We start from the raw sequence: 72,089 nt of genomic DNA, 5'->3' as shown, positions 1-72,089 counted from the left end.
GAGGGAAGCGGAATTGCCATGGGTGTCATTCCGCGGCTTTCATAGTTACTGCTTTGGGGGGCTCATAGCGCGTCCCAATCCAAACTACGCATGTGGCTATGCCCCGTGTTAATGCCCTAGTTTTTTGCACACACGTCTCATCGCGTTTATTTCTCAAGCCTCTTTCGATGCATGAAAGGGCTATTGGCACAAGACCCCCAAAGAAACTGGTGCATTACCCCATCAGACGTGTTGCCATTGCCTGGCGTCATCATTTACTCATGCCAGAAAAATATCTCGCCTTCACACACAATCTCCACTATGACAATTCAAATGGCAAAAAGACTCACCGTTAGAGAGCATGCTCAGACTACCTAGAGGCATTGGAGCTCATCGTCTCCGTCAAACCTCGTTGGTCTTCGGCTCCAATGTCAACTACGCCTCCGGCCTTGGTGTAGGCTTCGAAGCTCGTCGTCTCCGTCGACCCTCACCGTGTCTAGAGCTAAGGGGGTCATAGACTTCCTCCTTCAGTGACACTGTCAACTTCGTCTCCGATCACGTTATTAGGCTTCGGAGCCTATCGTCTCCGTCAAACATCATCAGTCTTCGGCTTCGATGTTGACTATGCCTCCATCCTCAGCGTAGGCTTCAGGGCTCGTCGTCTCCATCGACCCACACCGCGACCAGTGCTAAGGGGGTCACATACTTCCTCCCATAGCACCACCTTCGACTTCATCTTTGACCACCTTGCTAGGCTTCGAAGCCCATCTTCTCCATCAAACCTAGCTGGTCTTCAGCTCCGACATCGACTATTCCTCCGACCTCGGCGTAGGCTTCGAAGCTCGTCGTCCCTGTTGACCCTCGTTGTGGCTAGCAATAAGGGGGTTGCAGACTTCCTCCCTCAACGTTGTCGTTGACTCCGTCTCTGATCACCTTGCTAGGCTTCGGAGCCCGTGGTCTTTGTCAAACCTTGTCTGTCTTTGGCTCTCACGTTGACTACGCCTCCAGCTTTAGTGTAGGATTCGGAGCTCGTTGTCTCTGTCAACCCTCACTGCAGTTAACGCTGAGGGGGTCACAGACTTTCTACCTCAGCGCCACCGTCGACTGAGTCTTCGATCACATTACTAGGCTTCGAAGCCTGTCGTCTCTGTCAAACCTCGCTGGTCTTCGCCTTCAATGTCGATTACGCATCCGGCCTCAGCGTAGGCTTCGGAGGTCATCGTCTCCATCGACAACACCGCGGCCAGCACTGTGGGGGTCGTAATATTCCTCCCTCAGCACCACTATCGACTTCGTCTCCGAGCCCATCATCTCCATCAAACCTAGTTGGTCTTTGGCTCTGACGTTGGCTATGCCTCTAGCCTTGGCGCATGCTTCTAATCTCATCGTCTCCGTCGACCCATGTCGCAGCCAGCGTTGAGGGGGTTACAGACTTCCTCCCTCAGCGCCACAGTCGACTTTGTTTCTGACCATCTTACTAGGCTCTAGACCACTCAGTCTCCGACGATCCCCGTCATAGGCTTCGAAGCTTGTTGTCTCCATCGACCCACGCAATGGCCAGCGCTGAGGGGGTCACAAACTTCCTCCCTCAGCACCACCATTTACTTCTTCTCCAACCATCTTGCTAGGCTTCGGAGCCTGTCGTCTTTGTCAAACCTCACCAGTCTTCAGCTCTGACATCGACTACACCTCCAGCCTCAGTGTCGGCTTTGGAGCTCGTTGTCTCTATCGACCCTCACTTTGGCCAGCGTTGAGGGGGTCATAGACTACCTCCCTCAGTGCCATCATCAACTTCGTCTTTGATCACCTTACTAGGCTTCGAAACTCGTCGTCTCTGTCAAACCTTGTCGGTCTTCAGCTTCGACGTCGACTACGTCTCCAGCCTCAGTGTAGGTTATGGAGCTCGTCATCTCCATCGACCCACACCACGGCCATCACTAAGGGGTTCGTAGAATTCTTCCCTTAGTGCCACTGTTAACTTCAATTTCGATCACCTTGCTAGGCATCTGTGCTCATCGTCTCCGTCAAACCTCTTCGGTCTTCAGCTCCAATGTTGGCTATGCCTCCGGCCTCAGCGTAGGCTTTAGAGCTCATCATCTCCATAAACCCACGCTGGGGCTAGCGCTGAGGGGGTCGCAGACTTCCTCCCTTAGCGCCACAGTCGACTTCATCTCCAACCACCTTGCTGGGCTTCGACCATTGAATCTTCGACGAGCCCTGACTTAGGATTCGGAGGTCATCATCTCTGTCAACCCACGCACGTGGCTGGTGCTGAGGGGGTCACACACTTCCTCCCTCAGCGCCACAGTCTACTTAGTCTTTGACCATCTTACTAGGCTCCAGACCACTCAGTCTTTGACGAGCTCCGTCACCCTTCGGCACTGATATCGACTACGCCTCCAGCCTCAGCATAGGCTTCAAAGCACATGATCTCCATCGAACCTCATTGCAACCAGCGCTGAAGGGGTCGCAAACTTCCTCCCTTGATGCTACCGTCTACTTCGTCTCCGATGAGCCTCGCCACCCTTCAGCTTGATGTCAACTACGCCTCCGCCTCCGCCTTGAGGCTCCGAAGCACATCGCCGCCAATGACCCCCCTTCCAATGACCGCTGCTAGGCTCCGAACGGCCTTTCCTCCATCAAGCCTCTTCGCGGTAACCCAAAGAGGGGTCATGGGGCGCCTCCCTCAGCTCCCACTATCGGCTTCCCCCTCGAAAACTAATGTGAGACTTTGGAGCACCATCTTTGTCAAGCCTTGGTGCCCCTCAGGCCGTCGCCAGCCTTGTCATGGAGCCCCGGACCACACAATCTCCATTGAGCCTTGATGCCATCCATTGCGGCCACCACTAAGAGGTCAATCTGGGTAAAAAGCTGTTCAAATATCCAGACTCGGAGACAGGGCTAGGGCTAGTTTCCTTTGCAATTTTACATCCACTTGCCCCTCCAAACCTCGAGGCCAGTGGATGAGGGGGTGTTGTTAGGGGAAATACCCCAGCCATAGATATTGTAGGGAGTCACCATCAAAGACTCCTCCGGAGCCCTAGAGCCCCAGACACCCTACGACAACCAGGGCCTCTGGAGCCCATGAGCCTCCTCCTTGGGTCACCGACTCTTGGAGCCTAGGGGAGCTAGCTGACCCCCGACTCCCCTTGGTTTCGCCAGTCTAAGCCCAAAGACACTCCAGCTCATGACCCCTCTGGATCCTTGGCTTTGGAGTGGTCCCAAAGACGCAAGCCTAGGAGTCCCTTGGAGGCCCAAAGACCCCTGACCTCTGGAGGCTGTGGACTCTCAGAAGCTGTAGGAAAGATGCAGAGTCCCCAATAAAGATCAGTGGGAGCAGGACTGGGCCATGTTGCTCGGCCGGCCCTAGGTCCATATTGCATTGAGCAAAAATGTATGTATCAATATCTTGATAGGGGTATAAATGTATCTCACACCTTGAATGGTACTATAAATACAGACATGTGGTCATCAGGCCAACATACAGATTTAACCATCATCGCATTGGGCATTCATTTTTTCTCTACTTCTTCTCTAAACTTGAAAACTCCTGTGAGTGAGCTCTCATCGCACTTTGTTTGTGGAAGATATTTTCTTTCATCAATATTTGTGTACTTGCCCTCACCTCTTGCCCTTCTCCACCCACCATCGTACTAACTCAGCTTCCTTGCCTCTCTCACCCCGACACTGGCCCACCAGCCATCCTTCGTTGCTCACGGTTGGTAGTGCGCTCGCTGCCTCGCCGCTCCACCTCCGCACCCGCCTCCTCCGTAGGGCCAACCTCTCTCCCTCCCTCTCTCCCTAAGTTCGATGACGAAAGAACCCCCCCTCCCCCAAAATCAACACCCTCTCTTAACCCTCGCTGACCTTCTTCATCGCCTGAACATACCTCTTAAATTTTGAGCATATGAAATTGCTAAACTTCAAACACCTGAAATCAGCACTATTTTCAATCAACGGGTCCTGGCCACCGGATGTGGATCCAACGAATGATACATTGTATTCAACCTCCAGACAAATCGTGCGACTGTTTGTCTTCCTTCCTCACCGTTATTCTTCCTTACACATTTGACCTCGCCCCCACCCCACCCATCTCCAGCGGTGAGGCCGCCACCTGATATGCTCCCGCAGCTCCCGCCGCGCTAACCCGGTGCACCGTGACACCCTCATCCCACCCTAGCCCACCGGTGATCCTCCGTCTCCCACAGCTAGCGGCGTGCCTGCCGCCTTACCACCCCGCCCACAACCTACCTTCGCCGCTTGGTCAACCTGCCTTCCCAAAGTTTCTTTTAAGCCTTTAATCCATAGAATCCTCTCAATCTCGAACCCCGAAAGCCCATCTTCCCTAACTCCGGTCGGAGGTGAACGTCGCTTGAAATATTGCTCGATTTGAAGCATCTTAAAAATAGAAAGCGTGCAAATATAATGGTGCCCACGTCGCATGCAGTAGGAGTAATACGCACGCATGAACGAGCTAGCCATACGCAGTAATAGAGAAAGCTAGCCGCTCAGCCCCGACGTGCGCACTCCGCACGCTCAGCTTACAGAGGACTCGGCCGCGCGCCGCCGGCAGCGGCAGTGGCGGGTTGAGGAGCCAAAAATGGGGCCATGCATCATGCATGGGCGAGCCGAAGGTGACCGGCCAGTGATGTAATCCTGCCTGGGCGGCGCGGGCGGGCGCGTATATGCCGTCCGTGCTGCTCCGTGGCGGATCGTGTGCTGCGGGCACCGCTCGCTGCGAATAAACCCACCACGAAGGCTTGTCGGCTCGGCACCACCGGCCATTTCCCGCTCGGTCGGGCGCGCCGAGCTAATGGACGAATCACGCATGCACGTCACGGCCAGTTCACATGTTGGCACGGCGCGAGGCCGTTCGTGCGGGCCTACGTGTGCCAACAACGTGTGTCTGCGCGCGCGCGCGCTCGGCGGCCCGACGAGTGGGAACGGCGCGCGGGCTAGCTAGCTGGGTAATCTGCACATATCACGGGCTTACGGCCGCAAGCAACATTCGGAATAACAAGCTAGCTAGCTAGGCCCCATGCCTGATAGCTACTCTGGAATGTTGATCGCTCTCGGCACACCGCACACGCGTACACTGCAGCGACGCTTCTCAAGAGAGAATGCATATATGCAGCAGCAGCAGCAACTAGATAGCTAGATATGTCGATGCATGTTCACACGAATGAATGATTAAACGTACGGACGGCCACACCTTGCACAGCTGTTGTGTTACCACATCTCAGCGCACGTCATATTTCGTTGGAAAACGAATTTAACGATGCCGATTCAAGATCAGACTGCAAATCAAACAGTATACAATTAACTCTCCGAACCAAATAAAAAGTTGATCTCATAACGACTGAAGTGGATGCATTAATTTCCCATTGCCACGAGTATAATAGCGCTTCAACGTCGAATCAAGTAGCAGAATACTTTGCTTGCAGGAGCAGGGAGCGCTAGCAAATTCGCAGACCTTCTCGGGGTATGTTCGCGTACAAATTTCATCTCAATCACGCTCACATGGAATGATTTAAAGAGGGAGATAAGAATAACTTTAACTAACTAAATAGAGACAAGACAAGCAAAGGACCAAGCGGGAGGCCTTTTCACTTTTCACATTGGCAGAAGCTAATCTAGTGAAAATTGTTTATACATCAACTGGTTTGCAAGAACCTCGCTGCCACTTCACTGTTGATGTAGATAAAGGGATGCACCACATTCGCACCTTCCTGTTTTTTAAACAGTGTGACTCCATCTGCACGGCCTTTGTTAGAGGCTTAGGGTTAGATACGGAACACGCTCGGTGCATATCCGCATAAATCGGGAAAAACCCGGCACATATCGCGCGAGCACGCACGGCTGCTCGGGCGCTCGCTCCATGCTTGCGCCGTCCTTGTCAATTGATCTAACGCTCATATGCTCATGTTTTCTTGTTTTCTTTAGGAACCAAACATATTTTACTAATAAATTTGGATGCCTTTCATCTTTGAAAGGATACCTAGTACCTCATATTTATATTTGTTCTTTTTAATTTGGTTCGCCAGCATGTAATTTTGCATGTGCAATCTATTGCAAACCAAGCCATGCATCAACCATTCAACCCTCCTTGCCAAATTGTTGTAAGACAGATTTCTTATTGACACAATGTATTGCCAACAAGTGGAAACATGAACAGAGATAAACTAATCACGGAGCTATAACATCAGTTTTGTTATAATCTTGATCACGATTAGCAAATAGAAATACGGAGCTTTGACTAATGCCTACAGGACTACCTGTACAGTTCGCGCATGCTTGTTTTTATGAACAGAACGCGCATGCTTGTGTTTAAAATATAGCCTGTCCTAATTCTTCTATGCCTGAGTAAATGACAGCAGTCCAGAAAAGATTGCAGTCAAGAACACAGACTGGGCCAACAAAGTTCTCCTTTACAATACAAAATTTAGTCCAAAAACATAACTGGTACTATTATCTAGACACGTATGGTTTCGAATATGCACGTCATGTGATTTCATAGCATGCCCGCGGCAGCTGCAAGGAAAGTATAAGCAAAGCAACACTAGATTATGCGCAACAGTTACGTCACGGAAGATTCCTGACTCGGACGCCCAACTTATTCTAGTCTGTTTGTGCTCATAGGTATAAAGAATTAAAGACCATACAAACATTGTTATCTTGTGGTGATACTATATCCAATATCTCATCAAAGGAAAAAGGTTTTGTCGGTTTGACCTCTGTTTTGGCAGTCATGAAGCTACCTCGATGATAATGCGATTGCGTTAGATGCAGAATGAATGTGTTCTAGAAGACCTGACGCTTCTCTATTGTTAATTCATGCTCGGATTCTCGCCGCATATCGGTATCAATTATCAAAGAGTCAATTTGGAGCAACTGTAACATCGGGGCTGAACACGCTCGATTTCTATATGGACTTATGGTACATGTACTTGCTATGAATACTACCTTGACGAAAGCAAGAAGTAATTGATTCAGCGGTAGTACCTTAGTCCTTCGGAGGCCTATCTTCTCGCTGAGATCAGTCAAAGTCTGCGATTAAAATGACAGCACGTAGCATTCAAATGTGCTGGCCATACGTAGTCTGTAGACTGAAGAGACTGGTAATAAGAGACTTTCCGGGGAAGTTGCATCAGAACCTAGTCACGCTGGCGCACCCCTGAACACGAACTCATTTCTCAATGATAACTCAGATAGTCAGATCAACGAGTTCTGCAAATGGAGATCTCGAGTCCGTCACGGATTATGTTGATGAATTGAAGAAAAAAAAAATCGTATTTACGCATCTTTGTAACTAAGTGAAACAATCTGGTATGGCCAGCAGAATGAAAGTCAATTGTAACTTGGTAAAAGCATGTGCCCGAGACTGAATTCAATTGCAGGTTGTCTCAGTGGTAATATCACTCTCAAGTCTCGAGTCAAATCAACCCCCAACCACGAAACAAATATTACTTGGTTTGTTCTTTTTTAAGATATAACTTGGTTTACTCATGATTGAAATAAACCAAGTTCCAGCAAGCCTCAAGGGAAATGAGTTGGACCTGTCCGATGCTGGGCAGCTGGGGTACTCGTGAGAGAGTCCAGGAGTCTTGTTTCCCAGTTTACTAGTTCTATCATTTCAGTAGTACCTTGAACTTGAAATATGGTAGCTTACTCCTTAGCTGCTTACTGAGCAAGCTTTTTGTCGCCTTTGTTTATGTCCTGGTCACTAGCGATTTAGCTGACGCCAAATGAAATTACCATTGATCTAAAAAAAATAAACCTGGATTCCATGGCATGGTCACCGTTGTGAAATGCATACCTGGGCTTCTGTGTTGGGCTGAGCCTATCATTACGATTTCAGGGAGTGGAAAATTATCTGTTCAGTCCAGTCATCTCATGATGGGCCATGAAACCTGACTTCGCTTCCATTCCATGGCTTGCATTTTCACCTAGACTAGGCCCATCTTAGAACTGGGTGCAGATCAACATGATTAGGACAATCCACCCTAGAAAAAAGGATTAGGCCCATCCTATACTGAGTGCTCACCTGATGTATTCCAGCAGAACCTACCGAGGAATATGATTGACATCAAAATTCAGGAGAAGATTAAATAATAAAGGAATTTGTTGAAGTTCGAATGTACTGACCCTCTGAAAATGGAGGTAGAGCATAGACATACATTGGAATCAAATGGAAAGAAAAACTAAAGGTTAAACACAAAAACCACCGGCTCAACTACAGCCGGCAAGAACTGGTGGAAGCATCAACGAATTATAAACATGACTAGGCTGTCAAATCGCTTTATTAGGAGAAGAGTACCTTCAATTAGTAGCAGAGGGTGCAAAAGTTCCTTACCAGGAAAGTGCTTCGAAGCTTTTAGGTAAATGACTAGAGCTTTTTTTATAGCGGTCTATACTATTTAAAGATAGAAGGTAGTACAAATCTAATCCGACGATCCACGTAATTGTATATTTTGGTAATTGTGACAATTTTGTTAAAAATTTCCACCATGCTTTTGCTAATAGAAAGATCGACGCCGCAAACCCTAGCTGATGGGTAGCAAATGAACTCTCATACCGAATACAGATTAAAATGTTAAAACGATAATTAAATATTAATCTATTTAGAGACATATAACTACAGTTAATTATTTTCATACCACATATTTTCTTCCTAAAATAACCCTAATATTACCATTCTACTCGCATATACTACTTATACTACCGGTGAGAAATGAGTAGTATGCTGGCTAATCTGGATTATTGGACTCTAAAAATAGATGGCTTATAGAGTAGTTTTTTAGGAAAAAAAATCAATTTTACTCTCCAAACTATTCTAAAGGTCTAGATAATCCCCTGAACTTTCGTATGGTCTAAATCACTCCCTTGAACTTTGCAAACCATCCAGATAACCCCCTATCGATGTTTCTCTTCGCAGTTTTGCATACGTGGACAATAGTTTCGATGACTTAGCTAACACGTCAGCTAAGAATGCCCGCATCGCTGCTCTGGCCACATCACCCACGACGTGCATGGCAGAGGGGAAGAGAAAGGGAGGTGTCAGGCGGGAGGTGGAAGATGATGATGGATGGTCGGCGATGCTCGAGCTCGGCTGAGCAAACCATGTCGACTTGAGCTCGGGTTTTTGGCAAAGAGAGAGGAGGAAGAGAGGAGGGAGATGAGTGGTGTGGATAAGGCTCTAGGGCTCGGGATCCTAGCGAGAGGTGACGACCTCAACCTTAGGTCGCCAAAGAGGAGGGAGAAGGCCAAAATATCTCTGGTCAATTGAGCTTGACCGAAGCATCTAGAGGCTAGGGCGACACTAGTCCCATGCTTGGATTAGGTTTAGAGGCTATCCATTGGTTTGGCGACAGAGCTCGATGGTCAGAACAAAGGTGGCATGACGCCATGACTAGCTGATGGGTTCCAACCCAAATTGGTGCTACCAATCACTTCTTGCAGTTCGTAGATGGAGTGATAGAGAGGAATTGCACATTGATAATACCTTGAGCGAGAAAGAGAGATTGGCGATCCAACAAGGCAAAATGAGGCGTCTCAACCTCGAAGCAAATTGAGCTTGGGGGAGGGTTTATATGGAGTCTCTGAGCTTCGAGGATCACCACAGTGCCCTCGGTTCATGCAATGCCCACATCGCCCATTCCTTAATCTAAGGGATCACCTCCAGCGGCCATGTTCGAATGCTCCCCGAGGAGGCCACGCAGGACTAGGATGGCGACAAGGGGGTCAACGCCACCACACGATGCCAGTTCACGTGCGAGCTGCTCACACATAGCCACCGGCGAATGACCGTGCGGCACAGCTTGCCGAGGGCACCATCACCTGCAGCAAGAGACTGTTGACCACGCCTGATCATGCCTCGACCACCCCTGTGGTGCCCTGACCGTGCCCGCACCACGCCGCGACCACCCTCGCAACCTCCTTTGCTTCGCTAACCATGCCCCGACCACCTCCATAGCGCCCCTGACAATGCCACTCTCTCCCTCCTCCCTTTTCCCTTCCCCTTTGGCCTGGGCTGCCACTGTTCGTGCGCCGCCTCCCGCCGAGGGCAACCCACCTCGGGCTCCCTCCAAGCCCCCTTGATGAGGGGATCACCTCCCCTCACTGAGACGGTGCTCGTGCACGCACCACCTCGGTCGGGGAAGCATCGTAGCGGTAGGCCACCGACAGCCTAAGGCTCCGCCTCGCTACGCAAGCTACGAGCTTGCACGCGTGTGGATGCAGCCTTGTCGTCGGGCGCCATCCCCCTTCCTGAGCTCCTGGGAGCCCACCCTGGGTGTCCCCTCCCCCTGCGCACCACCGACCACTGCCTGATCGAGCCATTGCCTCCCCCCCCCCCCTCTTTGCTTCGGTGGAGAAAGGAAAAAGAAAGAGAAGGAAGGTGAGATTGACAGACAGTTGGGCCTCACGTGGTGATGTGGCATATATGTCAACCAAATCTGGTACAAAACCACTTTAGGGGTAAAGTGATCTAGTATTGACAGTTTAGAAGAGTAAAATAAACAGTTTAAGAGTTTAAAGAGTTAGTTAGACCACAGGCATAATTTTTAGAGAGTAAAGTAGACTTTTTCTTTTTTTATGATAAACAACAGGTAGTATCAGTCCTTGCTCACCGCTTAGCGATGATAACCACACAGATTGCAACACAACCCTGCAGATAAACACTTATAATACTACTCCGGAAGTACCATAAATTCAGAAGGCATAGCATAAAACACAAATGAGAAAAGATTCAAAGAGGAGCACATTCGTCCTCAAAACTTGATTGATGTGGTGTGTAAAACAAGACCAAGCGTGGGCATCACGTCTACAACTTGCAAAAGAAAACATTAGACAAGGATGGAGTAAAATAGACTTCTCAAGAGAGAAAAAACTGCCGCAGCATATTCTCATACGGCAGAAATTTGCACAAGAATACCATCATCAGAGACGATAGACTTTCTGTTCCTCCTATTTATCATCAGATACGCTCAGGGTCCAGTCAAGTCATCGTTTATGGTCATTCTTTGAATACGACAGCAAATTAGAGATGATGGTATCTCGCAGAGAAAGACTAAAGACCGGTGTGAAATCTAATCGAAAACCTTGGTTGAACCCCTCTGCCAAAACAGTTACACTGTAACAGGGGCATGCCCTTCCTCTGCGGATTCTGCAACAATTGACAATGCTTACTCATATCAAACAACAAATCTGGAACGTACTGTTCTGCAGGGAATCTTCCTTCCCTTTTCATCGACAATTAGTATCTGACAATAATTCTAAGTATATCGATGGATGGCGCAACAATTGACAATGCTTACTCATATCAAACAACAAATCTGGAACGTACTGTTCTGCAGGGAATCTTCCTTCCCTTTTGATCGAGAATTAGTATCTAATAATAATTCTAAGGTATATCGGTCGATGGCGGCGCGTGAACAACATTTGTGTTGTGTGTGTTTATGATGAACTCAAGAATATGAGTTATCCAGGTTTAAACATTCCAAAGGATAACAGCCCTACGTCTTGTATATTTTGTTATTAATATTTATAAACTAATTACAAATGAGTCATCTTTTACTAGACCTATTCTTCTCTTTATATACAAGAGAAGAAGAACTTACAAGTGAACTATTTTTTGCTGACCCATACTTAGCTAGATATACTTTTCTCATGCCATCATCATGCGGAGTATGCGCGCTGCACCTTGCGCCGGTGGTACTATGGGGCCCATCCCATCCTCTTGGACACCTTCACTCTTACCTTACCTTGATAGCCCTGCATGTCCCCTCGTTGTGCGCCACAAGTTTATATGCCAAGCCATTCCGTCACAGCTTTCTGTGAGTCTGCCCACAAACTAGTCCACTTACCTGATCGTTCTGTAGACCCTGTCACATCTGTTGCAGTGTTAAGTCGGTCTATAACACCCCACTTTGTAACAATTAATGCTACAGGATAGGGCACTATCTATCTGCGCCGGCCACGATTTTTTTTTGCTGGAGAAGGAGCCTCAGGAAGAAAAACACTTGAGTAGATATCAATAAATACGACTTAGATAGGTTAGGTCTGGACGTTCCACGGCCAACTAGGGTTGGTCGTGAGATCACATTAAATTGCAAGAAGGTTGGTCTCGCAAGCCTCGCGCTGGTCAGACGAGCTAAGGGCTAGTCGCGTGATGGGCCAGGGTTCAAGAAATATCCCCTGCTAGACGCCACACTCTCATGGGGCCCGTTAGCTAGGATACCCCCTTACTCAATACCCCGATAGTAGCCCCTAAGCTTTCCTATGGTCGTGTTCAGGTCTGGTCGCACCACTTGAGCCACCAGAAAACATAGTCCACCTAAAGAGTAGTCGTCGACGCCTTTAGCTTTCAGAGTTTGACTCTAAACTTCACGTCGCGTGGGAAGGTTAAGTGTCCTGAGAAAGAGAGAGAGAAACATTAATTGCCGCCAAGCCCGAGGGACTTTCGGTTCCCCATGCGCGCCCACTTGGATTTCAAGTAGTTCGGATGCCGCGTCGGTTGAGGTTCCTCAGTACTTCTGATAGTGAGGTGTCATAATGAGTTGTGTATAAAAAACTAAGGTGTTGGTGGCCCCACGTAGCCACGCATGCACAATTTTGATTGGAAATCGGTCATGAGCCCACTGGGTAGTAAATGATAGGATCGGTGACATTTACCATAGTGGCTCCGCCTTCCACCCCAGGCGTGAACCAATGATCGGTCAGACTATAAAAGTAGGAGTTTACCCAGGCAACCACCCATCGATGCTTTTTGCAAGGCAAGAAGGTAACTTTTCTTGCAGATCATGGTGTCCTCCTCTCATTCTTCGTCGGAAAGGTTGATGATTTTGGAGGATTTGGTAAGGGCTGAGTCGCCTCTGACGCCAGCCCCGCTTGTTGTGGTGCCCCTAGGGGTAGACAATCTCAAGGTCCTGCTCGTAAGGTTGGAGCCAGCAACCATCGAGCTTCCCTCGCTACAGAGAGGGTCTCCCCCTGCTACTCCCGCACGATCTTCATCCCAAGTGGTTGCCCCAGTCGAGATTATCGACATCTCCGACGACGAGGAGGAGATCGACTTGGACCTTCTAAAGGAAGAGACCGACGAAGAGGAGAAGGCGGAGGAGAAGCAAGGATCAGCCAGGTTCACCAGCGTCGATCAGCAGCCCCAGCAGGGTCTTCGCACTTGCCACCCTCCCTGGCCCCCACGCAGGCCGTCGTCCAATTCCTGGAGCGATAAGCTACCACCTCAAGGAAGAGTATAAGAGGTTCTTCGACTCATTATAGGGCAAGTAAGGGTCCATATACTTCTGAATTCTTAGAGGTAGTGGATCTTTACAATTCGCAAGAGTTAGGCAGAACCTTTCTGCCAACCTGACTCTAGCCACTCGAGTCGAGAGGGAAGGAACAAGCATGTAATAGGATAGTTAGTCTGATCAAATGTAATTGACCTGCTTGTAACATATCTTTCCCATGAATGAAAATGTTCCAACCCTTTTTGATGGCCTTGCCAATGGCTAGAAGACCATATGGGAGTCCCGCGGGTTTTGGACCGTCTGATTCGAACCACTGTTCGGAGTGTCCAGAGAGTTTTTCCTATACTGTCATGGTGAGTAGGCTCTAATTGTTCAGTCCTGATCGTTAGTTAGGCTTTCGAAGCATGAGACAACCCTTAGCATGACAAGTCACTCGAAGGCACCCAGCGTCTTACCCGATTGGGGACTTGTGGCATTATGGTTGCTATCCCGAGCCGCTCGTACCTTTGACATTGCACGAGCAGCGATCCCACATTGTTCAAGAGCCCTTGACCATCTGGTTGTTTTATCTTCCTGGTCGTTAGATCTCATAGTGGTCGTCGACTGTTGTCATGTGTTGTGATCGAAGAGCCACTTTGGCAGGGGTTTGTTGTTGGTCGTGAAATCCTGCAAAATAGAGAGTCTGGTTTTTTAACTTTAAAAACTTACAAGTTATATTCCACGCTCGTCCAGAAGGTTCTGCAAAATAGAGAAACAGACCCATCTCCGAGTTATGTAATTCACAACTGTCCTCTATGGATAGCTTGACAGCACTAGGTCGAGTGACATTGACCACTTTGTAGAGCCCTTCTGAAGGGATTAGTGACGTTCTAACGGAGGGGGGGGGGGTGAATTAGGACACTTAGAACTATTTCGACTCAAAAAACAACATAAGATAAACCTATATCAAATTCTATCTAAATATGCTCTAGGTTTATCTAATGTATCTACTCTATCGATCAAAGCACTTGCAACCTATCTAAGAAGGTAAATTGCAAGAATGTAATTGCGGAAATGTAGATAAGATAGAGAGAACAAACTCGACACAAGGATTTTTTTCCCATTGTATAGATGGTATAAATACCACCCCTAGTCCACTTTGAAGCTCCACAAAAGATATGCTCCCGGTCAGCACCCGGTCACGGCTCTTGAACCACCAAGTTACAAAGACAAGGCCTCCACCCGGATGAGCCATCAAGCCACCAAAGAAAGGTCTCACCACTAACCTCTTTTCCGGTTCCTTGCCACCGTGATCACTTCAATGCTCGAGCCACCAAGGCAAGGGTCTCCTCATCCTTGCACAATCGGCTTTCCACTACTCCACACCAAGTCGGAGGGTCAACAAGCTTGCCGGCGAGTCACTAAGACTCCAAGATACCGGCGTACAACTTGGTACAAGGTTGGATCACTCCTTGATCCACTTTCTAGTCAGCAATTGCCTAGCAACACTCTCTCTAGGTCTATAAGCACTAATCACTCATTAATCTTGTACTTAATTGCCTTGGATAATCAATTTAAGCACTTTGGTGGCTTGGATGTCTTCTCATGTGTACATGAACTTCTCTGGACTCCAGCAGCACGCCACTGTTTCAAATGACTGAGTGGAGGGGTATTTATAGTCTCAAACCCATGCACTAGTCGTTAACCTAACAGCTTAGAAAAGTTATTAACACCGGATGGTCCGGTGAGAACAATAGTACTAACACCGGATCATTCGGTGAGTACACTCTCACAAACTAGCCGTTAGAACCCCACTCTAGCCTCTATGAACACCGGACACACTAGTGTATACTTCATCTTCATCACCGGATTATTCAGTGAGTTATCCTAAGCCATCCGAACATTTCCTTTCTCTCGATGTAAATTGCTTTGGTGTAAGCATCCGGTGCACATTACTTCATCACCGGACTATCCGGTGAGTTAACTTCAGCCAATCGAGCCAATGCAACCCTCTCTGAAAATAATGCTCCAGTGTGCACAACCTTCATCACCGGACCATCCAATGCGTTGAACTTTGTTCTGTCTCTTTGTTCTATTCATTGTCTAGTGTGTGCAACACTTTGATCACCAGACCATTTGGTTCTTTGATCTTTAACTTCAATGGCTGCAACCTTCTCTGGACAAAATGCTCCGGTGTGTGTCTTCTCTGATCACCAGACCTTCCAGTGAGGTCTTCAGGCCTCTTTTCCCTTTGCCAAATATGCTCCGGTGATTCAAATCATGGATAATGGGGCCATTTTTTCTACAATCTCTCTATTTTTGGTGCTTGATAACAACATAACTAAAGTAAGTGGCAAATAATAAATTATACCAAATGTAAAGATCATAAGCAAGCACAAAATCTTACTACATTGCTTGGATACATGTTCTTACCACTTAGTCCCCCTTTGTTGTGGCTATCCCTTTCTTCATTGCCCCTATCTCCCTTGAACGACCTATGTAAGAGCTTCTCTTTTATCAATCTAGCCGTCTAGCATCTTTTCTTCTCCCCCTTTGTCAACTTCGGTATTCCTAGATGTCTCGCTTGTTGCTACAATCTCCCCGTATTGTTTATCTTGCTTTCATCTTTCTTTGGTCATTAAACTTCTCCCCCTTTGTCAACAATCTTCTAAAAAGGGTTGTAAACACATGTTGAACTCAAGGGGGAAAATTAGAGCACACGTAAAAGAGCTTCACAAATCATGATCTAATAAAAGGATACAAATTGTATGGATATCACTACAACTAAATGATATCAATTATAGGCTATGAAAGCACATGGATCATAATTTATGAAACTCACATAATATAGTCTAAACTCGCTCTATATGTGTGCATACATATGATGAAAAAGAAATATATGCATAACTAGATAATATATCAAGATAGGAAGTTTAAGCTATATTATGTATGGAGATAGCTTAAATAAATAAAATATTTGATAATGATACCAATTGAAGCATTTAAACATTGCATACCTCCGGAGACATTTTGATTACTCTATGAGACTACAAAAGATGTCACTAGAAACACATGTTAGTTTCAAAATCACAACCTATAGGATATGCTCCCCTAAATATATTCATACAAGTGTTGAATACTTGTGAGATATGTATGCAATTGTTATTAATAATAATGGGGATTTATCCTATAGATTGGATCATGGCGTATAAAAGATACCAATTGTAAAAACTAGTGTCATAAAATAAACCTATAACTAATAAACCATGTAGGTTGTTCATAGGTTAGAGATAAACACAAGCAACCTACCATATGAAAATCTACACTAGACATTGCAATAAATTGAAATAAGCATATGCAATCATAGAAAAGGCAAATAAGCTAGAAGCAAAACAAAACACATGAATATAAATCTAGCTACCATTTACCTCTTTTACCTTTAGATGGGGATTTAAGTATGTGATGATCATGATCTTCATCAATGCGTCCATCTTGTATACTTAGCTTCTTTGCTTGAACCTTCACTTCATCTTGCGAGCCAAGTCTCCAAATCCCCATAGCCGCTTCAAGCTAAGTCTTCTTTGGAATCCAAACTGATTGGGGCTCCTTCATGTTAGTGATGACTTCCTTATGTACCCAAATGGGTTGTTTCCACCCCCGGTCCTTTCTTCCAACCATGTGTGCAATCATTTTGCCATTATCGTTCTTCTTGAGCTTATAGTGGTTGCTCTTGATTTTGGTCTTGTAGCTGAGCTTGGTGTAGAGGTTAAAGGTCTTATTGGAGAGGTTCATCATCTTCTTCTTCTCCTTGGTCTGCTTCTTCACTTGTTTGTATTGGAAGAACTTGTGGCCTTCTTAATGGCATTTGAAGCATGTTATGGTGAACCCCTTCGCAAGCTTCTTCACCATGAAAGCACAGTTATCTTGAGAAGGTTCGACATGTCATTTTACCTTTAAACTCGCCAAGTCTTTCTTAAGCTTGTCTAATTCTTGCTTAAGCTCATCATTCTCTTGTGAAATAAGGTTGTTAGATGATTCTACAACAATATTCTTAACACAAATCTTATTGTAAAAGGATGAGCTAGATAAAGCAATTAAATCATCTCAAGAAGTAGAAGCATCCACCTTAGGATTGAAATTAAATAAAGAGATAGATTACTTCAAAGGGACCTTAGTTTGTGATTCAATGCACTCAAATTTAGGTTTAAGCTCTTTATGCTCCTTTTTTAGCAAATTGATTTTTTCAATAATTGTTTATAATTAGAAACAAAGGTAGCATAAATGCCATTAAGTGCATTGAATTTCTTAAGCTCTTTTGATTGTTTCTTAAGGGCCCTTTGTTCCTCATTGATCAAATGAATGAGTTCATCATAGGAGGAAGAATCCTCATCAGATTCATCATCACTTACATCGCTATCCATACCTTTAGCTATAAGACACTTGTGAGATGACTTGCACGATGATGAGTTGTGTGATGACGACTTTTAGGAATAGCTTCTCTTAGAGGAATGGATGGTGATGCTCTCATCACTTGAGCTTGAATCTTCATCATCACTCATCCATTTTCCTAAGCTAACAAGTGCATTGGCTCTTCCCCTTGTCTCCCTCTTCTTGTTATTCTTCTTCTCCTTCTTAATATGATCAATTGTGTTGACCAAATCTTCAATGGAGATTGGATGATCAATCTTGGCATTTATCTTCTTGATATTCTTCTCCACTTGTGAGATGAGCTTGGTGACTTCGGGATCCATCTCTTCATCGTTTGAGGTGCTTTGCTCATCTTCTTCATAGGTCTCTTCATCTTGATCGTCATCATCTTCGCTTGAGCTTGATTCTTACTCTTGTCTCCTTATCTTTGCCTTCATGTGTTGGCATTGAGTTGCTTGATTGTAAGAGTAAGGTTTTTGATGTCGAATGAGGAAGAAGCTTCTACCCCTATCTTCATTGTCATGTCATGGGCGGTGATCTTACCGGGCACTTGACTTGTAGTCATTTTCTTGATGTTATTGTTGTCGTAGATGATAGAGACTATCAACTTATACTTCAGAAGAAGAGCTTAAAATATTCTTCTCACCAATTGATCATCTTCAATTAGCGTCAAACCTAATTCATTGATCTCATTAACAAGAATATTCAAACATGAGTACATATCATTGGCACTTTCATGGGGTAATTGCATGATGTCATTGAGCTTAGTAACCAGCACATGATGTTTCTCATTGCGCATATCCATTGTGCCTTCATGTATTTCAATGAGACTAATCCAAATATCTTGTGCACTGGTGAGAGAATAAACACGATTAAATGCATTAACACATATAGATGATAACAGGATACTCTTGCCAATGCATCTAATTGCCTCTCCTTATTAGTGATGTAAGGTCTCATCCATTCCTCGCTTACTCTCCAAACATCCAACCATCGAGCTTATAAATAACAAGTCATTAGAATTTTCCACCAGGGAAAAATTGTGCCATCGAAAAGTGGAGCACTATATGAATCCATCCCAACCCCAAATGTCACAACTCACTAGGTGGTCGAGCCCAACTGATCACAATAAAACTAGGGCTCAATGCCACTTAAATTGACGAAACCTTGTGAAAGGTGTGAAGCTCTAACATAAATTGTAGAGCTAGGTGTGAACCCTAGCTCTGATACCAATTGAAAGGATCGGTGACGTCTTAAGGGGAGGGTGAATTAGAACACTTAGAACTATTTTAGCTTCAAAAACAACATAAGATAAACTTATATCAAATTCTATCTAAATATGCTCTAGGTTTATTTAATATATATACTCTACAGATCAAAGCACTTGCAACCTATCTAAGAAGGTAAATTGCAAGAATGTAAATGTGGAAACGTAAATAAGGTAGAGAGAGCAAACTTAGTACAAGGATTTTTTTTCTCATTGTATCGATAGCATGAATGCCACCCCTAGTCAACGTTGGAGCTTCACAAATGATATGCTTTCGGTCAGCACCTCGGCTCTTGAGTCACCAAGTCACAAAGACAAGGCCTCCACCCGGATGAATTACTAAGTCACCAAGGCAAGGTCTCACCACTAGCCTCTCTTCCGGTTTCTTGCCGCTGTGATCACTTCAAAGCTTGAGCCACTAAGGAAAGGGTCTCCGCGTCCCCGCACAATTACCTTGTCGCTGCTCCACACCAAGTCAGAGAGTCAACAAGCTTGTCAGCTAGTCAACAAGACTCCAAGGTATCGGCGTACCACTTGGTACAAGATTGGATCACTCCTTGATCCACTCTCTAGGAAACAATCACCTAGCAACACTCTCTCTAAGCCTATGAGCACTAATAACTCACTAATCTTGTGCTTAATCATCTTAGATAATCACTTTAAGCACTTTGGTGGCTTAGATGTCTTTTCATGTGTACATGAACTTCTCTGGACTCCAGTAGCACGCCACTGCTTCAAATGATTGAGTGGAGGGGTATTTATAACCTCAAATCCACACAATAGCCGTTAACCCAATGGCTCAGAAAAGTTGTTAACACCGGATGATCCGGTGAGAACAATAGTACTAACACTGGATCATCCGGTGAGTATACTCTCACAAACTAGCAGTTAGAACCCCACTCTAGCCTTTGTGAACAACGAACACACTGGTGTATACTTCATAAATATCACTGGACTATCCAGTAGTTATCCTGAGCCATCCGAGCTTTTTCTTCTTCTCAGTGTAAACTGCTTCGGTGTAAGCATCCGGTGCACATCACTTCAGCACCGGACTATCCGGTGAGTTGACTTCAGCCAACCAAGCCAATGCAACCCTCTCAGGAAATAATGCTCCGGTGTGCACAACCTTCATCACCGCACCATCCGATGCATTAGACTTCATTTTGCCTCTTTGCACATTGTTCGATGTGTGCAACACTTTGATCACCGGACCATCCGGTGTTTTAATCTTTAACTTCAATGGTTGCAGCCTTCTCTGGACAAAATACTTCGGTGTGTGTCTTCTCTGATCACCGGACCTTCCGGTGAAGGCTTTAGGCCTCTCTCCCCTTTTCCAAATATGCTCCGGTGAGTTCAACACCCAGAGCACCGAACCATCCGGTGAGTTCATTTCTCCTGGGACTTCTCCAATTCAATCAAACTTTATCCCGGCTGCGGTGGCTTCTTTATGTATTGTATCCATGAGACCTACTAACATATATTCTTGACAAATATATTAGTCCTATTGACTATGTTGTCATTAATCACCAAAATCACAATCATGGCTTAATAGAGCCATTTTCACTACACCTTTCTATTTGGGGGAGAGTTTATTCCGATCAGCCTTATTCTGAATTTGCCTAAGGACGAGATCACCTACGACCAGTCTCTGCTCTAGCACCTTGCGGTTGTGATAGCGTCTGAGGCTTTGCTAATATTGCGCACCTCTAATTAGAGCACGCTCACAGAACTCTTCGATCAGGTTTACATCATCCTCTCATCGCACCACTTGGTCATTGTCCAAGTAGTTGGCTACTCGAGGTAATTGAAAGGTGATCTCGGAGAGAAGCATTGCCTCTGCGCTAAAAACAAGGAAGAAAGGGGTCACGACCGTACCCTACTGGGAGTCATTCGCAGCGACCAGATTATTGTGGGTAGTTCTTCCAGCTAGCGTCTTGAATAGCTTTTAATCTAATTAAAGACCCAAGTTTTGATCCCTTGCAGTATCATCCCATTTGCCCTTTTGACATGTCTATTGCTATGTGGGTGTGCCACTGACGTATAGCAAACTTTGGTACCGATCACTTCGTAGTAGTCTTGCAAAGCAATACTGGCGAACTGAATTCTATTGTCCGTAATTATGCGATTTGGATTGCCAAACCACTTTACCAACCCCTGAGAGGCTTGGCATCTATCCACTTGGTGAATTTATCGACTACCATGAACAGGAATTTAGAATTGCCTAGAGCTTTAGGGAATGGTCCCACGATATTGAGCCCCCAGAGAGTAGTTTACAGTGCTTGGGTAGGTAGGTTGGTTTGTTGGCCATGGTATTGACATGAATTGCACCGTTTCTCACCAGCTCGCAAGCATCCTAGAGGGCAGTGGACCAATAAAATCATTGCCAGAATGCTTTTCCGACTAGAGTGTGATACGAAGCGTAGTTACCACATATGTCTCCATGGATATGAGAGAGCAATGTGCTCTTCTCTTCCTGAGTGAAACATTTCAATAAAGGTTCGTTGCTTCCCCGACGGTAAAGGCGTCCCTCTACCAGGGAGTATCTACGGGCCTGCCGTGAGACCTTTTCTGTTGATGCATCACCATCAGAGATTCCTTGATTCTAAGGTAGTTCAAGATCTGACCCATCCAGATCGTACCTGAATCGAGCAAGGTGACCACATGATGGCCACCTGAGGTCGACGGCACCGAAGGAGGTGTTGCCTCCAAAGGTGTTGCCTCTAGTGCTCTGTTTCCAAGCGGAGCATTCCCTTCACCTTGGTCTAAAACCGTGGTGGATGGTCGTGTGAGTCTTTCTTCAAAGATTCCGACCAGGATTGGTTCGCAAGAAGCTAGACGGGCCAGCTCATCAGCTAGAAAGTTGTCCTTGCGAGGTATGTGCTTGACTTCGAAAGTGAAAAAACATCGCTCTAGTCTTATGCACTTCGGCGAGGTATACCGCCATTATCAGATCATAGTACTGAAACTCTTTATGCACTTGATTAACAACCAATAGTGAGTCCAATGTCGCTAACAGACATTTAATCCCAAGTGCGGAGACTGCTCGCATTCCAGACAATAGGCCCTCGTATTCCACAATATTGTTAGTGGTTTGAAAATATAATTGAACTACGTGTCTGAGGAGGTCACCGATTGGTGAGGTCAGGACCACTCCAATCCCCTCTCCCTTCAGCGTGAATGATCCGTCAAAGTGCACGGTCTCGTGCTTGTCTACCTCTAGTCGTTGTACTGCTCAGGCTCAAAGGATGACCACTCTGTCACAAAATCGACCAGTGTCTAGGACTTGATAGCCATCCATAGGATGAACTGGAGATCGAACTCCCTGAGCTCCACTGCCCACTTTGCTATTCTTTCTGCTGCATCCCTATTATGGAGAATTTCTCTAATCGAGAGCGAGGAGATTAACTTGATTTTGTGGGTCTGGAAGTAGTGTCTGAGCTTGTAAGAGGCCATCATAATGGTGTATAGAAGCTTTTGAGCCTATGGGTACCGAGCCTTCACGTTGTGTAGGACCTCACTGATATAGTACACTAATCGCTGAAGATCTTCTCGCTCGATGACCAGTATCACGCTCGTGACCTATGGGGTAGCTGCAACATAGAGCAAGAGTTCCTCGTCTGGTTAAGGTGCGGTCAGTATAGGAGGGGAGAAGAGGTACCTTTTTAGATCTTGGAGGGCCGTTCCTGCTTCTGGGGTCCACCGGAAGTGGTCGCTCGTCTTCAAGAGATTGAAGAGTGAAAACCCCTCTCCCAGCCTTTGGATGAATCTGCTTAATGCTGCCACACATCCTATTAGTTTATGGACTTCTTTTAGCCTAGTCAAGGATTTCATCCAGTTGATGGCTCGAATCTTGTCAGGGTTTGCCTCTATTCCTCGAATGAAAATAAGGAGTCCGCGCAATTTCCTTGATGGGACTCCAAACATGCACTTCTCAGGGTCTAGCTTCATGCGGTACTTCTGAAGGTTGTCGAACGTTTCCTGGAGGTCTGTGACCAGGTTGTCCCTGATTCTACTCCTTACGACCACATCATTAACATACGCCTCAATGTTTCTAACGAGCTGTGGTCAAAGAATGAGCTAAATACAACGATGGTACATGGCACCGGCGCTTTTTAAACTAAAAGGCATTTTTACATAGCAAAATACCTTGAAGGGGTGTCACAAAAGCAGTCTTCTCATCTTCCCTATACATGTTAATCTGGTAGTACCTCGAACGGGCATCTAAGAAGCTTAGAATATAGTTGTTAGTGGTTGAGTCAACAAGTTGGTCAATCCGGGATAAAGAGAAGAGATCTTTTGGGTACGCCTTGTTGAGTTCGGTGAAATCGACGCATATCTTTCACTTACCATTGTGTTTTTGAATCATGAATGGGTTAGCAAGCCACTCTGGGTGCTGTATTCTCAAATGAAGCCTGCTTTCAGGAACTTGTCAACCACCTTACGAAGTGCTTACTTTCGGTCGGCTGCGAACCAACACGATTTTTGTTTAACTGGTCGTGCGTCAGGTTGCATTGACAACTTGTGCTTGATCACGTCCTTAGGGACTCCGAAAATATCAGACAAACTCCATGAAAAGACATCCATATTGGCCCAGAGGAAAGTGGTGAGCACGAGTTCCTATTTGGGGTCCAGGTCAGCCCATATCTAGACCATCCTAGTCGAGTCGGAGTCGTCAAGGCATACTGCCTTGAGCCGCTCGTCCTGCCTGGTGGCGACGTGAACCTTCACTGGGCGACCACTAGGCATAGCATTCTCTGGCTGCGACATAAGAGTTAGCTTGACCATGTCAAGGCTCCTCTTGTCACAATGTATGACCGTCTTTGCGATGCCAAAGATGGTGATGGCCTCGGTCGGACCAGGGATTTTAATCGGCTGATACACGTAGTGGGCGATTGCCATAAACTGGGCCATTGTTAGTTGCCCCAGGATCACGTTATAAGCGATCCCAAAGTCTGCTACATCAAACAAGACATTTTCGGTCCTAAAGTTACTTGGTGAGCCGAAGGTGATGGACAGCTCGACCTACCCCAAGGGCTTAGCCGAAGAGCTTGGGATAATCCCAAAGAAGGGGGAGACGATTTTCAATACGCTCCTTGGGATTTGTAGGGTGTTCAACGCGTCGACGAAAGGGAAGTTGATGGAGCTCCATCCATCGATCAGCACGTGACCAAGTTGGATGTTCTAAACGGTGGGTTCAACCACAATAGGGTAGCAACCATGTCCCTTAATACTCGTGGGGTGGTCGGCCTGACTGAAGGTAAGGGGCACCTCCGACCACTTCAGACATGGGCTTGAATCCGACGTGGTCGCCCACACCTCCTGGACCACCGACTTGTATTCCCTATTCGAGAAATATGTAGTGGCGCCCTCGAAAATGTGGTGTACCATGTGATCGGTCTACTGATACCCTAGCATCGACTGTTCGGGGTCGGCCCCATTCTCACCATCCTTGCCGTGTCTGGATTTACACTCTCCAAGCTCCTTGTCGATGATGTCCCGCACGACTTACACTTGGTCAGGTCGTGGGCATCTATGCGGTGGATTGGGAAGTAGCCATGACCCTTCTTCCTCTCCTTTTTTCTCAAAGTGTCAGCGCAGTTGGCCATTCTGTTCGACCGTCATGACGTCGGGTAGTCCTTCCTTGCGTTTATTCTTCTTTTTCTCTTTTCGGCCGACCCCTTTGGAGGAGGCGGGTTGGTTGAAGGTCGGCCGTGACCTAGCGTCAATCTGATACTCTCGGGCCTCAGCGGCCTGTGCTCACTTGTTTGCGAACTTGAAGAGTTTGGTAGTGCTTCGGATTTCCTTGGTGGCCAGCTTCTTGACCATTTTTTGGTCTTTGGCCCTCTCTTGAATGCTATGGCCACGGATTCACTCGTGATCCTTGGCATGGTGTTTCGGCACTCAGTGAAGCGCCAGATGAAGTCTCTCAACGACTCACCTTATCGCTGCCTATCTTGGTACAGGTCGTGCTTGACCCCAGGTCAGGCATAGGTCCCCTAGAAGTTGGTGACAAACTGGTCGCACAGATCCTTCTAGAAGCGGACCTACTCACGTGGGAGGTTCATAAGCCAGGACCAAGCTAAACCGGTCAAGGCGGTCGAGAAGTAGTTGGCCATGACTTTCCCGTGGCCTCCCGTGGTCTACACTATGGTGATGTAGATCTACAGGAACTCCTTGAGGTTGGTCGAGCCATCGTACTTTTTGGCTAAGACCAGCCGAAACTTGTCCTGCCAGCGCTGATAGAGCGTTACACCCCGTTCCGTAATAGGGAGTCACCCGCAAATGGGCGACAGTGTGTGCTCAGGGAGAGAGACAACGGTCACACTGTCATAGGGAGGGGACGTGGAAATCTGATGCCTCCCTATGTGGAGGAGGAAGTGGTAGGGCTGCTTGCCTTTTTCCTACTCTCACCAGGCGCAATCCTCCTGCTCTCGGGTGGCCACCTGGCTCTGTATCACGTTGCGGAGATCGCGTTGGTGCAAAGAGTCACGCTGGTCAGGGGGTTGGCTGTCCTGATGCGGCGGGGGTCTCCGAGCGCTTCCCGTTATCGTGGGAGGACGAGATCTTTCCTATCGTGTGGGCTGCCGTGATTCTTAGCGATCGCGACCTTCATCAGTCATAGCGACAGAAGTGGTGTTTGCCGCCGTAGTTTGGCGTCGGGCAGTCTCAATGCGGATGGCGCTACAGGCAAACTCTCTGGTACTGCTACCGATAGGTGGTTAAGAAGCATTCACACGGTCTGCAGATTCTGTGTAGGCGTCATGGCCTCATAATCGAGCTACCGAGCATGAAGTGACGACATATCACGAGGGGGAGCCTTGGCATTTGTGCAGCATGACGACCATGGTGACGATGCTGCCAAGGACCGCATCCTCTGCGATGGCTCCTTCAGGCGACGATGTGGTGGTTAGGGTTGTGACAGAGCATCCCCGTGTCCGACGCTAGTTCGGTTCCCCTTTGGGCGTGTGACCTAGGGATCATCACTGGCACCCAGGACACAGGAGCCTCTACTGGCCCCCGTTGCATAAACTATCATGCAAACCTCCCGTTGAGCCTCGGAGCCTTCGGACTCTGATTCGGTGTCCCATACCTAGAGCACACTGGGCTCATCTGGTTCGTACCCCATGACGAACATCACGTGGTGATCGGGGTCCTCAGAACGAGACTCAGTGATTACCATAGATCGGGCCATGGGTAATCCAATCTAATCTCCAACACTTACCAAAACGCAGAAACACGCCCCCTACCTAGCACGCCAACTGTCGAGGGTTAAACCCGAACAATGATTCCGAGGTGTACCAATTGATGGACACTTGAACAACGTTTACAGTGTGTGTGTTTATGATGAACTCAAGAACACAGTGGTTATCCAGGTTCAGACCTCCCGAAGGATAACAGCCGTACGTCATGTGTATTTTGTTATCAATATTTATGAACTAGTTACAAATGAGTCCCCTTTTGCTAGACCCATTCTCCTCTTTATATACAAGAGAATGAGAACTTATAAGTGATCCCTTTTCTGTTGATTCATATATAGCTAGATGTACTTTTCTCAGGCCATCATCACGTGGAGCGTGCGCGCCGCATCTTACGTCGGTGGTACTGCGAGGTCCTTCTCATCCTCTTGGACACCTCTACTCTACTCTTACCTTACCTCGATAACCCTGCCTGTCCCCTCGCCGTACGACGCAAGCTTATCTGCGAAGCCATTCTATCCTAGGCTTTTGTGAGTCCGCCCGCAAACTTGTCCACTTGCCTAGTCGTTCTGCAGACTTAGTCCCATCTGTTACGTGGTACTAAATCGGTCTACAGCACCCTACCCTATAGTAATTAATGCTACGAAACGAGACACAGCTCATCTGCGATGACCACGACTTTGTTCGCTAGAGAAGCCTCGGAAAGAAAAACACTTGAGTAGATATCAATAAATACGACTTAGACATGTTAAGTTTGGACGCACCGCTGGCCACGAGCAAGGTTCACGTTACCGACCGGAGCTCGGTTACCGAGCTCCGGCGGTAACCGAAATCTCGCGGTAACCGCGGTTACCGGTCAAAATTTCAAAAAAAAATTGGAGAAAATTCATTTGACAAAATTTGAATTTTTGCGAAAAAATCGTGTTTTTGCCCTCTCGGTAACCGCTCGGTTTTGGTTGGTTACCGAGCGGTTTGGGTCGGTTACCGAGCGATTTTCTCGCATTTTTGATTTGGTTGGTTACCGAGCGGTTTGGGTCGGTAACCGCTCGGTTTTCTCGATTTATCGAGCGGTTTTATCGAATTTCAGCGCAGTTCAACAAAAAACCTAAAAAAGGGCTCAATCTTGTAAAATCAATAACTAATTCATCTGAGCTTCAAATCAAGTGAAACAAATTTTGTTGGCTTCCTTGTAACATGATCTACATGATAAAAGTATTTATACTCATAAAAAAGTTCAAAATTTTCTGTGAGAAATTTTATTTGTTAAACCAAGTTAAATGCATAGTTTACTCTTTGCTAATCCAAAAATCATGAAACTAATTTTGTTAGTCTTCTTACATGATCCTATATCTTTTAAAAATACATGAACTCATGAATTAGTTATTGTAACATGCATGATTGTGTAAATGTGTTGCGACTAGATTAATTCATAACTGACCCATCACACCTCAAAAATTAGTGAAACCACTTTCATTAGCTTATTTATACTATGATTTACGTAGAAAAAATAATAGTAGACATGAAAAAGTTAATTACAGTACTGTTTCTTAACATATTCACTTTATGCTTGTGAACTTTGTAAAAATCATAGAGAATTTAATAAAACTCTAAATAAAGTGAAATCAATTTTAAAATATGTGTTTGCATGTTACACTTTTCCTTAATGTGAGTTAATAACTGAGCCGCACGATTCAATTTTTTTTTTTCATTTTTTTCAAACTTTCTCCCTATAGAATGATGCAAACGACATTATTTTTGAAAAAAAAATTCACAGAAGATCTTAGAATTGTGTTTTTTAAGATTTTTTTTGAATTTTTTTATTTTTCGAATTTTTTGAATTCAAATTTCAGTTACCGTTCAGTTTCTGAAACCAGACCGGATCGAGAAGGTCGGTAACCACAATTTTTGAGCGGTTACCGACAGTTTTTTAACCTTGGCCACGAGATCACATTAAATCGTAAGGAGACTGGTCACGTAAAACTCACGCTGGTCAGGTGAGCCAATGGCTAGTTACACGATAGACCAGGGTTCAGAAAATATTCCCACCGGACGCCACACCCTTGTAGAGCCCATTAGCCATGATGCCCTTTGCTCAATACTCCGGCACTTCTTATTAGATAGAGATAGCAAAGGGGTAAAAACTGCATAATTGGCTTATTTTGCGGAAAAATTTCTTTTCAGGTGATACCAGTAAATAACTCCAGTAGTAATGATCGATGCTGAGGAATGCTGAGAAATATATAAATAGAGGGAACTCAACAGACAAGAGAAATATCTGAAGTGATACAAATTTAGGAATTAATTAACTCTTTTAAGAGAAGGTCCAGAACACTCAATAACATGTGTGGTGTCCTTTAACTTAAAATAAAGTAATAAAAAGGTGCCGGGCAGTATTACAATAGATATGTTATATGTAACATGGTGGACCAAATCATCAAATGCTTCTTGAATACATTGTACGACAGATTAAATAACAGCCGAGAAGCGGCTTGTAATGCAACTTCATCATGACGAGTTATGTACTGACCAAGCAACTAGAGAACCCGCAGAACCACAGAACATGGTGGGATTCACTTAAAAGAAACATAGAGAATATTGTTGTCAGCCCATGGTGGGCCATTTGTATTTCGTGGGAAAACAAAAACGCAGAAGGTACACAACCGTTTGGAATATAGGCGTAACTACTGCTATGTGCTAGACATAGAACAATATAATAGTGTTTTATAGTTATATATCTCCACGTAATGTGCAGTATCTTTCCTTACTACCTAGTGTCAGCACAACAGTAGCAAAAGACCGATTCCTTGTGCAACATAGGCAAATTCAAGTTTAAATGAATTCTATGCAACGATTTCCTACAAAAGAATCACATAAACAAAACAAAGATTGGCAAACTACCAGTACATAAGTGGTAGAAGTAGGACAATAGAAAAGGTACTTGCGATTGCAATGCAAAATATCCAATCTTCCGTTTAGTATCATCCTGCAAACTTCAGTAATAAAAGAAAAGGACTCGGCAAAAATGAATTTATATACCTCATACCTCAGTTATCTTTTCGTGATGATACATGGGACAAGGGTACAACATGACTGCAAAAGAGTTTATACAACAAGTTCATGAAAATAAAATGCCATGTGTTCTTAAATTGAGGTATCATGGGAAAAAGAGGAACTACGTGCAGATAAGCTGTTTTCATACAGGGAAAACACAGTAGCAAAGCGATGGTAAGTTGTATATAAGATATACATTTGTTTCTTAATAAATTGAAATATTAATCTAAGCTTACAATTCTAAAGCACGCCTACTGTCGTGCTGAAGCCTAAATCCCAATATAAGCCTAAATCCCAATATACACCTTCTAACTCCAACAGAACACGAAAATTTGCTATCTGAATTTGCCTATCGTCTAATCACAATACATTAATCCACCTTACAGAGCAAGTTTTACATTGTACTCACTAATCAAAACCCCCAAAAGAAAAACCACACGTGGCACATAACGTCGAGCACATGGCGCGCACTCTACGAAGCTGGCCTAATGGTAGAACATGACGGACGGGACGGCGAACCCGGCATCATTGAGGAAGGGGACTACCTGCGGGCGCTCGGCGAGGTCGCGGTAGAAGGCGTACTCCGCCTCGTAGTCGTGGAGGTCCAGCTCCGTCTTCTGGTTGCTGTGGTAATGGTGCTTCGCGTCGGTGGCCTTCCCGAAGCCGAACACGCTGACCCTGTCGCACACTCCCACCGCGACCATGATGGCCTGCATCCCGGACGAGTAGTGGAACATGGCGGCGTCGTGCACGCGGTCCCATTCCTCGGCCGCACGGCCCGTCTCGATTACGAACCGGCGGAGGGAGTAGTACTTGACGATGCGTGCGCAGAGGACGTCGAGGCGGGCGTCGGTGACGGAGATGGGGGCGCCGTGGCGGGAGGGGGAGGAGGCGTTGCAGGCGGCGACGTCGAGGAAGTGGACGGCCTGGCAGATGTAGAGGAGGATGGGGACGCCGTCGCCATAGGGGTGGCAGAAGCAGGTGGGGCGGCGCGCGCAGAGGTGGAGGATGTTGCTGTTGATGAAGGAGAAGTTGGTCTTGCTGCCGACGTGCGCGGCGTAGCCCGAGATGCGGGCGTTGTTGAGGCGGAACACGGCAGCGTGGGAGTCGATGAGGGGCCCGTGGTTTGCCCGGAGGAGGATACCGCTGTTGCCGACGACGGCGCAGGAGGAGATGCGGCCGGGGAGGGAGAGGAGGGAGGGGAGGTTGCGGAGGACGGCCGCGTCGTAGCGGCGGAGGCGGTACCAGGAGTGGAGCGCGCGGCGGAGGGAAGGGTCGATGTAGAGCTGCTCGTGACGTGGAAGCGGGTGCAGCAGGGGGTCGTGGTCGTGGTCCGGGTGGTGGCCGCGGCGGTGGAGCGGGAACTGGTGGTGGCGGAGGTGGAGCGGGTGGACGAGCCTGTCCCGGCGCCACGCGCGGGCGCGCGCGGAGGAGGCCGGGAGGCGGCCCTCGAGGAGGTCGTCCACGTCGCGCCGCAGCGACGCCTCGGAGGGATCGACGGCGGCCAGGCGGAGCAGCGTGGCGTTGAGGCGCGCCGGGTCGAAGACCGGCGAGGGTTCCCGAACGGGAGCGGGCGCCACGGCCCGTCGGAGCGCGGTGTGGAATGAAGCCACGCCGACGAGCACGACGAAGAGGAGCGCCGCGAACGACCGCCGCAGCGGCCGCTTCATCGCCGCTGGCGCCGCAGCCTCGGCCGGGGGCTAAGTGGGTCGGAGCCGCCGCATGGGGGCACGCGCATCAGGGAGAGGAGGGAGTCAGTGCGAGCCGAGCCGAGCCGAGCGGACCTCCGTCCTAGTGGGCGGGGACTGGGGGCGGCGAGTGTTTTATTGGTCGCTGTGTTTCCGAGTTGGCGAGATGGAGTGGGTGTGTTTGGTGAGTTTTTTAATATTATAATTTTGTACGGAAGTTTCTAAAATACGATTTTTTTTAAAAAAACCTATTAGCAGTCTGGACTCGTGAAAAATGAGTTTTCACGTTCTCAGCATGTAAAATCTGTGTTTTTATAGTCTCATTATATGAAATCTGGGTTTTCGTGATCTGGATATTCGAAAATCTAAACTTTCACGTGAGCACAGTAAGCTAGTTTTCGTGACCTAAAAACGTGGAATTATTTTTTCTGACCTGAGAACATGAAAATAGGTTGTTGCGGCTTAAGAGCGTGAAAATATGTCTTCACGTATTGAGGGCATAAAAAAAGGTTGTCGTGATATGAAGGAGCGAAAAATGGCACACATTTTTGCAGACAAGATATTTAGCGCAAAAAATATTATGTTGCTTTTTATTTTTTTAATTCAACTTATTTTTTATACGGAATGGAAAGATATAAATAAATTGTAGAATCGCTTGTCCGATAATGGGACATAGCTGATAAATATTACCTGGGAGGCTATAATTTTTAATTTTAACAATAGTAGTTGTAAAGCATAAGTATCATAGAACTTGGTACAAAAGTTATATATGCTGATGAATCATAAAGAGATGATAACAACGAACGTTGGTATTTACGGTATGTCTAAAGATTAACCTAATAGCGTGTCGCTAATAAATCTAATATGCTTTAGGGAAAAATATGTTTGGTTACAATAGATACTCTTTACTGAGTGCACCTAGGATATTACCCTTTCTCAGGGCATCTGGTCCCTCCATATTAGCGTGAAGGGCCCTCTCCCGCTTCCTTTCTCTCTCTGTTTCGTGTGCTTCAGCCGCGATACGCTCCTTTGTGGCATTCCTGATGTGCTCCTCCTCTTGCGCTTCATTTGGAGTTCCTCCTGATGTCGCTCGTACTCGCGGCGTTTGTAAGCTTTCCTTCTCCACCGCATCTCCATGTCCATCAACTGCTTTTGATGCTCATTTTACTCCGTATCCAGCCATTGTATGAAGTCACAGATAGGTGGAGGAGATTGGATAAATGAAACAAGAGGGGATATTAGTAAGACAGTGCATGAAATCGTATAAAGAGTACCACATGAGTGATCTATGTCGCTATACCAGTGGGTACTCATATGGTCCATATCGAGACTTATCGTACTGGTAGTTGGCACACATGAAGAAGCATATGCCATAAGTGTAGGAGATGTTCTGGGACTCGCGAAGCCTACAAGGATCACCACATAAGCACATCGGCAGTTCGACCCTTTAGGGGATAAAATTCCCTAATATTTCTTGGGTGGACTTGGTGGAGCTCAGGAAGACATTGCAGTTGAGGGAGCTGAGGAATGAATGATGTATCTATGAATGAGGGTGGGGGTATTATGGTGGCGGGGGGCTGGTGCATAGACTGAGTGCATGGGCTTGGCTACAGGCTAGAACATAGTATTCCCTATGAAAGCTGAAAAAATTGTGGTATTGATGCTTGGTGTGGTCATTTCATTATGAAAAAATTCAGCAATGAGTTATTGTTTCCTCTGCAATGAGGCATGGAATCCTATGAAAGCATTGGGCATAGAACATAAGGCAATATGCACCGACTCGTACCTTACTCGTACACAATCTATAATAAGTTGCAATAGTATGTTATACTCCATCACTAAATGAAGCATGCCTTATGGAAAGATAGAATGTCGGGTGAAAGAAAATATCTACTAGGTTGGTGAAAAAGCTGGAGGCTTGCTGCATACGTACACTTGCACCAGTCCATGCGCCATAGGCCCCGGCGCAACCGGTAAGATGCACACACATTATGGAGGAACTTGCATGTTACCGTATGTAGTGAGATACTTATCCCACCACTCTTTATTGAGTTTCTACAGCCTCACCTTCGACCGTTCAACATCAATGCACCTCATTATCTAAGCCTCTTTGTAGCCATGGTTGATGTTCGCGTACTCTTCTTCGTTCACGTACCATTCATACTTGCACCTAGACATGTCATACTGTTGGAGGGAAGCAGGTGAATTAGATGAGATTAGTAGCACGGTAGGATGTCATGCACACTTACCCCACATCTGTACCAAGCAACTGTAGCAAGCGGGAATAGTTTTTGGTGTGCTATTTTACCGCAATCGCATCATGGTATGAGTGCCTCGTGTCCTTCTATCTGTAGCTTGATCTTCCTCTTCTTCTACTCTGGATCTTCATTTCTCTTTCGCTCTTCGACCTCATGCTTGAGTCTAGCAAGGACTTCAATGGTGCCACCATCCATTACTAGTGGTACCGTGTTCAAACGTTGTATTATGTTTACACACATACTAGCGGTAGGGTTCGTATTGCGAATGGTTTTGATGTGGAAAGTTACAGTCCAACGATTTATTGCGTGACAGAAGGGCACACAGATAAGTTCGAAAGCGGCTAAGATTGACGATGCTACGCTTTATGATGCTACGAGAACACAAGTAATGAAAACATGTATGATAACATAGTACAGAAATAAACATCCTACATGACATGGCAACCACAAAATATAAATAACATAAACATGTCAAAGTACAGTCTGAACTAATGAAATTGAAAGTTAAACAAATTAAATATAAAAGCAACACAATCATGACCCCTCCCCGCACCCCTATCCTAGGCCATGCCTCTGGCACGCTTTCTCCTACGTGCTGATGCTGGAACGTCAACGTCCTCCACCTCCCGAGGATGCTCGTACGTGGAAGGTGTGTACCAATCGGGTGTGTGGTGCTCGCGTCTGGGGAACTCGTGGAGACCAAAGGTGCCTTCCGCCTCATGCTTCGTAGACTGAGTGGGCGGAGGTGCACCGTACAACTGAGAGGGGCCCATCACTATGGACGACCCTTCATAGTCAAAGAACGCGCTCCCACTGGAGTGCGATGAACTCAGAAAAACCTAAGTGATCGTCTCTATATGGATCATACATGCATTATATCATGCAGGAACATGTGAGTATTGCAACATAATGCATAATAAATCAAATATTATGAAATAAAGAGTAGCCACATACCAGGCATATCAGGCGTAGGAATAAACACAGGGGCGGCAAAACCAGAACCTCCTACCTGGTTAGGTCGCACAGGCTGAGTACTAGTGTACTGTTGGTGGCTGAGCCATCACTGCAAATAAAACACAGATGTTATATCGAGGATGTTACATGAATAATACATGATGCGGAAAATGCATTAAAATTTGCAAATATCGAGCATAACAATTACACACAAATTATCGCATAGTTCTCACATCATGTACATAAGTAATACACAACTAATACAACATAGTTCTCACGTCACGAACATCAATAGTACACTTAATTCCTATATAGCATATCCCTCGTGGTCCACCCCACACCCGTGCATTGCTTGTCCTCCACGGACACCTCTCCCACGTTGAGCACTAGTAGATGGGCTTGCTTCGGTATCACCGCGGTTAGCCTGTGGGCAATCCTTTGCCTTGTGACCTTTCTTATCATACTCAGTACACCTCCTCAAAGGCCCGCCAACCTCAACTCATCCATGTCATTGTGAATATGCGTAGTCTCTGGCCGACCACCTTTCCCATGCGGATATCTAAGCAGCATCATAGGGGGTAGACATATCGGCATACATCTGTCATAAACTACCATATGCACTAAATCCACGGAACTCCCTAGTCCATGTATGCACCACATTTTCTTCAAGTAGAATTGTGACACATATAGTGCGGTTCTCGCACCCACTTGTGACAATGTAGCCAGCACGTGAGAACAGGAGACATGGAAAAGCTTCAATTTATTGCAAGTGCATTCGCACCATCTATTAAAAACTTGTCCTAGGTTCACCTTATGAATAAAAAATTTAGTATCGCTCCCCACCCCTCCTTTTGATCTTAGGGTTATCTCGAAACGGTGCTCATTGATGCTCATGCTATGAACCATGTGTTGCACAGCCTTCTCATTCTTCTTTTGCAAGTATTCTATTATTCGGCTAGCATACGGTGTATGCATTGTTGTATAGTGAATAACAACAGCAACATTCCTCTTTTGGTAGTACCCGAAAATGTCGTATAGCATTCCTTCAATGATTGCAACAAGAGGGAGTCCATGTAGCCCTCTAATGACCCAATTGTAAATCTCTGCTATATTGGTCGTCATGACGCCATACCTATCGAAATACAAAAAAATATTCATCAATTTTTGAACATACTAGTTCGTACTCCACATCAAAATAACTTACAAACAAATGTACCTAGCACCTCCAGTGTCGTATAGCAAGGACCACTTCTCCTCTGGCTCTGCCTCAATCCAGTGTGAGAAACATTTGATGTTTCTTGATGACCTTCTTCTCACATTAGGAGGGCCAATGCTTGCTCCAAGAGGCGGCAGTGCCTCAGGTAAAATGCCATCATCAGTAGGCGGTTTCTTATTCCTCTCCTGGACATGCGTCCTTATGCACTTATCCAATTCCTTCCATAAAGCATCAAACTTGCGACTTGGTTTTGACTGCACAACCTCTTAAACATGTCCATCAGTACCTTATTCCTGAATTGCTTGTAAAAATTTGCTCCCATGTGACGCATATACCACCGGTTCTGCATGTCAGGCCATAGGAACAACTCACTTGAATTCTCTTGCAGTGTCTTTATAGCATATAAGATCCCAGCATGTCGGTCGTGTATAATGCAAAATATTTGTTCGGGTCACGGACAATCCCAGCCTTAAGGTGCCTAAAAAACTAGAGCCAGCTTAGCCTGCTCTCACCCTCCACAAATGCAAATTATAAAAGAAGTATCTAGTTATTCGCATCAATATCAATTGCAGTGAGAATCTGGCCTTTGTACTTTCTAGTCAAGAATGTGTCATCCATACAAAGCAAAGGACAACAATGCTGGAAGGACCGAATACACTGGCCCAAAGAAAATAAAGCACGTTGAAAAATCCTGGCATGGTTTCTATCAAATTCAGTCTCCTTAAAAGCGATGTATGTGCCAGGGTTCCTTTCCTTCATAATTTCAAGGACATGGGGAAGGTTGCAATAAGAAGCCTCATAAGTACCGCAACGCTTATCCAAGGCTTTTTGCTTCGTACGCCAAGCCTTTTGATAAGTAATCTCATATTTGAACTGTCGTAATATGGATCGTTGGATGAAAGAGCATTCCTTGTCCCACTTCTGAATAATCTCAATGAATAATTCATTTGCAACTAGTGCAGCAGTGAGGTTACAGTTCTTCTGACCTATGTTTTCCAATTTACAATTGTGTTCAACCACTCTAGAGGCTACCCAATGGGTCACATGCTTCAGCTTATATGCATGAACATAAAAGCTGCATTCAGGAGTTCTGCACTTCACACTGTACTTTTCTGGGGTCGACATAGTAACACATACCTCTCAGAGTGATGTTATTGCCCACTGTATCACTGCATCCTTCATTTCAGACCGATTGGAAAAGACCTTATTTAGGTGAACTATAGTTGATCCATACTCCCAAGGGGAATCATGATTTTCTATAAATTGTATATTTGCTTCCTCATGCATGTTCCATTGATCTAGGATGGCAGCTTTAGAGGACGCATCGTCGTCGTCGTCATCACCGTCGTCATCATCATCATCATCATCCTCCATATTTGCAGATTACAGTAAAGATTGTTCCTCATGTACCGTGTTACGGCCCATGTTCTCAAGATCAGCAACAATTTCTTTGACTTTCTCCCCCGCATCAGCCTAACCCTCAACCTCTGTCATCTGCCTATGCACAACAACATCTGCCTCAGCCTTATGCCATTGCTCAAGTTCTTCCCTCGCGACTACATTCCCCCACCTATCCACTTCTTTTGCATGTGTCGCTACACTACTACCGTCATACATTTCTCTTGGACAAGCATGCACCAGTATATTAAACTCAGCCTCACGACGTCGGCACCACTCCAAACATTGCAACCACTTCTCCGTCCGATTCACCTATTTCAACTCCCAACAAACTGGATCAAACGTACGAGTCCACATGCAATACACTATAATAGAATAAATGTCAGGGTCCAACTAAAAATATTGGGTGAACCAGATTCTCATCTCCTTCATCCTTGTACCCTCAGGGTTTATGTACTCAATGGTAGTAAACGGAAAATTGCTCAAATCAACACCCATGGACCATTACAGATTTGATCATTTCCATATAAAACTCTAAGAGTTATAGTGTTTGACATAACTACGACCTAAAATAAAGATATCAAATAAATTACCAAGTTAATTTCATGTGACTAACTTCAAATGTGTGAGGAGTCCAAATAGTATTCTAATTAATTATTAAGTTGATCATTTAAACAATCAGAACTACAATGATTAATTAGAATATCATCTCGGTAGTCCTGGCATGTGTTTTGTGCCCAAGATCAAAACTCATGCCTTTCCAACATATAGCATCACAATAAAGCTTAAGAAAAAGTGAGTAATTAAATTATATTACAAGCATTTAGAAGATTGTTGTTGGGGAACAGTTGGCTACGCTAGCCTAAAACAAAAAATTTCTACCGCATTCACCTAGAAAACCATGCAAGTAGAAGATCATAGATCTTTACCACTTGACGTGCAGTGCAGCGGAAGAAGAGTTGGAGTAGACCGATCCAACGTCATGCACGTCCTCGACTAGCTCTGAGCAGCGAAGCATATTCTCGATCAGATCCATGACTAGCGCCGTGCAAGTGGTCATGCTCCTCGACTAGATCCAGGCAGCGTTGTCGCGATCCGCGACCATGAAGGGGAAACCTCAACCACATCCTCAACCACGAAGAGGAAGTAGACGATCTCGTTAACCACCTTGTCGAATAGGTAATCGCACTCCTCTATCACCCCTAAGTGGGTGCATTGCGCTCCTCGGTGATAGAGCACGACCAGCGCCATGATCAGAGAGCACGATCAGCACCGTGATCTTCATGCCAAAGAGATCAACGCTGCAGTTGCAGCAACACCTGTACGTATCCACACGTACAGGGATGGAACATCGTACGCTGGTATGCTAGCATCGCACTCTCGACTAGGGTTCCACACGAAGCTTGGGAAGAGGTAACTCATAAGCCCACATCTCTTGCCTCCTCTTATATAGAGTACGCTAATGGACCTTTAATCACATTAAAGCTCATCATGACTCTAAACCCTAATGGACATTCAATCCTATTCGTAGATCTAATCTGCATACGTGATCGCCTCTAGGGCATATCACCAACAATCTTCCACTTGCACTAGAGTCGATTCATGCAAGTTTTAAATTCCATTCCTTTAAGTGTGTGACCCACATGTGGAAACAGCAGCTACCCGAAAACCCTTTCCGAATTGCAAGTCAATAGTGGTACCTAGCAACATATATTGACTCTCGAGCCCACATAAAGATCATATCGGTTGAACCTTGATATACATGCATCAATCCCTTTGCCACACGATAATAATCATGTTCAAGGCGAGATACGTGCCACCCTTGTGATGGCTCGATCAGTCAAACTTTCCTACTTGCACTAGAGCCAGTTACATAGGTATCCAATACCTATTGCTCGATAGTGCACCTTCTTTCAGATTGTAGGATAAGACAAGCTAACGAATCCTATCCGATAGGTATCCAATACCCATTTCATGTATCTATATCACTTCTCCATTCAATTCAAAATGATGTATCTATGCCAAAGTACATGCTCGAAATTGTGGTGGTACTAATGCTAAGTGCTCGAGCAATATGTCTACTATCGATAATAGAGACCCATTGGACAAAACACATTGCAAATCACACATAACTCAAAAACTAGTTTTCTGATCAAGCAATCTCCAATACGACTTCAAAAGTGGTGGTGTACTTAGCAATAGTTGTAGAGTAGGCAACGGTTCTTACATGAAATATTTCTAGATCACCGTTCCATTATTTACATAAAACTATATTTCACACCATGGTTTGTTTGTTGGAATATAGCATTGATGTAACTATTTACAATGACCTTTTTCCTTCAAAAACCATGGTCATATCCTCATTCTTCTCTAGTACTAGAGGATGATTTTTCCTGATGACCATCAACAGGACTTGTGATTGATATCTAAATTTTCCCTACTCATCAGGTGTCACAACACACAAAGTCTCGCAAAGACTGACGCAACATGGTATTGGCAAGAAACCTTACTTGGAATCCTGTATATTGAACTATTTCAATACCTTGTCAATGTGTGTTCTTGGGCTTAATCTCCTTAGCCTTTTCTGGGCATTTTATTTAGGATATCATGCTTATCAGGTGTCATTACACACTGATTCTCACAAGTGTCAACACTTTGGCCTCCTTCTATCTATCTCTATAGGTCTTTATGCCCTATTTATATTATATTTCCCACAGCTTGATCTTGAAACCATTTCTCAATGAAGATTTGAGAAACTCAATGCATTGGATTATCATCCCAATCAATAATATATCATACATAATTATGATATCAGAAGCACATATGTGCTCCCACTAGCCCTTTTGTAAACACAAGGCTCTTCTTCATTCTTGATGAAACCAAACCCTTTGATCACTTTATCAAAACGAAGATTCTAACTCCAAGAAGCTTGCTTCAGCCCATAGATGGACTTTTGCAGCTTGCATACCTTCCTAGCATTTTTTGAATTGACAAAACCTTCAGGTTGTGTCATGCACACATCCTCAGTTATGTTTCCATTAAGAAAAGCCATTTTGACATCCATCTGCTATATCTTATAGTCATAATATATGGCAACTGCTAGAATGATCCAGATAGACTTTAACATTGTGACGGGCGAAAATGTTTTATCATAATCAACACCTTGAATTTACCTGAAACCTTTCGCCACCAATTATGCCTTATAGATGCGAACATTTCCATCAACGTCTATCTTTATCTTAAAAACTCATCTGCACTCAACTACTTTAATGCCATCGGGTGGATCAACTGAGTTCCAAACTTGATTATCATGCATGGATTCTATCTCAGATCTCATGGCTCCAAGCCATCTCTCAGAGTCTGGTCCCACCATCGCTTCCGAGTAGGTCTTAGGTTCATCATTGTCCAACAATAATATATCGTGCTGCTCTGTGGTTAGGAACATTAACCTCTCAGGTACGCGACTGACCCTTTCCGACCAACGTGGGGCTGATGTCTCTACAACATGTCCTCCAACATCCAGTTGTGGTTCAGTAGAAGCTGAAACGTTTTCTGATGGTTTTCGAATCTCATCGAGTTGCACCGTGCTCCCACTAGCGTTCCTCGAGAGAAACTCGGTAGTTTTGAGGATTGCATGGGCTCCTTTTGATGATCCGATGAATGTGCATCGATTCCTTTTCAAGTTTTGATGGCCATCTTTCTCCATAATACATATTCCGGCACTTTTGTCTCATTTGGTATGGTGTATTTTCCGAAAGAATGAGAAACATATGCATCGTTCTTTCTTATTGGCAAAGAATTCCATCTCATCAAGATCGATTTGTTAAGGACAGCGATGACAAATGACAACGTGTGGCTGCGTAGACTTTGGACTTGGGATCAATCGTTCGGCGAACTTGTCCACGTCCTCTGAAGATTCATGCCCTGATCTCGCCACCCCCAGTCGCCCAGCTCTGGCTCCCTCCACTAGATCCCATATTATGATTGGGAAAGTTCACGTAGCTCTCAAGCTTCAGCCTTCTGGCCTACTGTTGCTCGAGCTTTCAACTTCTTATTACTAGTAATTGCACATGTATTACACACATACAACCAATCTAAGTATATAGCAATATGAAAAAGTACGGAAGGTAAATAATAAAATAAAGATAGAAACATAATGGAGAGGATAATGTGCCTCTATGAAATCATGCATGATACCAGAATAAAAAAGAAGAATGGTTTGATACTAAAACTGGATTTTAAAAAGGCATACGATAAGGTCAGTTGGGATTTCCTATTGAAATGCCTTGAATAAAGGGGTTCAATGAGAAATTGTGCCATTGGATGAAAGCAATAGTGACTCGAGGAACCCTTAGTGTGAAAGTAAATGGAAAGGTCGGGGCTTATTTTCAAAACAAAAAAGGTGTCAGACAAGGGGACCCTTTGTCCCCATTTCTTTTCAACATTCCTACTGATACCCTTGCTAAGATGATAGCTATGACCAAACTAAATCAACTTATTGAAGGTTTGATAACGAACTATATTGAGAACGGGGTGACCATTCTTTAATATGCAGATGACACTATAATGCTTATGAAAGACAAGGAAGCAATGGCAATCAATCTAAAATTGCTCCTTTATAACTATGAAGCCATGTCTGGCCTCAAAATTAACTTTTAAAAAAGTGAGGTGCTCATGATAGGCCGGGAGGAGGGAAAGAAGCATTTCTATGCTGAAATGTTTAATTGTGCTACTGGAGAATGACCCAGTAAGTACCTTGGGGTCCCTGTGGATAGCAATAGGCTTCTTGTGAAGCATTGGTCACCTTTGGATGAGAAATTATTAAAAAGACTAGATGGATGGCAAGGCAATTCTCTTACCTTGGGGGGCAGAATCACTCTGGTTAACTCCGGTTTGAGTAGTGTGCCCATTTATCACATGCCCATGTATTTACTTTCTAAAACTATACATTCAAAATTGGACAAAACTAGAAAAAAATTCTTTTGGCAGGGGGTAGAATTAGAAAAAAAGTACCATCTAGTCAAGTGGGGATAAAGTTTGTAAAAAAAAGGGGTATGGGAATACAGAATCTTAGAAAACTTAATGTTAGATTGTTGTGTAAATTGTGGTGAAAACTTGAAAATGAAGATGGTATATGGTAACAGATTGTAGAGAAAAAATACATCAAAGGCAGTTGTGTTTTCCGGATTAAGTCTAACCCCAATTGTTTCCATGTGTGGAATGATCTTTTAAAGGTAAAAAGCCTCTATTTTGCTAGCAGAAAAATGAGAACTAGGAATGGCACCAAGACTAACTTCTGGAGAGATGCTTGATGTGGTGAGGTCTCTTTCATTGATAAATTTAAGGATCTCTTTGAGATTTGCAACGACCAAAACGTGAGTGTTGCAACTGTTGCCTCAAAAAATTGGAATCTTTCATACAGAAGATGGCTTAATGAAGATCTCCAAGGCCAGTTGAGAAGAATGAGAGATGTCATAATGACTTGTGCCCTGTCCACTAAGAAAGACCAACCTATTTGGCAGTGGGGGAACTCAGGAAAATTTCCTATGAAATCAATGCACAATCATTTATATAGAAAACAAAATGGTTTGCATCATAATGTAATCTAGAAAGCTAAAATTCTTTTGAAAATCAAAATTTTCGTGTGGCTCCTATATCAGAATGCCATTCTTACCAAGAATAATCTAGTCAGGAGGAATTGGAAGGTACATCCTAAATGCATGATCTGTTGTGAATCTAAGAGCATTATCCACATGTTCTTTACTTGCACCATGGCTAAATATATATGGAGTTTAGTTGGGTTGGTAATTGGGGCTAACTACCGGCCAGAAAACACTGAGCAGTATTTCCTTTGGATCAATCACTTCCTTCCCAGTGGGGAAAATTATTACATGATAGGCTTAGCTGCTATTATTTGGGATGTCTGGACAATGAGGAATAGAATTGTTTTTGATAAAAACCAGGTTCGATCTCCCACTGAGATTGTATGTTGTGCATGTTCCTTTTGCTCCTCCTTCACTCCAAGAAGCAGAACGAGGAAGCTGCAAGGAGTGCAAGGTTGCAGAATGAAGAAATTGCGCAAGCGGGTGCAATCGTTGAGATCAACTAGAAGGTTTGGCGTTGGTGGACTGAAGATCACAAGAGGGTTGCTGATGTCTCTTTTGCCTTCATCCTGATGCTTTGAAGCATGTTTATCCTTACCAGGGGTTGTGAACGATCTGTGACTTGCTTGGTGCTTTTGTGGTTGGTTCCATGTAACGTTGTGGTGGTCTTGCTGTCGGCTTTTGCTTGTGGTTAGCCCTTGGTGCTGCGCCAGCAATCGTGGACATCTTAATTTAGTGTTTAGCTCATGTGTCTGCAATTGTTTTAGTTTATTTATTTGAACAATCTGTAATTTCGTTGCTCTTTGGTAATGAAATTCAAGGATGACTCGTTCTAGAAAAAAAGGTAAATAATAAAATAGTAAATGTATTTTTAAATATATGAAAGGTAAATATTAAACGTCTAGGTATAGAAGTAAATAATGGGAGATTAGATATATTTTTAAGGAAAAACGGGATTCAACTTTATAAGGTAACCGTTTGATTAATTCAGGTAGATGATGAAAATTTGAATCAGTCAATGAATAAATTATATAAGAGTATTGATCATTCTGACAAGACATGTGGTCTCTCCTTGTATTTGCTGCTGATTGAGTTTAATTAGTATTTGTTGGTTAACTAGTCTTGTATAGTGACGGGTCTTTGCCACGGTCTTCACATCGTCCTTGATGATGTATGACGTATCCATACATCTTTAATCTAGTCGGAGTCCACCATGGCAAGCAATAAGAATATTCAAACTTCCTATATGAAAGATTGGAATCTTTGAGCACTTTGAGGAGGGGAGGATTGTTTTGGAAACTGGAACCTTCGGTGCAACTGCAGACCTATGGTGCTGGTCGATTTTCACCGGCCTGCATGTCCAATTTTTTTTTGAAAACACACCTGCATGTCCAAATAGCAGTCCAGCTTCCTGGTAATGAAGAACTGGCCCGGAGACACTTAGGACTCTTTTGTAACATATGATTGAAAAAATGTACGAATACAAAAAATACAGAAATATGATAGAGTGTTGGATGAAAAATAGAGGATTAGAAAATATAGGAATTTTTTAGGAATGACCGTTTGAATAGTCCGTAGGAAAAACATAGGAATTGTAGCTATGACAAGCGTATTTTGGTTTATTTGCTTAACCAACCATCGATAAACATCTTTTCTATTGCTCACCAATAATTGAGCTCCACTGACAAGAGTTACCATTAGCTAATAGCAGCAATATTGAGTTCCTTGTTCTTCATGCATAGGAATTTTACCAAGAGGTTTGGGTGGATGCTAAAAATCCTATAGAATCAGTATGCAAAGGAGTGAATTTCTATAGAATACTATTCATGTTTCCTGCAAGCCAAACAATATAATAGGAAAATTTCCTTTGTAAACAGTGTTCCTCCGAAAATCCTCCAAAAATCCTGTAATCCAAAGGACCCCTTAAACACCAAAATGACAGCACGTGAAAAAGATGAAAAGCTACTTCTTCCGCACCAACACCAGTAACGAGGACCTATAAAAAAACAGTAAAAATGAGAAGAGAAAAGGATAACAACCACTTCGATCCAATTAGGCTGAAAGTTTAATTAATAGCACAAAGCTCCATTTGGTAGAAAGGTTCATAACCGTTTGCCGATTATCAAGCAAGTACTAAAAGAGTTCTCATCAAAAGTATTTATCAAAGCACCATCATATCCTGTAGCTTGTGTCTGTAGGATATATATTGGTCTGGTAAAGAGGGTTAAAGGTGGTACGTTGATAAAATTTCATTTTGAAAAGAAATATACAATTCAAAGGATTGTTCTCAGGTACAAATTTGCTGCGATATTAACTACTCTGCATACTTCCGCAGCAACGTGATGCAAAGTCATGATAGTCACCATTAATTGAATGGGAAACTTGAGTGCGACCAGGTTTCCATCACATTTTCGTAACAGAATCCAGCATGCATCAGCTATATATTTGCTACTCCAACAACATAGGCTTCCAAGCGTCTCCTTGAGTGAAACGCTGTGATTCTTCGTACTTCACATCCCGGTCGGCATTTATATTCCTTGGAGTTTCCACTCGAGTGTTTGGCATCTCCCTGATCCAAACGTGGATGGATTTAAATCTAGCTTCCTCCAAGCAGTCCTTGATCTCCGGTATTGACCATCTGCAAAAGAGCAACAGGAATTACAGATTTGAATATAGCATTCCTCTCTTTGCAGAGGAAAAAAAGATCAAACTGCCTTGCTATTGCAGTGCATAATGTACAGAGATAAAGATAACACGGTTAGGAAGCTTTGCTGGTACTGTTAGCAGTGTACTGCTGACAATAATTTAAGAAAGCCCCAAAGATCACACTCTTCTTTATGAAAATATACCAAGATATGGCATAGGAAAAAAGCTTCCTATCACAGAAACGACTACAGCAAACGGCTGGCTTAAAAAGTTCAGATAGATGCTACAAGCCAATCTCATGGCATGACATACAATTAAAATGTTGTTAAACTTTTACCTGGAGTTTCAATATCACTGAATTAGTGAAGTTCTTTCTCAGAGTTCCAGACTTGCAGCCTCCATAACAACTCCTCAAGTGAATGGAAAAATAAGCAACAATTCTGAACTGAAATGTTGCCAAATAGTGTATAAGCAACTTACAAGCGCCAATGGTATGTGAAAGCATGCCGCAGCATTTGCTTCTTCCCAGCTTGAAAGTGGAGACTGATCCTTGTTTGGCGACTTATGATATCAAACTCTTCTTGCTCCCAGATATACTGTATGCAAGGTTGTACGTAAGACGGTTTTTTTTTTGGTTTAGTACTAAATGAGCATCTGTAAACTGCAGTTTATATCAAATTGCAAAGTACAAGGGCACAAATTATATGACTAGTAAGCTTCATGGATGCTAAGTCTCAAAATGTAATAGAGATATTATAATCTTTTTGTAGTAGTTACTACTATCAAGTATCCAAGGTAAATTTCAGCACAACTGCAAAGAACAATATTTAAGAAATAAAAGTTCGTCCAACAAACATTCTTCATGCACTCCATAAGGATTAATTTAAATGTCTTAATCAAACTAAAAACAGGTCAATACAACAGTAAATCAAATATAACATATAGCTGCAGAAAAATGAATGAGCATGCTAACAGAAAATTGTAATTGCTTAAATAGTATAACATTACACTTGAACATTTCCCATGTTGCATATTACTGACAATGCTACCATATGTCTAATGGCATGTTGTGAATTCCTACAAATACCGCAACCTTTTATCAGAAAAAAATCTAACCCCATCCCAAAATATAAATATACAGATCTTAGGATATTCTATGTCTACCATTTTTTCCACTACTTGGCAAGAATAGGATCTTGATGCTTTGGTAACTACTATTGAAGTATTGAACGGTACAGATTAATTCAATATTACTAACCGTGAAGCTGCGGAATTTTCTCTTGAGGCGTAGCTTGCGTTCAGATGATGTGCCACCATATACATCCATTACAAATATGCCACCTCTTTTCGAGAGTGCATTAAATGCGTGCCTGAGATACAAAACCAAGTCCTTTCGACTATGGAGGCAACAGCAGCTGTAGTTGAATGCACAGATAATGTCCCTTCCAGGCAAAAGCTGCCTCTGACATGGCCAAACTGGCTAAGCACTTTGGATTAGCAGGTCCTGACTGCTCACGACAGTTACTTCCGGACGAGCCATTATCATTGTTTACATGTAGACCTTGCACAAGATCACTGAACTTTTGCTTGACAAGACGGGCTTCCTTCGGTTGTAGAACATTTCCATGGAAAAGCAACATCCTTGAATACCAATCAGCTCCAATTTTGCTTAGGTTGTTTTCAAGGCACCACTCAAGTGACTCAAGGTCCAAATCCAAGCCGATTGCTGTTCTTCTTGCATCAGTACGGATCCACTCAGTGCTGCCAAGAGGAAAACCATACATCATGAGCACCACATGTATTCCACACTAAACCTAAATTATCTCTCTACTCTGAAGCACATTTGATTAAAAAAATTCTCTCTAGAGTAATTTTTTGGACACTTGGTATGATAGCTTCTAAAAGGCGCCCTTCTAAAAACATGTGCGCCAAAATGCAAATACCCGGGCATCACTCCGTGCTAAAGCCTAAAGGGACTGTAAAAATGCTCAACGACAGGTGCACACTGGACACTGCACAAGGTGCTCGTGAAAATGGCAGATAAGCAGTTCATGCCAAAGGCTAGACCTGAGGAGGGACGTGCCACAGAAATCCTCCTGCAGGTGGAGAGGGACGCACCCGCCAACGTAAATCAGATAGAACTTCTGCAGGCAGTTGTTGTCCCCTTTTGGAGACAAAACACAAACACCTCACAGGCATTGGCATATCGTCGAACAAGTTGCGAGCACAAAGGCTTTCACAAATCCAAACTACGTGTGAAGCTATCGGAGTTACCTGCACGGAGAGCTGGTAGAGGTGGAACTTGGAAGGTATAGATCCCGCTCGCCACTGGTTTTTTTTTTTTTTTTGGACAAATTGGCAGGAGCGCTGCCTTTCAATTGGAAGAAAAAAAGTTTACATGATTGTAGTCCTGAAGAGGGATTAAGGTTTTGCAAAACATCAGTTATATGCTTTTATTACAAGACGGAAAATAGGACTACTGAACAACACCATAACCTTACAAAAAATTGCTATCTATTTGGTTGGTCTCCTTGTAGTTACGACTCACTTTCGGTTTGATAAACCATTCTACATACCTCAATATCCTCTTGCACTCTATAAGCGACCTGTTCAGCCTGCAATTTCTTCCCTCAAAAATTCATATGTTCCTTTCTTTCAATGTATTCCACCACATATATACTATGTCTCTTGCTGCATCCCTCCTCTCTTATATGGGATCATTTTGAAGACGTGCTTGCCACCGTTCCACCATGATACCCTGTCTCATGGTGGCTGGTTGATTGCTCCAATTATTCCATAGTTCAGTTTTTCTTCAAACCTTTTGCTTGAACTCATAATCTTTAAGCAAGTATTCAGATGTCTTTGATTCACGCTTACACAAAGGGCATATGGAATTATGAGGCTATCCTCTAGTTGCCAGATTTTTTGTTGTTAAGATGTTGCCGTGTGGTAGGATCCAAGCAAAAATTATTGCTTTTGGCTCGGACTTAGCTTTCCATAAACTTTTTGCATTGAATTTCGTTATACCACCTGTGAACTGCACCCTGTATGCAGATTTTGCTGTGTATTCACCATGAGTAGTCCATTTCCACACAATTGAATCTTCCTAATTTATATGAATTGTTACGATTTGGATCTTGTTCCATAGGACAATGAATTCCTTGAGTTGTTGTGCACTTTGTATTGATCTTACCGATCTTATCAAATTGTCGTTCTGCAACTCCTTATTGACTGTTCTATTTTTGAACCTTGCAGTTGTGAATAGGTTGGGTGCTTGCTTTCTTGGTGTATTGCCTTGCAGCCACCTATCCACCATTTCCGAGATGTATTATGGTTGATGCAACAAATAAGTTTCTCTCTAATTCATTGCATGGCAATTGCATTCCATTCCACGGCTGCTGCTCATCCTTCCATTGGTACAAAAGTCATCTGAGCCGTAGCATTGTACCGAATTATTGAGATTAGCTACGCCTAACCCTCCAAGATCTTTGGGGAGACAAACAGTTTGTCAATTTACTAGGCAGTGCCCTCCACTCACATTTTTCGAGTCCTCTCACATCCAGATAAAATTTTGTTTTATTTTATCAATCCTCCTTATGACCCATTTTGGAAGCTCGAAGATTGTAGAGTGGTATATGACTATTGATGAGAGCACTGATTTAGTGAACTAAGTCATGGTCCTAGTCGCTTGCTTCTGGGCCTCCCTCTTGTTCGTCATCCACTGTTGCTTCGTTGGTGTCATCGTCATTGGAAGAGTCCTCATGGTGGGGCGGTAACGCGTCGTAGGTTGATGAAGGCAAGTCATCGCCACCTTCGTCGCTGAAGTGCGATGCGCGGCAACCGCAGCCCTACCGGTGTGACTCCCTCGGCTTCTTCCCTGTCTTGCCCATCAATGTGTGTTTGGCGGCCAAGGGGTTTTAGCAATTAGGCAAAGCCCTCTTCAGAGAGAAAATTGCATTTTGACATCCCTATTACATGGCTTCGACATTTTGACACCCTAACATTGGCTTTGCCAAAATGACCCTTAAAACATGGAGCACTTTGATTCTCTGACATTCTACTAATTTTATTCCATTTTAATTTCTTTTCCCTATTTTTGGTGCTCAAAATGACAAATATGCTCTTGGTTCACACAACCCTGTTTTTATGTGCTGTGGGCGGTGCCTCTGTCATTGTCACTGCCCCCTTCCCTCTGTGCTGGCCTTCATGCTTAGGACCGTGTTGCAGCACCAAAGACCAAGGACAAATCGATGGTGAGTGTGCACGAGCTTCGACAGATCGATGGGGAGCGCCAGCCTCCTCTGCCTTGAGATTAATGGGGAGGAGGAGCGCCTCCTCAACAGAACCGAGCAAAGAGCTCGCGAAAGGAGAAAGAATCACGAACTGAGATGGAATCGATCCTGTTGGTGTGAACCAAGGGTATATTTACACAAAACAGGGAAAAGAAGAGCAAATTGCACAAAACCACAAACTTTGGGGGGAAATGTGGTGCAAAATCACCACTTTTAAATTTTTTTGGCACTTAACCACAACTATTCAGGCAGTTGTTCTAGAAAACCATGATTCCGTTCGATTCGTCTGAAAAACGTTACCTGACAGGTGGGACCCACTTGTCGCACATTAGCAAGTGGGCCCCACCTGTCAGCCCTTTTTTCGTTCTCCCCCTCCTTCTTTCCTTTTTCCTGTGCGCTCCACCATGCCAGTCCTCCTGTGCGCTCCTCCGTGCAAGTCCGCATCCCCACCGACTCGCGCTTAGGTCACAACCACGCGCTAGTTGTACCATTAGAGGCACACATAGACGGCGGCGATGATCGGACAACGATCATTGACCACGTACGACAATGGTAGCACGGGGAAGGGGCGGGGCAAGACGCCGGAGACGAGGAAGATGGCAGTGTGAGCTCCAGTCTGGTGGGGACACAACAAAATTGGCTAGGGAAACAACGGAGGAGGGCTCGGTGAAGCTCCTCTGAGCTCCTTGGCGGTTGAGAGGGCCCAGAGATGACATGACTCTGGCGGATTTGAGCGGCGGCGCAAATTGCCAACGGCAAACGATGGCGCCAATTGATCGGTGGAGGGTGGAAGTGGCAATAGTCTACCATGGATAATTCAGCTAGGTAGGACTCGACCGGAGGGCCCAAACGAAGCTTGGCCGACGACATGCACTCAGCACGACGACGCTCGGAGGCTCACGAGGGGTCGTGCCGGCATGGGGCCGAAGCCAAACCGGTACGCGGCATGGCTCACCCAAGGTGAGAGGAAGCTCAACGAGTGAGCAACTTGTCAGGGAAGGCTCCGTTGTGGCGGCTCAACGACAGGGTGGCGAGAGGATGTCGGAGTTGGGGATGAAAAGGGGCCGAATCACTCGGTGTGCCCGGGGTTGGCGGATTCACACGAGGGTTAGCTGAAGGAGACTCTTGTGACCCCTCTTTGCGCTTCACATGGCTCAGGCTCGAGGGAGCTCATTGGGGGTGTGGTGAATTTGGCTGGTGGCACGTGCTGTGTGTGCTCTGCTCCCTACTTTGCTCAGATCGACTGAGAGAGAGAGAGAGAGAGAGAGAGAGAGAGAGAGAGAGAGAGAGAGAGAGAGAGGGAAAGGAGATACTGATAACGGCTTGTCGTGCTGGGTAGCTTGGTGGGTGCTAGGTAGCTTGGTGGCAACCGACCTCTCTGGAAGCGGCTTGGTGGCAGGCTCACCTGAGCGTGGGTCAGCAGCGATGCGGACCGGCATGGAGGAGCGTGTGGGAGGACCAGTGTTGTGGAGCGTGTTGGAAAAAGGAAAGAATGACGGGGAAGAAAGAAAAATGGTTGATAGGTGGGTCCCACTTATCAGGTAACATTTTAAAGATGAAATCGAACGGAATCGTGGTTTTCTGGAATAAATATCCGAATAGGTGTGGTTAAATGCATTTTTTTTAAAAGTTGTCGTTTTACGCCACATTTGCCCTACATTTTGTGGTTTTGTGCAATTTGCTCGAAAAAGAAACTAAAATGAACTAAAATTAGTAGAATGTCAGAGAATCAAATTGCTACATGTCTTGGAGTCATTTTGACAAAGCCGATATTAGGAGTGTCAAAATATAGAAGCCATGCCTTAGGGATATCAAAAGTGTAATTTTCTCCTTTTTGGAGAGGGCGATTTTACAAACGAGCCCTTACAGTTTTTGTATTTGTGCCATATGCGCCTCGCTCCCCGCCTGACGGCTGGGGCAATTCGTCGAACAGCATGGACGTGCCTCCGCCCGCGCCGCCGGACGCCGCGGCGGCGCCGCCCTCCTCGACCACCTCAGTTTCTGCTCCCTCTCCGGCGCCACCACCTAACCCCCCGACTTCCGACGCCACCGCCGCACCATCCACCTCCGACTCCACCACTACTACCGCTACCCCGAACCAAGGTACCACCACAAACCCAGCGCAAACCCTAGAGGCCCCAGCTCCCAGCCCCGCGGCCGCGCGGCCGCCGGCGCCGCGCATGAGGCCGCCTTACACCCACCTTGCCTCACCCATCACGATGTCCTCGTCCTCCTCTGCTGCCACGGCCGCGGCCTCCTCCTCATCGGCTTCCGTTCCCGCCTCTTCCTCAGCGGCTTCCGCTATGCCAAGGGGAGGGATTGTTATTGGGGTGCCAGCGCCTCGCCCCGCTCAGACGCCCGTTGGTTACACCGGGTTCGTTCCGCCGCCTCCGCTTGCACACCAGTTCGGATCGATGCATCGCGGCCCCGACCAGCCCCCGCCGTCATCTGCACAGGTTTGTACTCCGGTCGATTTCTATCTTAGGTTGGCCTTTATTCCCAGGATGATCAACGATAGTTTCTCTCGAGTAAAACCATGACTTGTGAGGATTAGCTACGGTTGTTTCCTCTCAATGAAACCATGATCTGTGGGGATTAACTACGATTGCTTAATGCTGCGAGCTAGTTACCTGAAACTTTTGGAACCCAAGTTTGCCTTTTACATCTTATCGAGCATGTAACCTCACAGTAATGAAGCTCCAAGTTATAGAGTGCATCCATGTCCTTTGCAATGTTTGTCCTACATATTTGGCTGCTTATTTCTTGTCACCTGCTATGCTAACTTGGGGCGTCCAGCCACTCCTGAAATGGTCAAATTCAGTTCAAAATGTGCGTATAGGAGAGTAAACACTCAATTGCTTTCATGTCACCTGCTGCGTTAACTGGTGGCATTCTACCATCAACACATGAAATAGCTAAAATCAGTTCACGTTTTTGGGTATAGATACAGATGAAGTTTAATCACTGCTAGTAGCTCAGCCATGCTCTGGTTTGGAAGATTAGATGAAGTTTCTTTCTCCCTAACAAGTGTTAAAATTTTGTAGTTAGTTAAGCCATGTAAAAGCATTAAAATGTTGTCCAGACTGCAGGTCTGGTGGTTTTTCATTGTTGCTAATTTGCATCTTTTATCTGTCCTTTTGAATTTACTGAAGATTCCTTATTATAAATGGCCTCCAGTTTAGGCAGCCTTCCCCTGGGATTCAGAATATTGGGATGGTTGGTTCCCTTAACACATCCCAGATGAGACCAGGAGCGATATCTGGTCCGCAGCAGCCAAGACCAGGTCTTCCATCATCAACAACACCAATTCCATCTGGTAGCCAAATGCCAGGTTTGCAAGTAAGAAGCCTAGCTCTTTTAAAATTATAGAATAAATTACTTGTAGGTAATTCATCTTTCTGTTTAAGTTATATATTCATATATCTAAATTCTAATCATGAAAGTTATATTGTTCACTATCCATTATCCAAGTTAACTACATATTAAATTTATTTGTCTTGGGAGGTGCGACTACAGTTTATTTGAAATGTGGATTTATCACTTATCAGCCACAAAAGTATTGCCTGACTTTGGTTTCTTTTTTAATTTTTTTTTCTAATTGAGGAATTTTAGTGGAGTGGAAATTAGCACTTTAGTTGCTTTATCCTGAGCTCCTTTCTCCCGTCCAATGTACAATGGAATGCTCGACTTATTCATCCCAATTCATGTCATAATCTCTGCTTGATTAAACTATTTTCCCGCAGAGAACCCCCGCCCACACTTTAACAAGGCCAATGTCTGTGAGTTCTCCTTCTCCTTCGCCAGCATTACAGCAAACTCTGCAAAATGCATCTTCAACATTTAGGCCCCAACAGAGGCCACAACTTCCACAACCAAGACCACAACAATCTGCACCTGTGACTGCAAATGAACATAATGTAATTTCTGCACAGCAGCAGCAGCAAATACCACAGCATCAACTTTTGCAGCAGCAGCAGCAGCAGAAGAAGCAACAGCAGCAAAGTCAGCAACAAAGTTCCTCACATCAAAATCAACAAAATACGACACTAAAAAATCAGCTACCGCTTTCTCAGCAGCAAGCTGCTCGTACTCCAGTGTCAATGGCACAGAAGCCTGATTCTCTGGCTACACCAAATGCTACTGTTATCAGATCTGTGGATACAACTACAACTGATGCAGATGTTAGTGAAACTGGTAATCGGCTACTCACCAAGAGAAGCATACAAGAATTAGTTGCACAGGTATGTTGCTATTTCCTCAACTGCATTTTGAAAGAAGGTACAAGATCATGTATTTTCCTCTTCTTTTCTCATAGATCTCAATGTATGTGGTCAGTTTGCATCAATATTCTCAAATAATGTAATAAGGTGCATGCCAGTGGGTCTCTTTGGTTTCTCTCAATTCATTTTGTAAGTTCTTTTGCTGGCTCTGTACATGGCTGCATCATGAAAGGCATGGCAGACAACACTTTGGTAGTTCAATTATCGTTCTACTAAAATCCAAAAGTAGAGCCACTGGGCTTGTTTCCTTGGCAATGGGAAAATAACAATTCAAGTCATGTCTAACATTAGTAGAATAAGGCCATGCGAGCAAACTTAAAAGACACTATATCTCAGCAGGCTCTTGTGTTTCCACATCTTACAAGGACAAAGTAAAATATTCGTGATACTTAACTCTTCATTTTACCGTAACCAGCTGTGATTTCTTCTTCATAAGTGCCATTATATTCATGTGCTTCTGATGACCTGTGCAGAATCTTAACTTCAATGATACTTTAACAGCTGTTGAAGTAGGATGGTTCGCAAATAGTATTTACTGTTGTGAATAGTGAATAATAAACTTCTTCCGGTTAAGTTTACATCATTGAGTACTTGACAGATTGATCCTAACGAAAGGCTGGATCCTGAAGTTGAAGATGTTCTTATTGACATCGCAGAAGATTTTGTTGAATCTGTAAGTTATTTCACTATGTTTTTCATTTGTGATCTTTGCCTAAGCATGTTTACTGTATTTCCTTTGTGTATGCAAATATGTATGAGCTTTTCTACATTCTATTATCTAGGCAAACAGGGTGTATGCATTGATCTCCTGTAATCCATACTTCTTGGCCTATGTATTACTATGTCTTTTAATACCCAACTTCCTTGATACTTCCAATTCAGTGTTGTTTCTCCTTTTATTGACTATTCTTTATGTAATTTTCCTTGGGATGCCTAACCTCCTCAATCATTACAGAGTTGAAGGCTCCCTTAACTTTATTCTGTTAGACTTTACTTTCAATAGTTTGTCTCTTATTTCAGTTTAATTTCTGGTTTAACCTATGGTGTTGAAACTATAGTTTTGCTATTATAGATTGGAGGTTTTCACCATTAAATAATTGGCAGATGAAAACTTCTAAAATGTTTCGTATATGTTAGAATTGTGTATGATCATTAGATCTGCATGTCATGGTATCAGGCTACTTTATGTTACATCTCTTAGGCTCCTTTTCAGTAACCATTTAAGTTTCTGTTTGCTGATAACTGTTTTAAGCAGGTCGCAACGTTTTCTTGTTCTTTAGCAAAGCATAGAAAGTCAAACACCTTAGAAGCAAAAGATGTACTCCTCCATGCAGGTGAGTCCCCCTTTGTTTTATGTTCTAGAATCTACATGCTATTGCTCTCATGCGTTAACTTTCAAATGTAGTTCTGTTATAGTTTAGTGTTCTCCATTGCAGAGAAAAGCTGGAATATCACCTTGCCAGGCTTCAGTGGGGATGAAATCAAACTATACAAGAAACCGGTAATTCATAATTGTACATATTTATTTGTTCTTGATTGCTTGCTTTGAAATTCCTCCCCATGGTTTTTTCCCAGTCTTGTACTGACCTTTTCCTGCCGCTTTATCTTGATTTGCAGCATGTCAATGATATTCACAGGGAGAGGCTTGCTCTGGTACCCACTTTTTTAGTTTTCAGCTACTGTACATCTAAATTCATGCATGATTGCTTCTTGGGATACACATATTGACATATACCTCCCATATTATGTGTTGAACTTGGAGGCATATTCTGGAAATTATTACTGTGATTAGCTACACTCAAGAATAACTTTTGAATTGGCAAAATTTCAACCTATGTTAAATGCTGTTTCGAATATGATCTACTGACAACCATCTCTGATCGGTGATCACCATGCACGGCCCTTCTGCCTGAACATTCATCTGATAACTGTCTGCTTGTATTTTCCACTTTCTTTTCATGTTGTATTCATATATTACTCTTTTTTGTTACGATCCTCAGATCAAGAAGTCAATGGCGAGTGACACAAAAAACTCTGCTGCCCAAGCTGCAGCTAACCAGAAAAATCAGACTCCGAAACGACCTGGGCCAGGTTCTCCGTGAAAGAAGTCCACAAGCCCTGCAAACCTATATATCATGTGTCACCATCTTTGGTGTTTGGACACTGCCATTGGTTTGTTGTATTGTAGAACCGGTGGTGGCACACATTGTATTGCAATCATTACATGTACAAATGCTTTTCTCAGAACTGGTACTGTTAGAATGCTAATACAAGCATTATCGTTCCATATTTTAGTTGTATGGTTTAGTTTCAGAGCCTCAAAACTTTGGTTAGTTATCAATGCTCATCCTCCAATGCAGCATTTGTTTTGAGAAATTTTGAATCATGTTTAATTGTTTACTATCAGACCAGCAGTCGTTCAACTGTTGATGTTTCTGCTCCTTACAGTCGAGCGCATAACATTTTTCAAGGATGCCATTGCCAGCATCTTTGTGGTTAGAATTCTGTGTTTTGTTCAGCAGAAGTAGCTGAAGAAGCAGGCACTCCGCGCTAGCATTACACTGCTGCTTCTGTCTGGCCTTCTTACCTCAACTGATCTGTCACCATTACCTGAAGCTTCGTGACATCCATCCACGGATCATGTATTGCAAGGTGAGCCGATTCATCCCATCCACGGGCCTTTATTTGGTGATCCCTACATTGCTGTTGTCCCAACGTCACTGGTGCAGACGTACTGAAGTGCGGTGGTGACGTTTCACTGTTGCTCGCTATCTACCGATGAACCGATCCGCATCATGGGTTCATAACAGAATGCCTGTCATTTCGTTCTGAAAAGTATGAGGCGCGGCCGCAGCAACCAACCATCGCGCCGCGCCGTACAATTGATGTCTCAGCGAAACCTCCGCGCGAATCCTCGACCTCGTCGTTCCCGCGGGCAACGTTGATCCCAAGCCAACTCCCGCCGCCCCCGCGACAATCGCAAGAAGTGCGGTGGATTCTTGGACTATTCTGCGGTGTCAGCACGCGCGGGAACCGAAGGCCGGCCCAGCACCGGTGATTGGTCACGTGGCTCAACTGTACACACCGCGCCATCACCTCTCCCCAACACGGGCCAGCCAAGCCAGGCCACGCCCACACGTCCACACCCAGTCACCCGCCCGGCGCACGCAACGCAGCTGGACTGCTGGATCATTCGAATGAAGCGGACGCCGGGGAGGCCCGTTCCGGTGCGAGGCGCCTTTCTCGGTCGTACGGGGGTGTCCCGGCGCCTACTGCTTCCGTCCTCCACTCCTGTGTGCCCGCCTGCCGTGCCGTGAGTCTGCCACTACAGTGTCATGACTAGGCAGCCGCCGTCTTCGATACAGAGGCAGAGCAAACGACTAGGCCACCCGTCCTAAATAGTATTAGTTGTGTAGAGGGGACGATGATATAATGTGTAGTAAAGTAAAAATCGTTTCCTGCTTGAGTAATGGCATCCTACTCTTTTCATAGTTCTAAATTTCCAAACCCTTTACTTTATTCTCCGTTTCGAGTGTTCTATGGCAAATTGGTATTCGGAGCCATTTTCCCCACCTCCTGCTTGCAATTTCACCACCAATCCGACCAACTTTCGAACAATCCCACCAAGCCATCTACATCGCCTACCACCTGTTCGATGAATTTCCCCAACCATCTCCAATCCATCGACACCACAGAAAACCCACCCAAATCAACACTGGCAGATACCAACTCATATCTCAAGCCTCACTACCAGTTAAGACAACAACACAAGATGCAGACCATGGAGGAACGCTTGCTTGCGTTCATGGAGAAGCAGGACCAAACGAACAAGGAATTATGCAAAGGCGTCAAGACGCTGCAGCAGTCTTTCGAGTCACGGAGGCCTGGCGTTGAGACAAGCGTCCAGAAGCTCCATCACGCACTGGATAATCTAAGATAATTTTTTTAGTATTAGTTTTTTTTACGGGAATTAAACAAATAAAAAATAAAAAAAATTCAAAAATATTACCTAATCGTCAAACGGTTTGATGAAAATAGAATTTTTGCCCTAGGGCGAAAACATATTTTTGCCAAACCGGCGAAAAAAGTTGAGCGAATATGTTTAACATTTTTGCTATAGTAACTAAAGATTTCACCAGCGACCACTCTCAGGTGAACAGTAACCCACCTGTTTTCTAAATTTTTCTTGTTCATACTTTCTCTATTTGAACAGTGAGTTGTCGTGCTCCAAAATTCATGAAACTTTTTGAATAGGTCCTATAATTCATGACAAAATTATTTAAAAAGGATCCACCATAATATCCTGTGTAGGTTTCAAAATAAAAACCCTAAAGATGGCAACTTTTAGAACAACTTATAATTTTTAAAGCCTAAAAAAAATTCCAAAAATTTGGAAAAAATTCACTAATATTCCTCTCATGTGGCGTAATAATTTTTAATTTTTTTCCAATCCTAGGTTACTTGGTGCAAAAGTGAGCTCGTTTGTAATGCTCCATTTATATGCATTTTTATCATTTCCAAACAATTTGAATTCAAACAAATTAATCACGTTTGAATTTGTTTGATCAACTAAAGCACTTAATGATACAAGATTGAATTCTCACATGCAAAATTGATGATAATTTAATAGACGGAGTGCATTGTGGTGTACCATCAGCAGTTTGTATGGTTTCTTTACACGTGGGGGGATATTGTGTATATGAAACAAACTCACTTAATATGCCTGCGACGTGCTTTGATGTCCCTGAGTCTATAATCCAATTTAATCGTGATATTTGTGTGGGGTATAGGTGCATGGGCATAATTACTTTCATGCACGTAGGCAAAGTTGATGAAATCACCACTGTGAGCCTCTTGATCATGATCTCCGGAGCTTTCATCTTTTCCTCTCAATTGTTTTGATTTTTCAAGTTCTACTGATGAAGTCTCCCCTGCTTTGAAAAGCTCCTTTTCTGTGTCAACTATATTAGCTCTGTAGCTACCTCTACCTCCATAGCCTCTGCCACCCCTCAAAGCACCTCTGCTACTGTCTCTTCCTCTTCCACGTTTGTGCTTGAATGGTTTAGGACAATCACGAATCAAGTGACCTATATCACCATAATTAGAACATTTTCTTACCTTAATAGTTCTTGTTGCTACAAAAACAGGATGGGATGGAGGGGAAAGAGTTTCCCTCGTCACCTTTAGTCTCAACTCCTTTGGTGCCATTGTAGCTATGGTCTCTTCTAAGCTAGGGAGAGTGGTTTGATGAAACATAGTGATACGTATTCCCTCAAACTTTGAGTTTAGGCCTCTCAAGAACTAAAGAACTCTCCTTTTTTCTACCCACTTTTTCATCCAAGGCACACAATCAGCATGTGGTAACTCAATAGGGATCATAGTGGTCTACATCAGCCTACAAACACTTCAACTCAACAACATAATCCATCATAGACTGCTCCCTCTATGTGAGATCATGGAGACGGTCTTCTGTTTCAACCATTAACATCACATTTCTAACCCCTGAATACATCTTTTACACATCTTTCCATATTTCAGCTACACTTTGAATTGTATCAACATTGCTGGCAATGGTCGGAATCATAGAGCTCGACATCCATGCAACCACCAAAGAATTTGTAGCATCCCAGTTTTTCCATTCATTACTCGATTTATCCCTTGGCTCAGTCATCTCTACATTGACAAAGTCCTCAAGTTTTTTGCCTTCAACAATAATAATACTCTCCTAGTCCATTCCAAATAATTTTCGATGCCCTCCAATTTGATATCATTCGACATCAATTCTAATTTTTGAATTGTATTTATGTGAGGCACAATTTCCTTGCTCGAAGATGAGACCTCATCCTTTTTTGCAATAAGTAGCTCAACCAATTTTCTATGTACTTGTTCGATCCCCTAATTTCCCCCCATTTCTTTACAAGTACAACACTTTGACTAGTAGCAATCAGCAGCTCTTCTGCCTTTTCTCTCTTCTCAAATCAGAAAAAAGTTTTCACCAACTTCAACTTCCCCTTAATCAGCACCTACTCAATACCTAACAATGCTCCACACACAGCCGTGCACACACCTGATAGCACTGGCCAGATCCTTTTGAAATTCCACGCGCACAACAGCAAGAACAACTGGGAGCAACAACTCCAAATTTCAGAAGCAATTTCTCCTCTTCACTACGGACAGACCAAATCAGCCACCACTAAGCTGCGAGCTCTGATCGTGTGTGCACAGCAACACACACCAATTTTCTCTTCTCTACCCACAAGCACACAAAAGCACAACAACAAATCCCCGCCTATGTTCTTCGGGTACACACCTCTCGTGTGCACAGCTCCATCTTGCTCTCCTCCTCCAAACTTCCACTATCAAACCACCAAGAAACTGCAAGCCTAGCTGCTATACTCCTTGTGCTTGCTCTATTCCACCTAAAGAACCAAGTTCTTGTAACTCCACCAGCTAGCAAAGAGCAACAATCATGTGTCTACTCCTTCTTCTATCTGCTCTAGAAACAGCTCTAGCACATAGCCACACAGGAACAAGCCACCAGCTACTGAATCCGCCTGAGTGCAACGCCCAAACAACACCCAATCCTTATGCACCTACTCTGGCCACCGCCACTGACCTTCACGCGCATGTGCCTGCAAGTCTTCTCCACCTCGCCGTCGGGCTCGCATGTCGCTGGCTCCCGCTCGAGTGTTCCACTGCTACAGTGCAAAGAATAACCTTCGGACCAAACAGGGCTCTAATACCATGTTGGAAATTGGTTTTGGGAAAACTATGGAACTTCTTACTCCTTCGGAGATACATACATATATTGTACATATATGGGCATTTGGAAATCAGTTGCTTAAATTGGATTTTCCTTATTCTGATGGTGAGAACCCACAATTTTGGAAGAGGAGGTGCGGAGACTACTTAGGGATGTATGCCGCTGCGCCAGAGCTCTGGGTGCACATCACCATCTATCACTTCACTGGCCACGCCGCACTTTGGCTACAAGCTCAAAAGGATTTCAGCTCTTGGGCCGACCTCTGTACCAAATTGGTGGATTGTGCTGCATCGGCCAAAGGATTTGGATACCGCATACTCTCTAGCTCCACTGCAAGAAGGAGTGATCACATCCATGTGCCCACATCTCGACCGTGGCGGTGGTGCCCCGCCCCTCGCATGCCCTCCTCCACGCATTCCAGACTTGCCTACATCGCTGGCCCATTTGGCAACTGAAGCTCCGGTCGCAGAGCGTAGAGGAATCGATGTTGCGTGCATAGTCGAGCGTCGACCACCAGATGATCGCTTGGTAGCGCTCTGTGCTTATCGTCGGGCTAGAGGTCTCTGCTTCAAATGTGGTGAGAAGTGGAGCCACCAACATGTGTTTGCACCCACTATTTAGATACATGTGGTCGAGGAATTACTGGACCTGCTTTAGGGGCCTGGTGATCTGCAGGCAGCCCCAATAAAGAATGACTCTGAAGATGATACTCTAATGTCTATTTTCATAATGGCACTAAATGTCCGCACACTGTTCGGCTGTGGGGCATGATTGAAGATCAAGAAGTCCTGATTTTGGCTGATTCCAACAGCTCACATAGTTTCGTTAGCAATCAATTGGCTGCTATTCTCAAACAGAAGCAGTTACCCATACAACCAACTTTAGTGAAGATTGTAGATGGTGGGATCCTAACTTGCAAAACTGCATTGCAATTGTAACATCCTGAGTTTAAGCCTGCCAATTAGTGCAAATCTCACTCCAAATTGAAACTTTTTAGGGTAAATTAGGCTGATTAAGGTTAAGAAAATAGGAGTGTGGATGTATATATACAAGTATATGTATACTTTCGTAGTTGTGAGTTATGCTAAGTTGCAGCAGTATTCGAAGTGCACTAGGATCAAATTCAAAATATACTTTTAGATTCTATTCAGCGCAAATCCAAAAATTTAGTTGAATCCAAAGTCAAAACCAAATTCAAATTCTCCAAATTTGAATTATTCCAAAACCTTTTCTTTCTCTCCTTCTTTTTTTTTCCTCCTTCCATTTTTCTTTTTCTCCCTGGGCCGGCTTTCCCCTTCCCTCTCCCTTCTTGGCCCAGCTGGCTAGCTCGGCCTCCTCTCTCCCACGCGCTGCGTCCGGCCCAGCTCGCTGCGTCGTATCGGCCCACTCACGTGCGCGCACTCATACGCCCTCGGCGGTCCGCTGAGCCACGCGTCGCTGATCCGCCCGCACGCGTCCGCGCGCCTCTCCTTCCTTCTCCCCTCCAGCGCGACGACGACATCGCCGGTCGCCGTCTCTCCGAGAAATATCTCGCGCACGCCCGACCACTCTCCGCAGTCCCCGCTCACCCTCTGCTCTCTCTCTCTCTCTCCCTGCTACCCATGCCTCTGCGCCGTGATTTCCGCGGCCCACGCGCTGGCCGGCGCAGAGTGCCCATGCTCCGGGGAAAATGGTGGGCGCCGGCCGCCACCTCGCCACCGACGCCCCTGTGACGCCAGCACGTGAACCGCCTCCCCGTGCCTTCCCTCCCGTCTATAAGTAGAGCAGCCTGCGTTTCTCTCTCCCTCCTTTTCTCCCCTTCGCCGCGCCACCGTACCACCACCACCGCCATTTCCGCCGCTGCAACCTCGCCGTCACCCCTTCACCGTCCACGTGCCGTCAAGGAGTTTCAGGACACTACCGCTGTCTCTGGGCCGCTGCTTGTTCACCGGAAGCTCGACTGGAGCTCGTCCGTGCCGATAGCCGAGCTGCGCTGCGGCCATCTCTCTGACGAATCGCCGGCCGCCACCCCGCCCGTCATCATTCCTGCGCTCGGTGAGCACCCCAAGCCCTAGCACCCCCTCTTAGATAGCGTGTGGGTGTCCTCGCGCTCTCCCTTAGCTTTTCACCGTGCGCCGCCGTGTTTTGGTTTCCGCCGCCGCAGTTGCGCTCGCCGCCGGCATGATTCTGCCCGGTGCTGTGATCCGGCCATCGTGCCATATGCTCTAGAGGCATTAGGCCTCTTTTCCTTGCAGGATTGGCCCCTCTCCGTGCGGGGGAGGTGCTGCCCAGTTGCGCCGCGCCGCCATCTCCTCTCCGACGGTGATCTGGCGTCGTTCTCTCCGCCGGTCGCCGTCCAGATGATCCTTGCCGAGTCCGCCATGTCGCGTAGAAGCCCGGCGTTAACTCATAGTCGTGAAACTCCGGCGAAAACTCGATCCCGGCGAGCTTTCCGGCGCTGCGCCGCCGTGATTCCTCGCCGCCGGCTTGTTTCCCCTCCGCTCCGCCGCTCGCGCGCGTTCGCGCGAGCCAACTGGGCCATGCCTCGGCCTGGCCAGCCGGCCTGGCTCGGCCCAGTGGCCGGCTGACCGGCCTGGCTCGGCCCAGTGGCCGGCTGACCGGCCTGGCCAGCAGGCCGTGCACCGTGGGCCGGCCCAGCTCCTCTAGCCCGTTAGCTAGCCAGCCCAGACCCGAATGGGCCAGTACTGTGTAGTTATTACTGTGCAGTCCAAGCCCGGCCCAGGCCCATCTAGGCCCAAATTCGGCCCAATCTGAGCCCATTAGGCCCACTGGGTACTATTCATGTGGGTCCCACCTATGAATAGTGTCATTTCATAATTTTCCGATTTAATTTTATATTAAATCTTCCGGGAGCCGTAACTACTCCATTCTGGCTCCGATTTCGGCAATTCTTTCGCCAAAATTCATCTAAAATCGAGATCTAGTTATCTGTTGCATTATGATGTTTGTTAAGGCTCATTGGTTTTCCATTGGTGTGATTGGTTCTTCCCTAGTATAGCTCGTTAATGGTCGTAGTCGCAATTGCAGATCTGCCAGAATTCTGTGAGTGCTGCGCGGGAAGCATCAGAAGCGAAGAAGATCCTGATTACAACCAAGATTTTGAAGAAAACTCCGGAGAAGGCAAGTCCTATTTCCTTAATCATATTGAACCTATGTTTTCGAATAATATACATGATCAACTAAAATCGGACTTATTATCGCATGTGCTATATATTGCATTTCCTTCAAACTACTTGTAGTAGTTAACCCTATCAACACTGCCATGCCATACATGTCATCATCCAGAATACATATCACCCTAGGAATACCTGTTGTTAAATATATTAACGATGGACGACGTCTTGATATCTAGCATGCTTAGGATTGAATACATCTCCTCTGAGATGTCGCTTTTAAAATACGTCTCCTCGGAGATATTGCTTTTAAAACACTTCTCTTAGAGACCAATTTGCTATTATCAACAATAACTCATATACCATGATTCCTTGATGGTTGTGAATTCCGTGATGGTCGAGAAATCCTTGATGTCATGTGGGACATGGAAGGTGATGTGTAAAAATGGGTGAAAACTGTTTTGGCGCGGGCAGGTAGAGTGATCCTCCGGGGAGGATGCTCATGGGGGCTTGAGTTACATGATGGTATTCATTGCCCATGAAGATGCCTAGCCCGGCCGCTTAAGGACCGAGTCTTGCGCCGTCATGCTTAGTCACCCCGTGCAACCATGCGTCCTGTATGGGCAGGACTTGATTTTCCTTCACTAGACTGAGTTGGGCATCATACCAGGAGGCTGAGAGCAACGAGCAGCCAGGGGTCTATCTGTCCCGCTGTTTGGAGGTTCAGGGACCGGCTTAGGCTTAAAAATGGAGGCTGGCCTTCGGAACATGCAGCTCTGGAACTTGGCGTGTCTCGTGGAAAAGCCCGGCAGGAAAGGTGTTTGGAGAGTCTCGGTATGATTCGCTCCTCCGCTTGCAACGGTTGGAGGCTGAGCATATCGTATGGGTAAAGCTGTACAACCTCTGCAGAGTGTAAACCTATTCGAATAGCCGTGTCCACGGTCATGGACATGCAAAGCATTGACCTCACTTGAATAGACTCCGGGTGCGTGCATCTTGATGTGTGAGTGTGTGGACTAGATGTCCGTGTGATGTGGTTCCTGGCTCGATCCGCCAGAAGCTGTGTGGTACTAGAGGTACACCAGATGTGATAAAAGGGACTGCGGAGTGAGGTATAGCCCCTCCCAGGACTGAAAACCCCCAGATACAACTTGTTACCAGGTCACCTTCTAATACGTTGGGGACTTGAGGTGATACTCAGTACCAACAGAAGATGCCTGCCTTTGTTTCAAAAGCTTTGTTGCGTTTATTTCAAAAGGGTAACAGTGGAGAATATAACTTGATACCTGCATAAAACCTGCTTTACGCTTAAAACTATGCCGTAAAGCCTTATCCTTGAAATATCCATTATGCATTTATCAACCCCTTTGAAGTAATATAGGACTTGTTGAGTACCTTCCGTACTCACTCTTGCTGTCATTCAGATGAAGAAGCCGATGCTGACTTCGCCGGAGGAGAAGCCAGAAATGAAGAATAGTATCTAAAGTCGCGTTCGCACCCTCGTTGCTTGTGGCTTGAGCTTTTGTTCCGCTGTGTGCTTTGATGGCCGCTAGGCCAGATATGTAATATACAGTATGGGTTGTAACCTTTTGTACTCTAAACCATATTAATTATGCACGAAGTTTGACTGTGATATCATTCTGTTGAATTCTGTGCGTATCAGCTACTTGATCCAGGGACTGATACAGGAGGCACAGGGGAACCCGGGATCGGGGTCCTGACAGCAATAGTGTGAATGGTGGGTTCAGGGTGTGTCTTTCCCTACTAATTTTCAGGTGCTCAAGCTTGGTTCCTATGACATAGTTCTCGGAATGGATTGGCTTGATCAACATGACCCTGTGGCTATAGCATTGAAGAATAAGCGTCTCTCTTTTCAGTACAAGGGATCCTTGGTAATTTTACAAGGAACTCGGTCTCAATTGCAATCTTGTACCAGTATCCCAGGTCCTCAATTGGAAAATCTCTTGTCTCACAATGTAGTACATCACCTTGTTTATCTTAGTGAGGATAGTCCATCTATAGCTGCAGAACAAACTCACCCAGCTATTCAAGCATTAATTGATCAATATGCTAACGTTTTTAAAGAGCCCAAAAATATTCCTCCTTATCGGGCCTTGGGACCATCATATCCCGTTTATGCTCGGCACCAAACCTATCAACATTCAACCATATAGGTACACACCAAACAGAAGTCTGAAATTGAGAAATAGGTGATCGAGATGCCAAAATCAGGATTGATCTGACCGAGCTCAAGTCCGTTTTCTTGTCTGGTGTTTTTGGTTAAGAAGAAGGATGACCTGTGGTGTTTTTGTGTGGACTTTCAACATATGAATGCGATCACCATTAAAAACCGATACCCTCTTCCAATCATTGATGAACTTCTTGATGAGCAAACAGGTGCCTACTGGTTTTCTAAACTAGACCTACGTGCATGATATCACTAGTTCCATTTAGATGAGGCGGATGAGGCCAAGAGAACTTTTCAAACGCACCACGGTCACTTTGAATTTCGGGTGATGCCTTATGGTTTGTGTAATGCACTAGCCACCTTCTAGTGTGCCATGAACGACATCCTTCGCCCTCCACCGCATGTCTGCGTTTTGGTATTCATAGATGATATACTGATATACAATCCTTCATTTGAGGAGAATGTGACACATGCTCAGGTAGTCTTGTATCTGCTCCAGTTGCACGGCTTGAAAGCAAAGTTGTCCAAATGCTCATTTGCAAAGCAACATGTCTCCTGTCTCGGTCATGTTATCTCTACTCAGGGGGTCTCCCTAGGCGACAAAATCGCAGTTGTCCATGACTGGCCTACACCTATTAATGCAAAAGAGTTGCACATCTTTCTCGGATTGGCCGGCTACTATCAGAAATTCGTCAAGGATTTTGGCCTTATTAGCAAGTCGCCAATTGATCTCTTGAAGAAGCATGCAATTTTCTCTTGGACATCCGTGGAACTTGCAGCATTTCAAGAACTAAAGTTCAGACTCACACATGCTCTGGTACTGGCTTTGCCTGACTTCAACAAGTGCTTTGTCATTGAGACATTTTTTTTTCAAAAATGGAAGCTTTTATTGATCTCAGTCAATTATATCAAGGTGATACAATAGAGCTGAGAAACTTCCAGCCTCTGCATAACAAGGATGCACACAGTCAAACAAGAACATAAAAAACAACATAAAAGCTTTAAATAAAGGTAGAAATAGGAGTCGCTATGGAGCGCCGATTCTTCGACTAGACCGCCACCCATTTTCCTGGGTAAAAAACTCCCTGACCACCTGCTCCAATTGTTCACACACCTGTGTAACCATACTCCGAGAATCCGGCCTCTGTAAGATGGCCCAGGTACGGAGCCAGTGGGTACATCGAAAAATAACCTGCAAAGGTGAAGAAATATTCCTCTTATCAAAAACCATATAATTCCTGCATAGCCATAACGACCAACAAGTAGCAGCCACCCCTAGCAGGACTTGTGGTTTCAAGTCCTTCCTAATACCCCATAGCCAAGTACCGAACATATGAGATACACTATGAGGTCTGAAAAGTCCACACAGCACGGGCAAGATCATTCAAAGAACAGATGTTTAATTGTCTCCTCTTTGTGACAGAAACAACAATTCGTACTGCCTTGCCAGCTTAGCCAGATTATCTTTAGTTAGTACTACAACTTGGCGTAAGTACCAAAGAAAAATCTTGACTTTAAGTGGCACCTTCAATTTCCAAAGACGTTTGTTAACGTTGGGAACATCACAATGAACTAAGGCAAGATAATGAGACTTCACCGTGAACTGCCCATTCTGGGTTGAATTCTAGTGGAATTCATCTTGCTCCTGAGTGAGCACAATATTAGCGACTCGAGGAAGTAAAGCGTTCCATGTCACTAATTTTGGCCCAGTAAGATCCCTTCGAAAAGAAACATTCAGAGGGAAGGTTCGGAGAACTTCCGCTACAGTGTCCTGTTTGCTCCTAACTATGTTGTATAGGCATGGATACTGTTCTCGTAAAGTTGAGTTTCCCAACCATTGGTCTTCCCAAAACCCGATCTGGGTACCATCTTTGATTTTGAAGGATCCGAAGCGAAGGAAATCACGCTTCACCTTCATAAGGCTAGCCCAAAAATGGGAGTCTTCAGCTTTCCACTGTACATACGAAAGTGGTTTTGAGCCAAAGTACTTATTGCGAATCAGCTATTGCCACATTTCATCAGTCGTGAGCAACTTGAAGATCCATTTGCTAAGCAATGCTATATTTTTTGAATCAAGATCCTGAATCCCTAGACCCCCTTGATCTCTAGGTCGGCACAGGACGTTCCATTTAGCAAGACGATATTTTTTCTTTATCTCGTCATTTTGCCAATAGAACCTGGATCGAAGATAATCGAGTTTTTTAAGGACCCCCATTGGAACAGCATAGAAGGACATCATGTACATGGGTAGACTGGTGAGCACTGAATTTATCAATGTCAGTCGGCCGCCAGATGAAAGATGTTTACCTTTCCAACTACTGAGTTTCTTTTCCAAACACTCCTCAACCCCTTTCCAATCCGTGTTTCTCAGTTTCCTATAGTGAATAGGAATACCCAGATACTGCAAAGAGAATTCACCAGTTCCACATCCGAAAAGCTCAATATACTGCTCGGTCATTGCTTGGGTGTCGCCAAAGCAAAACAATTCACTCTTATGAAAATTAATCTTAAGACCCGAGAGTTGCTCAAAAGCACAAAGAAGTAGCTTCATATTGCGAGCTTTCTCAAGGTCATGATCCATAAAGAGTATCGTGTCATCAGCATATTATAGAATGAATATGCCATCATCCAAAAGATGAGGTACCACTCCACTTATGTATCCATCAGCTTTTGCCCTTTTGATAAGGACAGCTAGCATGTCATTGAGACATATGCCAACGACAAAGGTATTGGCGCCGTTTTGATGCAAGACGAACACCCCCATCTCTTATTTGAATAAAGCATTATGTCCACGTAATCAAGGTCTCGCACCATATGCAAAGGAATGCCTCTTAGTACTCATGGCGTTCGACCATTGGTGTCCGTACCTGAAACATGCAGAATTCACTATTCAGGCAAATCATAAAAGCTTGATTCACTAGACTACTCAACGTCTTCACACTCCCAAACAACAACGACCATTCACCAAATTGCCGGGCCTCAATTTTGTAATTCAGTACAAGCAGGGTCTGTATAACAAAGTGGCTGACGCCCTGTCTCACCATCCCCACACCAGCTTAGCTCTGCATGCTATTTCCATTTGCCACCTAGCCTAGTTGGAGGCCGTTCTCCAAAGTTACGAATCTGATAACATACCAAATCCATCTTGGCTGCTCGCTCTCTATACCAGGAGGTACCTACCCAGACTTTGCTCCCATTGATGGAATTCTACGCTGCAAAGGACGCATTTGGGTGGGGTCTGACATCAAAATACAATAGCACATTATCAAGGTTTTGCATGGTAGCGCCTTAGGGGGCCATAGCAGTTTCTATGCTACATATCATCACGTCAAACGCCTATTTGCTTGGCCAGGAATGAGAACCCACATCAAAGACTTCATTCAACACTGCTTTGTTTGTTAGTAGGCCAAAACCAAGCGTACAACACCACCTGATCTTCTTTAGCCACTCAGCATTCATGATTAGGCTTGGGCAGTGGTGACTTTAGATTTCACTGAGGGCCTCCCCAAATCGGCTAATCATGACACGATTCTCATTGTGTTCGATAAATTTTCAAAATATGCTCACTTCCTCGCTTTGACCTATCCTTTTACTGCATTGCAAGTGGCAAAAGTCTATATAAACCAAGTGTTTCGACTTCCTGGCTTGCCTCAAGCAATTGTCTCGAACAGAGATCGGATTTTCACAAGTGTCCTCTGGCAGGAGCTATTCAAGCTCTCACACCCAACTGCGACTCAGTTCACCTTACCGTCTTCAAACAGACGGTCAGACAGAACGGGTGAATTAGTGCCTTGAGTCGTATCTCTGTGTACACTCCTGCCTACACAATTGGTATCACTGGCTGCATCTTGCGAAGTATTGGTACAATACGTCATATCACTCATCTTTGAACAAAACGCCATTTGAGGTCCTTTACGATCAGAAACCAAGAGACATGGGAGTCATTCAGTTAGAGGAGGCAACAGTCACAAATTTCACCACTTGGCTCAAGGAATGTGAAGTCACAAAGCAGCTATTACAACATCAACTTCTTAGAGCTCAGCATCGCACGGAACAAGTCTTTACGGTCGGTGATCAAGTCTACCTCAAGCTTCAACCATACATCCAGACCTTGTTAGCACATCGACATAACCAGAAGCTCTCTTTTCGCTACTTTAGCCCTTACACAGTTGAAGCGTGCGTGGGCAATCTTGCTTACAAACTGAAGCTCCCGGCCGACAGTCTTATTCACCCTGTTGTTCACATCTCGCTGCTGAAGAAAGCAGTGGGCGCTTCTACACCAATCAGGGCAACATTTCCATCTTTGCTGTCAGTTCTGCAGGTGGCCAAGGTCCCTGAACAATTTTTGGATCACAAATTGGTGAAGTGAGGGCAGAACACTGTCTCACGCATCTTGGTACAATGGCGTGGCCTACCACCAAATATGGCTACTTGGTGGATAAATCTACACTTCTAAGTTATTCCCTACTACTTTACCAGCTTGGAGGCAAGCCACATTTGAAGGAGAGGGGAGTGTCATGACTCAATGGCCGTCATCTTCAATAAAAAGGTAGAGCAACTGAAAGACAAGAACCACCTGCAATAGTTAGTATTAGGAGGATCCACTTGTATGGGAGAATGAGGGAAAGGGGGTTAGGCTGTGCCAACGTATGGTATGTCTAAGCTAGGAACGCTGAGGTTATAAACCTCTCGTGACTGTTGTGTAGAGAGGAGGATGATATAGTGTGTGACAAGTAAAGATCGTTTCCTGCTTGAGTAATAGATATCCTACTCTTTTTATGGCTCTAAATTCCCAAACCCCCTGCTTTATTCTTGGGTTCGAGTGTTCTGTGACATACAGTGCACGCACGAGGCAACGAGCGAGCTTGCGATCCAAATCATCCGGCTGGCTAGTGAGACATCACATTTACCTAGCAGACTAGCAGTACGGAGAGCCGCTACAACACGTGTGGCACGCGCGCGCGCGCTCTCGTTTTCCTTGCTGCTGATGTTAATTGGGCGCGGTCCTTCCTGTGGTCCCGGGGCTTTAGAGTTGATCCGTCCGCGCCTCGAAACTATGCCGCGTGACTGAAGCTGCAGAGTCTGCACTGCATAGCCTTGAAGTGTGAGCCTTCATAGCTGCTCCCTTTCGAGAAAAGAAAAGGGGATAGATAGTAACTCGCAGCTCAGCGGTCGTTGCTGTGTGCATCTTGTGTCGCAAGTCGGCATCATTCAATCAAAAAACCACTGGAGAGAACTATGCTCACATTCAAGCATCAAGAGGAGACGGGATTACACGGCTGTTCTCTGTTCTGTCAGCTGAACGAACGGTCGATCCAATCAGACCAACGCTTCTGTGAATTCGTATCTGGAGGCCGCCACTGATTCCTTTCACCACGAGGCTTACAGGGGAGAGCAAACGTCCTATCCATCGGAGGGACTTTCTAAGAATATATGAAATCTCAAGCATATTTGATATACCATATGCTAAATACATTTAGATGCTCTGTATCAATATATGACGTGTCAAATACGAACAACCGTGCTATATTCGGCACATCATATGCTAAAAATATCATGCTCCCTGTCTTTTTTATCAGTTGGCTCCCTCCCATATTGAGTGTAGCGTGTTTCTATCGGCTGACTCCCTCTGCTATAACTCGGGTGAAAGCACAACTCGATTATATATCAATCCATCGGCCTGCAATAACGAAGATGCACGCATGCAAGATTGATATAAGTCGGTGAAAGCACAACTCGGTCATATTGATCAACCGGTCTGTAATTATGGAGATGTATGCATATAGGATTGCAGGTGCATTATTGATTGCAGGATTGCTTGATCATGCAAGCTCTCGTTTTCAAGATACATTTATGAAATGGTAGCATTTTGAATTATTGGTTGATTGGTTGGGTAATTCTACCCACACATTGCCAAATTGGTGTTAGTTTTGCACAAAGGTATATATATATATATATTTTTCATGTGTGGTCACAATGGATATAGCCGAATTTGTCAAATTTACATTTATTAGTGTTTATTCTTATAAAACAAATATGAATATTCCATCACAATAGTTTACTTCGTGGAGAATTTATTCATCTTTGACATGAATGAAAAAAGTTGGTTAAATGTTAGTTTACTTCTCGATCAACTGATGAGATTTCGACAGTCTATTGGAATTAGGACCCTAAATCAATGAGGAATGAGTATATTGGTTTAGGATCGCTATCGTTCTTATACGAGGGAAGCTCTATCTTTTTGGGTTTAAATTTCAAGCGATCGACACATTCTCCGTCTCATGATCTAATTGCATCAATTGTGATCGTGTCTTTGCCCGAAGTTGATGTCATAGGAGAAAAAGATCACAAGAGATTGCTTAAGCCACAAACAATACCATCATATACATAGTGCATACTATTGAATATCTAGATCATTTCAAGATGGCGGTGGAAAGTAGCGATGTAAATTATAGGAAGAATGCGAGTTATGCCAGTCAATGCTATCAGGATAAAGTGGTTGTCGTCTCTGACATGGTGATGGAAAGTTATAAGGAAGGGTAC

General features: G+C 44.8%; 2 protein-coding genes and 1 pseudogene across 2 annotated transcripts; 1 reads left to right on the top strand and 2 right to left on the bottom strand.

Annotated features, from left to right (window-relative positions):
• Positions 1 to 29,106: 29,106 nt before the first annotated feature.
• On the bottom strand, positions 29,107 to 30,957 carry LOC133924932 (sialyltransferase-like protein 1). The gene has a single exon (XM_062370679.1). It carries the CDS (start codon positions 30,815 to 30,817, stop codon positions 29,633 to 29,635), a length of 1,185 nt encoding a protein of 394 aa, XP_062226663.1. The 5' UTR covers positions 30,818 to 30,957; the 3' UTR covers positions 29,107 to 29,632.
• Positions 30,958 to 44,555: 13,598 nt separating this feature from the next.
• LOC133885763 (uncharacterized) lies at positions 44,556 to 48,226 on the bottom strand (annotated as a pseudogene).
• A 2,853-nt stretch (positions 48,227 to 51,079) lies between these two features.
• LOC133924923 (transcription initiation factor TFIID subunit 12-like) lies at positions 51,080 to 55,771 on the top strand. Its single transcript, XM_062370667.1, has 8 exons — positions 51,080 to 51,658; positions 52,380 to 52,541; positions 52,946 to 53,443; positions 54,081 to 54,155; positions 54,738 to 54,816; positions 54,919 to 54,983; positions 55,100 to 55,135; positions 55,483 to 55,771. Exons 1-8 carry the CDS (start codon positions 51,137 to 51,139, stop codon positions 55,582 to 55,584), a joined length of 1,539 nt encoding a protein of 512 aa, XP_062226651.1. The 5' UTR covers positions 51,080 to 51,136; the 3' UTR covers positions 55,585 to 55,771.
• Positions 55,772 to 72,089: the final 16,318 nt, after the last annotated feature.

The sequence above is a fragment of the Phragmites australis genome, chromosome 1, assembly GCF_958298935.1.
Source record: "Phragmites australis chromosome 1, lpPhrAust1.1, whole genome shotgun sequence".
NCBI classification, from domain to species: Eukaryota; Viridiplantae; Streptophyta; class Magnoliopsida; order Poales; family Poaceae; genus Phragmites; species Phragmites australis.
Note: the sequence above shows the minus strand (reverse complement) of the source record. Positions and strands in the feature narration are given on the sequence as shown.

Excerpts from the sequence above, each read along its gene's own strand:
- LOC133924932 (XM_062370679.1), bottom strand. The coding sequence starts at position 30,817 with ATGAAGCGGCCGCTGCGGCGGTCGTTCGCGGCGCTCCTCTTCGTCGTG.
- LOC133924923 (XM_062370667.1), top strand. The coding sequence starts at position 51,137 with ATGGACGTGCCTCCGCCCGCGCCGCCGGACGCCGCGGCGGCGCCGCCC. Across the intron at positions 52,542-52,945 it reads GCCAAATGCCAGGTTTGCAA|AGAACCCCCGCCCACACTTT; the intron begins GTAAGAAGCCTA and ends ATTTTCCCGCAG. Across the intron at positions 54,984-55,099 it reads TCAAACTATACAAGAAACCG|CATGTCAATGATATTCACAG; the intron begins GTAATTCATAAT and ends CTTGATTTGCAG.